A 70,163-nucleotide genomic window follows, 5' to 3' on the forward strand; every position below is an offset into this window, starting at 1 on the left:
TTCAACGTAATGTTTCCATAATGCTGCACTATTAATTGCTTTAAGCCATCATGGTATAATACCCCTACACAAACAGCTAACGTGGCAACTAAGAGTCTGTATTAACCCCTACCTTCCCTATGCTGTATTAAAGAAGAAGCTGCAAAATACTCCAGAATGAAGCAGGGAGCGCCCCAGGGATTCACTAAGCACGCTCCAAGGAAAGCACAGCAGCACTGCGCTCCGTCGGGAACGTGCCCATTCCAAAAAGCTGGCAGTTATGGACTGCTTAAATGAGCGTTTAATGAGATGGCACCACCCTAAGCAACCTGAACGTCACACTGGGGAAAAGGAGAGCAAGCACCTCCTCTCCCACCCTCCAACCTGCTTTGCCAACTGCCTCCTGACATTATAATCCTACAGGGGACTTTTATTTTCCTATGCATGTGCTTAAGAAGCAAAAACAACCACCTTTCAGTGCTGTCTGTCACGAGGTTGGGCATTATCAGATTGAAACCAACACATACAGGCTGCATTTTCATATTAATTTCCTCTGAAGAAGGTATTCCCAAAGAAAAGATGAGCGTGCCTCTCATCAGCCACCTCTGGCAGTGCAAACTTAGGAAACTACTTGGAGAAGAGCATGACACCAGGCCAAGCAAAACTGAAAAGCTACATTAGCATTTGGTTCTCTGAAATACCTATACTCAAAGCGATACAGTCGACAAAAAAATTAAGTGCATTTGTGCACATACACAACCTTTAAGGAAACAAACTTGGCTTTTCTCCAAAGGGGACAAGGAAAGGGAAGCAGTTAAATTGCAAGTCTTTAGTGCTCATTAATTATTTTTAAATTCTAATCCTAGTCCGCGATGTTGCTGTCAGGTCCACATACTCGGTGGATATCAAATTGGCCAACCTAATACAACCATTGAAAGTGCTGCTGTTTATATATAACTAAATAGAATTTCTAGAGCAGACTCCTAAACCATCATGCAAACCAGAAATTCCCGATGCCTGCTCTTAATCACGGTCTGCAGCTTTCTTCCTGCATTAAAAAAAAAAAGAGTCAATATTGCACATAGTCATTTAAGAGCCACCGGCACAGGAATTGTGTCCTCCCTCTGATGTCTAAAGTGGGCATCAGAATGATACCTCCGACTTAGCCTAACGGGAAGACAGTTCTTCCCATCAGCTAATTCCTTGCAACCTCTCCCTGGAGCCAGGCATGTGCTTTTCTCCAGCCTCCCTCTGGACAAGGGACTTTGTGCATGAACGGTGCCCTCAAGTGACACCACTGCCCCCAGCCACCAAGACCAAAAACACACCCCGTGGTTTGTGTATGGCAATGCTAGCATATAGAGAGAACATCGCTGCAGTAAGTGAATCAGGGTGTCGTCATACATATGCATTAAAGTGAATCCAGAGTCTGCACACGTGGCAAAGGAAAACTCACAGAAGCAGAGCTCGCCACGGATCCGTCGGACGGGTGGACACGCAGAAGTGCAGCACTGCAGGAGTGCAACGCCAGCTTCCCTTGCTCCAAGGCTACACTCCTCCTCTGATCACTAAAACTTCAGGCTAAGCCAGCCAGAGAGGACGTCAAAGCAAAGAGATGGGCTCTGGTTTCTAGTGGACATTTTACGCCAAAGATTATCCTGCATCACCCGCAAAATGTACATATGTGAGTAGCAAACAGAAGCTGCTGCCTGACAGCAGATGGCCACAGTGGAAGGACATAAATCCCACTGCCAACAGACCATGGCAGCCACTCTCCAAGGGCTGCGAGAGGAGAAACTCTTCTCTTTCATTCTCTTAAAAGGCCTCCTGAGGTTCTAAAATCTATGTACAAACTTAATTTCATCAGTGTTTCAAATGGCTCTGGAAACTAAACTCGTACTAATCCAAACACATAAAGCCACCAAGAAAAATAAGCAAGCACAAATTTACAGTAAGGTTGATATAGTGTGACACCTCTCACCTATCTGTACACACTAGGCCTAACTTTTTCAGGGTCTCAGCTCCTCCTCAACTAACGAAAAGCAATAGATTTAAAGCAAAACTTGGGAGAAATGCTGGGAGAAAAGGAGCTTTTCCGCTTCAAGTGTCTCAGCTGTGGGGAAAGAGCAGTAACGTTAATGCTCAGACGTTAGTGTTCTCACCCACCGCCTGGGTCTGAAGCTCTAGCGTCAGGCAGCAACCTCCCCAAGAACAAACGCACCCCCAAACCTCACGTAAAATCCATCATTCTGCTAATTTCCTAGCAGGCAAATTACAGGCTTTGTAACAGATTTCTGTCAAAAGAAATGTTTGGACTGCAGCATTCAAACGATCGGAGGACTGAAAGGAAGCAGCCCCGCCGCTCGCTCGGCTCCAGGCCTTGCCTCCTCGCCGGAGGGAGGGCAGGGAGGCGTCCGGCCCGTTCCTCGGAGAGGCTCAGCTGTTTGGATACAATGCTGTTCAAAAAAGGTCTGTATCTCAGTAACACCGTCGTGGAGTTTTTTCCGTGAAAATTGCTCCCTGCAAAAAGACAAGATGTTTTTACAGCAGATAAGACGCCAGCTGTTTTGTTGCTGCCCAAGTTTATCAGGCCCCAAGGCAAAGCTGAGCGCACACACACCCCTTTCCCCAGCATTTCCTGGAATGCCAGCTTCAATCACGATTAGATTTCTTCTTGCCAAGCACAGGAAGCAGAAGAACAGAGGGTTTTCCAAGAGTCAAAGAGAAAAGACTTCTCTGATACCTTTTACTGCAGTCAGTGCAGACTCAGCTACTGCAACACAAAGTGAAATTCCCTTTACCCATCGCGAAGTTTTCCAAACCAGGAGGGAAGAGAAGAGACTGGAGCTTTGGCTCCTATTAAGGCGTTTGCATATACATTCCCGATTTGGGTCTTCAAAAAAGGGAATTTTGCAAAAAAAGGCATTTTAATTGGGAATGGCAGAAACTATGACTGCTGATAATCTCTGTGGAATTATAAATTGCTCATTTAAAAAACATGGTTAAATGTAAGTGTCATCATCTTTCCCTTGCTCGCCAATATGTCCTTTCCACGAGTTCATGTGCTATGTCTTCTGCAGATCGGGGGAAAACGGGCCAGGGGTAGAGGGTCCATCCAGTCCAGACAGAGTAAACGGCCCGTGACTGTTCAGCACTGATGGAAACTAAGAGACAAAACAGAAATGATTAAGAAAAAGGTCATTTTAATACACTGCTCCTCTCATATCCTTGTCTATAAAGGCTCCCCCATAACAAAGTCCAAAACACTTTCAAGGAAACTCCTTGGCTTCCTCCAGGGAAGGCTTGTTTAAATGCCAGGGCAGCGCGGGCTGTACCGATCCGGCTGTTGTGCCGAGTACAGCCGTGCGCAGAGGGACACAGCCTGCAACCCCTGCACTCACCATGGGCTCTACACTGAACTAGTACCACCACTATACAGTGATTTTAATACAGGTTCTTGGAAACACACGTTCTAAACTGCTCCGTGATTCCTTGTCAGCTACAGAGAAAGATCCAATGGATTTTCAGGCCTACTTGTTCAAACCCTGTTCTGACTGTACATACAAGCTACTCCCTTCATTGCCATGGAGATGACAGATATAAACCCAAAAGACAATTCTTTAAATTTCATCCTCTTTCTAAGCAGAATCAGGCAGTAGATAGGGCTATTCTAGTTCCAAAGGGGAAGGGGAAGGAGAAGCATCAGCCATTACAACTTGAGGCCTTTTAAAATACCTTACTTAAATAAAAATATGCATTTAAAACAGTGAAGCTGAGACTTTTCCAAACAGCAGAAGAGGGCAAAACATTAAGATCATGCAAAACTGTGCTACATGTTGCTACAGGGATCACACAGATGCAAAATCTCCCTTCCATTAATAGCAGTGAGATCTAATTAACGTGCTTCAGCAGAAGAAGCTGTAACAAACTGTTAGAGGCCTCAGTGGAGAGCACCAAATTCCATTTCTGGTAAAGTCTCAACCAAGAATGGTACAGGAAGGCATTTTTTTTACAGGAGGGACAGACCTAAAAACAATTCCATCTCTAATTACAACACAAACTAGCATTAATTTCAAACACGTGGCTGGCTTACCTGGAAGAGGGTATTAGCACCTTGCAACCTGGCAGGACTGAGAGGAGCAACGGGGCTTAGCGTGCTCCAGAAGTGGATGCTGGAGAGCAAGGGGCTGGGCGTCAGCAGGATGGGAGTCTGCAAGGACACAGAGAAGGTCAGCTAGGAGTTAAACCTGCACGGAGAGTAATGCATAGCATATGTAGACCCAGGCACAACAATCCAGCTCCTACAGCTGCTCAGGGCTGGATCCAAATTCCAGGGACTCCCAGTCCTCCCTCCAAACCCACAGGGGCACCAATCCTCCTGCCCCCCTTCCCCGTTCTCAGCAACTGGCCCCATTTTCCCAGCAGCTGCCAACTCCCTCTGCAACCTGCAACAAACCAGACTTGTTCAGACTTCCAATTCAGCGTGGAACATCTGGAAGAGAGTTTGGAAACCTCCATTTATGAGTTTAAAATTAGCAGGCACTGGGCATACACATGACCTAGGTGACACCGAATGTCAGCTACAACAAAAGAAGGTTACATCCAACTTCTGCAAACACTGGATTTTCCAGGTTCCCCCGCCAAACACTCCAAGGAGTGCCAAAAGAGCAGCTACACTTGAGGTTTTTTCCTGTCTTTAGCTGTTTTGGTCTTCAATCAGCAGTTTCCCTACAGTTTCCTTCCAACTCCAGCTTATTAAACGAAAGAGATTAAGCATATGCAGAATGATATATACCAGCCTAGCCGTACTCCGTTCTCTTCCCAATCTCCCAGGAGGAATGAAAGCCTTCCTTTTCCACACAGTGATAACACCCCAGCTAGGCAGCCGTCCACATTACTTTTAGTCACAACACTCTGTCTTAAGCAGATAGCTACTAAATCAAGTTAAAGAACACAGTTAAAAGAAACCTCAGTGGTTCTCTGTTTATTTTTCAACCATTTTCACAATCATGAAGAGACATGGACCCGTTTTAGGGTTTTTTAAATAAATCCCTGTCAACCTGGGAAGATTTACCAGGAAGATCCTGGAGCTGGTTTGGGGTCTGCCCCCATATGCTACCCTTGACAGGCATGTATAGGTGACATATTCCTGGGCCCACTTTAGGGTGAAAGTTAACAGTGATTACAAATGTTCTGCAACACCCTTCTGTTTTATAGGAAAAAAAAAAACCAAAAGCAGTGACATCCTGGGTTTCAGAACTCCAAATATGATCTACTTGCTATTTTTCACTTGTACTCTCCTGTTTTTAAATATAACCACTACTGTTAATAAATAAAAAAGGAAGCTTAAGAAAGGGATTAGGTTACCTGAGAGAAAAGTGCTGGAGTAAGAGAAGCAGTTGGGAGAGAAGGGCTCAGTATCCCCAACGGACTTGGATCACTGCCTGTAATGACCAGAGTGGGAGCCAACTCCAGCCCTTTGGGTTTTTTAGATCTGGAGAGGTGATTGGCAAATTCCTTCTCCAGCACAGACGAATCCTGCTCTTTGGGCTCCGGGGATTGATGCTGAAGGCTCTGAGCCTGCTCTAGCTGCTGAGAAGCCACTGACTCTATGTCCGTGTCAATGTCCAGGTCAGGATTAGAGCTCAAGGGTGGCGAAGGAGGCGTCGAAGGAACTTGCAGACTGGGAGAAACTGAGGACACCGGTGGAGTCGGGGTGAAGCTGGTGGTTAAGTTTGGCAAAGGTGCTGGCGCTTCGGGGACAGTTAACTTGGGTAAAACAAGAGTCTCCAGGGTCTGGAGAGCTTCTTCGGATGCCACCGGGAGAGAAGAGGCAGCTGAAGTGGCAGAAGCAGTTGAAGTGATGGAGACTGTTGAAGTGGCAGAGACCAAGGGGACAGCTGACGGCTTCTTGGAGGGCATGGTGACAAACTTGATGACAGAAGGGGTCGGGTCCTGAGCAGGTTTCTTCTCTACCAGTTTCTCAGCTGGATTCTCAATCTTGATGGACCTGAAGAGTTTTACACTGGAAGAGTTCAGGGAGTTCAGAGTGAATGAGGAGTACAAGCCTGAGTGGATATAGTCATTGCGGCTGGAGGATTTACCACAGGACTGAGCCTTCTCCTTCCCACCGTTTTCCACGTCCTTCGGAGCGCTGCTAACTTCCGCAAACGCAGCCATTTCAGGGTCTCCTTCTATCCGGCCCACCACGAGTGGATCCATATTTAAAATCTCCGGATAGGAAACAAACTTGTACACAAACTTCTTACCATTCACTTTTTTAATGATATTCTGTGGGTAAGAAGATAAATATTTTTAGCCCTTCTGCAGATTAATTTTCTTGATACAAACATTGCCTAAAATAGACTGAGGAATTAGATAGTCAGATAGCCTGTATCTCTTAATCAAAAGCTATTTTTTTATTTTTAACATACACTGGATTCTTGAAGCAGGTGAGTTTAACCTGACCTTAAATGTACAAACAAAAGTCTTCAAGCTGAAGAGCAGTATTTAAAAGATCATATAGGAAGCAAAACAAACTCCATTTCCTGCATCGAAGTCATGATCACTCATCTAGGTACAATAAATATAATCTTACTTACACACAAGAGAACCTGCAGAATTAAGGTTTACAGGTCTGCAGGAGTGAGGCCTAATGCATCAGATCAGACCACCCCTGTTCTTAATAAAATGACAATAAGAGGAAACAAATAGCTGCACCAGTCAGCAAAATGTAGGCTAATCAGCAATTTCAAAGCCACAAGCAGCAGCCATGAAACTTATTTTGTCCACAGCTGAAATGCAATTTCAACCTAAGAAGATTCTTATTTGTTGCACAATTATTATCGCTAAGATTTCTCAGTACAAAGCCAGATTCGAGACACTCTGGTACCCAATAATAAACTCCAAGCAGCATACCACCTGCTACAAAGTGACAGTTTCCTCAGAAACTGTTTTATTTTCTTATCTCGCACACCCACACAATAACAGTTGTGGGATAAACGGCTTATTGAGAGGTTATTGAGACGAAGGTAACAATCCCACACTGTAATTCTAGTTCAGCTCCTTGACGTTACCTGTACACTAACAAAGGGCTCCTGCAAGTCATCAGAAGACACTTGCTAAACAAGAGCAGTATCTTGCTTAGCTTGACCAAATGCACCATCCACAATAGAGGTGCATGTCTGAATACAAAGAGGAAAAGCAAAAGATTTGGGGGCTGCCTCACTGGAAATCCATATTCTGAGGGCCTTTTGGTAGAGTCGGTTATAGAAAAGATCTCAAGATGTTGCAATATTCACCATTTTGATCTTATTTTCTTAGTGGTGCTGGAGAGTCCAGCTTTTTAACCCTTGCAAGGCCACATACATTTGGAAAGGGGGTAGAAAGGGGATTATTGTTCACAGAAAGGCTCCTATTAGCAAAGACATAAAGGAAAAGCGGTAACATTTTGCAGAAAGCTACCTAGAGCCTTATAAAACTACGACTGGGGAGGAATCAGGCGCAAATTAAACTAAACTAAACACAACTGAAGGTAAACCAGGACACCTCACTTACACCTGGGGGACAGAAGTGACACCTATCTCCTTGAAGAGAATGGCAAAGGAAGCAAAGCTCATTAGGCAGAAGCTGGTAAGAGGGATAAGGATTGGAAGTGGATTTATGGGCTCGGTTACCTTCACATAATAGTATCTGAGAGCACGGCTGAGTTTATCATAGTTCATGCTGGGCTTGTTCTTGCGGATTCCCCAGAGCCTGGCCACCTCCTCTGCCTGCAGCAGTTTGAACTCCCCGTCGCTGGAGGTCCAACAGATGATGTTCTTGTTCTGAGGCTCTTGGAGGAGCTGGAGGAGGAACTGCCACAGGGTGATAGCACTGTCCATAGCAGTAAGCTGCAATTCAGAAAGGCAGATAAGAGGCAACGCGTTAGGAATAGCACATTTTCTTCGTCTCCCTAGAAGGTGCTAAGGGAGCAGCAACGTTATTTCCAAAGGCAGCAGGAGTAAAAATTATTAGTCACTTGTCGTGAAAGATGTTCCCTGCAGAACAGAGAGGCTGAGAGCCAACTGCTGTCGTCTCCTCCCACATGTCAGTCCTTTTCACATGGGTTATATTTAGCCTCATTTAACTAAATCAGGTCACTTTGGGTAAGTTACAATGAGTCACTATCCAAAAAAACCAACTTCTAAGTCACTCCATGTTCACCCATTCTGACTTGTGCTGCTTTATGAGAAATGGCTCAGAGGCACCTGCGTAAACCCAAACCCCAATGGTGGCTCCTCATTTCCTTACCTGCATCCACCTCCAACATCAATGTCTTTAAAAGAAAATGAATAGCAAACTAAGCAACTGCTGAAGTGATTGGGAGGCCCAAACAGTAAGAAAACAATCAAGTTTTCCTCCCATACTCGTATTTCTACTGCCTTGTTGCAAGAGGTCCTCTCAACCCACTGCATCAACCTCCCGTCTCCTCTTATCCAAACGTTGTTTTCAGATTTCATTCTTGCCTTTTCTAAGAAAATACATAAGAAAGATTAACAAAAAAACTCAAATTCTGATTTGCTTTTTTTATGAGCGGTGCTTGTTCCCCAATCACATCTGACTACATAAGACACTACCACGGTGGACGTTTTTCAGCAGAACAGTTAAGTAATCTTGTCTGCACAAGAGCTGTACAAGCTGCGCTGTGATTTAAATCAACTGAAGTTATACTAATGCAATGTCCTACATGGATCATCTTATTCTAGAACAGAATGGCTTCTCTCACCATAATTTAAACTTCTTTCAATGAAATAAAAACAGAACCAGCCACTCTGCAGTAGGAGCCTTCACACTGATGATGTTCTGGTACACACTAGGTCCTTCCTATGCAGACCAAGCTCAACAAAGATGACCCTAAAGACTATAGGGGTTTCCACACAGGTAGCACAAGACGACCAAATGCTGCTCACAAGGATCTGCTCCACAACAGACCCCCAGGCAGCCCTGCGGCACACGGATATTCACCGATAAGTTCGGGATTCAGGCAGGACTGCCAGTTCGTACTTTGTTCCCAAAGCCTTTTATTCCAATCCCATTACTGCCCAGCACTTATCCACCAGAAGACAGCCCTATATAAGGAAGAGAACAGTCTACATGTCAGAGCTTCAGAATTTAGTCAGCCCTGTAAAAGGATTACTGCCGCCAGTGTACACAGGACTCCGCATTCTTATTTAAATAAGGTGCCCTAGGGCAGGTACTTTTTCCAGGCAGAGCCCAGTTCTTTCAACCTATTTTTAAGAATATCTGCCTACTGGCACCTACGTGACTACACAGGGATGTTGCACTGATCGAGTTAGTTAAATTGCTGCAATTAGAAGGAACAATCTCCAAATGAAGGACACCCACACCACCGCGTTGCGCTGGCCTAAGGTGCTTTCCTGGGTAATTACCGCACGCGTACAGCTCCATGCTTGCCCAAATTAATTGCTCAGTACTCTAAGAAAATATCAGCTGCTGAGCTCCAGCTTGGAGACTCCTCTCGCAGCAGCGGGATTGCACAGTCCCAGGGGAAAAGTGCAGGGATTCTGGGGCAGGGAAATGAATTAAAACCCTTCTGTGACTTCCCAACTTGTGCTGCCCGGGCACAGCAAGGACCACGCAGGCTGCGGAGCATCAGCATCTCCCAGGATGCTGCCCTCACGGCGGGGTGGGCACAGGGAGGAGATTCTGCTGCTCTGCAGAGCTGTCTGAGCTGCCGTAGGTGCTAAGGGAGAGGGAGCAGCAGCGCGAAGCCGAGTGATTATTCCCACGCTGCATTTATATACGGCAGCTTCAGAACCCACCCGCAGCCCTGCGCCAAACGGCTCGATGCAACGGGAGGAGAGCACACGGGATTCGATGGGCTGAAACCCTGGAGAGCAGCAAAGGCTTCTTTTCCTAGAGATCTGTGCAGATCTCACCCCGGAATTTCAATCCTGTCACTCCACAGGGCCGTTTCCCCTTAGCAAGGGGCATCTCAACGTTATTAAGTCAAAGCTCCCCAATCTCTGCTGTGGCCAAGCACCCGTGCCTACGTTATGGCTGTCCCTGCACCAAATTAGGGATATCTGATGCTGCTCAGCAACGCCAAGTACACCTGGAGTGGCTGAAGCTACTGCATAAAGGATCAAAATAAAAAGAAATAACCAACCCTTTCTTCACAAGGAGCTATGCTGTTCCAAGCAGTGTTCACCAAAATAGTGGGCTCCTCTTTAACCATTTTGGAGCGCCTGGATCTCAAACACTGCAGCTTTATGCCTGGAGGAAGATTCCCAGCAGCAGGCAGGACTCTACCGGGATGACCAAACTCCTAGTGATGTTTCCAGAACGCAGAGGCTTTAGTGGTGTCACGATTCCGCCCATCATTTACACCAACATCCCCTCAGCAGCCCCCGCTGGATCAAGTCTCATGCTGGACACGTTAGCAACGGCAAGGAGAAATTCTGCTTAACCCTCACTTGTTGCAAAACACGAGCAAAAAACAGCAGTCTGGAGCTGTGAAGGTGCAGGGTATATTGATTATGAGGAGAATGGCTATTTATCACCATGAAAGATTTATTTATTGCATACACCTACAAGAAACAGCAGAGAGATGCCTCAGGATTATGGGGAGAACAAGGGAGTACAGTCCTTCTGAAAATTATATATATATATATATATACACAAAAGGAATGCCAGAAAATAACCCAAACTGGTCAAATATATATATGTGTATATATATATATATACATATATTTATATAGGAGCATGGGTGGATCTTGCTGCTCCTGAGTCCAGGAGCAATCTGTAACTGGGAATGGATAGTACGTACGTGGCAGGTAATGTTGCACTGTGAGCAAAGACACGTTGCATTTTATGTTTTTATTAAGCTTGCTTTGGCATTGCATAAAAATGCATTGAAGAATCATTCCTTCTGCAGGAAGCAGCAGGGAAAAACGCACATTACGGACAAGATGTACAATTAAAATCAGCACAGCCGAGGTACAAAGAAAAGCGCTCAAGAAAACATCTGCATCGTGCTAAAAAGGTCAGGCCCTCTTCAGCACCTGGGGCAGGGAAAGGCCTTTCACGAGAAGGCCTTGCAACCTCGTGGATTAAAGAGCAATTTTTGCACCCTGTGTTTGTGATCCTGGTTTCGAGGCTGTCGCTGCCTTGTCATACTCGCAAATAGAATTTCATCTGCTTCCAAATCCACGGTTCCCTTCAAGAAAAGGCATCAATCTGCTAGCAGAGCTCGCTGTCAGCACAAAAAGCCTAGCAGTTTGATTGCTTTTTCTTCAAGATGAATACGCCAATAATTGCAGCACGCCGCTGCAAGCGAGCCTTTTTTGCTGAATTTTGTTTTCCTTGTGAGAGCCCATGGAGCAAGAGAAAGGTCTCACTTGAGAAGACAATGAAGGAATTAGAGAAGCAGGGCTGCTGTTTATGAAAACGGCCTTTCCTCTCCTGCACCGCTCGAGCGCGAGGAAAAAATACTTGCAAGAGGCAGAGGGCACTTATACTTTGTAATGAGTATGCTAAAATAGAGCACTATTATTGTCTTGAGATCTTCCCCGACGCCTACGGATGACCCCTTGAAGAATACAGAGCGCCTGGCTGCAGGATCCAAACACAAACGCTGCAAACTCCGGCCTTCTGGAGCGGCTGCAGCTTTGCTTGAGGCCCCGACCTGCCGGAGCCTCGAGTTTGCAAACGCCCCGAGCACGAGACAGGCGCCTTTCTTAGTGATTTCTCCGCACAGGTCTCGGTTGGAAAAAGCTTCGTGCAGCTCTCTTGGGTTGCAGCGTGTCAACGCTCTGCACATCTTTTGTGGAAGGAAGGAGAACCCCCGGATGGCAAACGGGGGAGACAGCTTCCAAAGCGGCACGTGGGAATGGCTATCACGGCCCACGGCTGCTGTGCAAAGCACCCTGAAACACCCAGCCCCGCGGGGCCGCGGAGAGGGACCCCTCCATGTGTCCCCCTAAGGCACGAGCCGACCGGCTCCAGAGGGGAATGCAGCAGGATCCCAGGGCTCCTGCCCTCCCCCTGTGCAAGGTCTTCCAGGGGCTTCCTGCGCTGCAGCCCGGCCCTGGGAAGAGCTCGTGGCCTCTTCCACCCTCCTTCGTCCTCGCGGCCTCCGATGGCTTCTCCAGATGGCCTGGAAAAGCCCAGCCAGGTCCACGCGCTCCTCAGGACTCCGCAGAGACGCAGGGGATGGCGCAAGGCAGAGGGCAGGACACGGCGTCACGCTGTCCTTGCACGACGAGGGGACACGCGGCACAGCAAGCCGTGACATGGGACACTTAGGGCTGCCCGTGTATTTACACAGCAGTGACATCTCCCAAGACACCTTCGCAAGCAGCAACGAGCACGGGACGGCAGTGCCACTAAAGATCCCACTCGAGGACTGCCAAACTCACTTGCACGTACACATACACCAGCCTCAAAGCAAAAAAAAATACAAACCACCTAAACTTAAGAGCCAAGCTTTTTCCTAGAGGGCTTATTTTAAAATAAATGTTTCCGTTTTAAGCAGCTTGTGACCAGCAGCAATAACTTAGAGATGGGCTCAGGGGCCTCATGCTTAAAGCTGCAAGTCAGACACGCAGGGGGGACCAGATGAGCGAACCGGGTCCACAGGCAATCGCAGGGGAGCAGGACACGTTGAGCACGCAACGCACGCGGGCAGGAGCCCGAGACTTCACCGGGCTCGCCCTGACCCATTCCTGGGGCTTTTAAATAGATCAAGATGGCCACGGTGCATGAACAGAAGGAATTCGTAGACATGAACTCCTGTTACATTGTGCAATACCCCTGTGTAGACAAGGCCTTAGATAGATGTTCCAGGAAAAAAAAAACAACAACAGGGAATAATTTAGATTGAAAGAGATGTTAAAGAGATGTTTGGAAGGCGGGAGGCCCGGCTCCCTGCTCAAACAGGGCGAACTCGAAAGTTGGACTGGGCTGCTCAGTGCCCTGTTGGGTTAACAAATAAATCAATAGCTGCTTTCTTTCCCCAACCCCGCTAAGAAAGGAGGAAAACTTAAACAGCAGGAAACAAAATAGCCAATATCAGCTTTTATTTTAGTGAAGAGAAGGAATTGCAATATGTCTCTACTGATGAAGTATCTAATTAAATGGTTATCAACATACAACTAAGGAATAATTTAATTAGCACCCAAAATACCCCATTACTAATAAATTTTTCAGAAAATACTTTCAAGCCCCAGAGAAAGCGACTCACTAGAACTAGTACTTTTAGCATTTTATCAATTTGGACTTGTTTTAGAAAGAACCTGTGGCCCAGCACACACTAAACCCACTGTCCAGAGCTACGGACATGCTCTGGTGCAGGGGGAAGCAAGCAAAGAACTACAGTATTTAGGTCTTTGCCAAAAAGCCTCTTTTATGTATAAGATGAAGCTACTATTGACATGGAATTGAACTGGAGATCCAGATTTCTGCATCTGCCACATCGTCTTTAAAAACCCAAACCCTGGCAGCTTCCCAAGCCATAGTCAATAATAAATACCCAAACTGGGGAGGAACGGGGAGTGGGACACCCTCGACTCCAGCAAACTCAAGTCTTCCCCTTGGCTCTGCTATTTGCTGCACCCCTTTTCCAAACCAGGCTGGAAAATAAGCTTGTTCTGAAAGAGAAACTCTGCTTATCGAGGCAGGAAGCTCCTGGGAAGGAAATGCTGGAGGATGTCCTCGTGATAAGACCCGCTCCACAGTTTTCATTGCTTAATCCTTCTCCGAGTCTGACGGTTGTATTTATGTAAAGCAAATGTCACCAAAAGTTTGGTGTTCTTGGCTCAAAAATTAAGCTTCAAGTATACATGAAATAGAGATGTTTGCAAATATTTTGGGCTTTCGGAGCAATTTGTTTCATCTTTTTAATTCCCATCTGAAAAATAAGCCTTTCCTGTTCTATGTTCTTAATCACTAATCTTCTCTGTTTCCAGGCTCCGAAGAAAACCTCTCCGTGTTAGCGAGCAAGGAATGGAAATGGAGCTGCCGGGACCAGCAGCAGCATCGGAATTCCCATCCTAGCTAGGGAAGGGGTTGTGAAGTTGGCTGAGGTGCGTGAGCCAAAGAGATTGTATTAAACCTTGGTGCCTAGACAATGGCTCGTTAACGAGCACGGTTTTGGCGAGCACACCCTGCCATTCAAAAACGTCCTAACCTGTTGGAACATGGCTAATAAGGCGACTTCCAAACCCAGGCTGTGCTTTTCCTCCGGTTGCTACAGTCGTCCCTCTCCTCCAGCCCTGCCTACAGCCGGGGCTGGGGACAACGGAGCTCGCTGGGATCCACGCTGGCCTTTTCCTTATCTCCTAGAGGGGATGAGAGCCTAAAGAGAAGCAGCACAGGAGCCTCCGGGCAAGCAGAGGGAAGAGTGAACTTAAAATCAAGCGATCCTTTGGGCGCTTCCTGGATGGGTTGCTGACACTGATGCAAATTTCCCTGAATAAGCCATAAAATCCTCATTTCCATAGAAGCTCCCCTTCGAGCAAACCCCACTTGCTGCCTCCTGATCCGCCGCGCAAGGGGCTGAGGGGGATGTTTACCAGGAATCAGCGTCACCAGGCACAATACACCGAAAGCAAAAGCATCCTTATTTATGCACAGGGCTCCGCTCTCTGCAGCGCGCCGCGGAGCAAGCCTCAAACAAAAGGTTTAATGTTTTACGCTGACCCTAACTTTATTATGAAAAGGAAGTTTCGTTTCAGATGGAAAAGGCTTCCTTTAACAATGTTTACAGTACACGCAGCCCGGTTGCTATGACGATGGAACAACTATTCCCTACAAACAGGCACTAAGACCCTAAAAATAAACAGGCCGGCAGAAATCACGAACACGCAGGCTCGGCAGGAAGGCCGTGCTCGGCGCAGGGGCCGTGTTTACCCGGAGCACGAAGGGGATCAAGACGTTTCAGCGACTCGGTCCTGCACCCGGCAAGAGGGTCTCACCTAACACAGCGATTCCAGCTCGGGGGCTGCTGCTTAAAAACAACGAAGCAAAAGCAGAGCTCCCCCGCGCCCAGCAGAACGAGACGGCTGGTGTTTTTGCACAGAATAATCTGTAATAAGATTTATAGAAGTAAAACACACGCACATCTCACGTATATATGTGCATGGGTGGGTGTGAGGGCCTTCACGCGTGCGGAAACGCAGGTAACGGCGGGTTATATTTTTGTGCGACATTTGCATGCTTTCTCGGAGGATTTGCATGTTTTTGCTTCACGGATTCCTCTACGGCTGGGGCCAGGCAGCCGCCCGCGCCGCAGGGAAACCTGCGCGGACACCCAAAAAAACAGGGGAGAAAAAAAACAAATACAAAAGAATCGGGATAATAAATAAATAAATAATAAAAACCACGCGTGTTGGACGGCTGGGGTCGCCTGGCTCGTGGGGGCGAACGCGGGAGCACGGAGCGACGCGGCCGGCGCTCGGCGGGGCCGGGGCTGCCGTGGAAGCGTCCCCGGGCCGCCCCACGGGGCCTCTCGGCGTTTTCCGCCGCGGCGGCAACGAGCGCGAGGAGCGAAACCCCCCTCCCCGCCGCCCCCGCGCGGCCCACGCGTGTCCCGCCCCGCTCACCTACGCGGGGCGCCGCCGGGGCCCGGCGCGGCGGCTCGTGCTGCGCGCGGCTCCCGCGGCGCCGCTCATGGCCGCGCGCCCCTCATGGCCGGGGCCCCGGGGCCGCGCGCGCGGCGGCGGCGACGGCGGCGGCGGCGGCGCGTTACATGGCGGGGCGCGCGCGGCGGGGCGCTCCCCGGCCGCCGTAGCCGCACTTCCGCCCACGGCCCCGCGCGCCGCCGCCGCCGCCAATCAGCGCGCGCGGCGGGGGCGCCGCTGAGCGGCCCCCCCCCGCCCACGCCACGCGCGCGCGGGGGGTTGTGGGTAATGTAGTCCCGCCGCCATGGGCCCGGCCCGGCCCGTTTTTATCGTTTAATGAAAATAAACACAAAATAATAATAAAATTATAATAAATAATAATCCTGATAAAAGCTCCGTGGGCCTTAAGGGATTAAAAGAGGGCAGGAGGGGGAGAGAGGCCAGGAGCAGAGCCATGGTTCCTCAAGGGAAAAGGAAGGAGAAAAGCACCCCTAAACAGGGGGAAAAGGAGCGAGTTTATTCCCAAAAATCACAGGACAAACATAAGGAGGGAAAACGGGGCAAGAGCAGGGACAAGGCCTCCATCCCAGAATGGGGGAGAATGGGAAATACCTTCATCTCCACAGCGATGGGATTTTCCTAGTTGCCAAACCCAAAATCCCACCAACATTCCCCAGATTTGCCTGCAAAAGTCACAGAGGGATCAAGTGGGAGATGCAAGCCCAGGAAAGAAACATGGGGCAGGGTATCCCGGCACAACCGCATTGCAGGGAGGGCTTTCAGGGCAGCCCAAGGGAAAGAAGCTTTCACCAAGCCAATGTTTATTTATAATAGTCAACCCGTTTTTAAATAGAATTAAAAGAATGATTTCCGTTTTCTTCCATTCACATCCACTCTTTCCAAAAAGGTTAAAGGGGTAGAGGGGAAAAGAAAGGAAGGAAAGGAAAGGAAAAGAAAGGAAGGAAAAGAAAGGAAAAGAGAAAGAAAAAGAAAAAAGAGAAAAAGAAAATAGAAAAAAAGAAAAACCCACAAAAGGAAAGGCCCCCCCAGAAGCACCAACTCACTAATCAGTCTCTCAAAATAATTAAAGCCCCTTTGAAGTGACAGCACGGGGTGTTTTCCTTTCCTTTCTCCCATGGAAAGCATCTGTCACCAGCTCCAGGAGCGCTCCCGCGGGGTCAGGCACATCCACTTGGGAAGCCGCAGGGAGGGAGCCCTGGATTTGCAGATTTGGTGCTCGGGGGGCCCTTTTACCCGGCCGTTAACAGCAGCCTCCTCAGGTACACGGGATCCTGCAGGTGCCCGGGATACAGCACAGCCGAGCCGCTTTGCAGCCACAAACCGCCAGTTTTTGGTCAACCCTTTCCCCCGCACTCTTCCTTCACTATCTTTTCATCCTGTGCTTCGTTCAGCATCTTCCTGTTGTTCAGAGCATTCATTTTCTCCCACATCGAAACAAAAAGCAAAGAGGAAAATAAAGTCCCTTCTCCACAGGGCCTTTCCAGTAGGGTGGCACACAGGAGGTGCTCCAAAATCTGCGTGTCTGCACCCAAACGGTACTAAATGTGCGTGCTTGGGAAGGGACGAGCGCCTGGACACCCCGTGCGGGAAGTTCTCCTGAAACCGGCTGCTTTCTGAGAGCCCCGAGAGCTTTTGCCGTGATGCTCTGCCAGAAAGTGAGCGGTTCCGAGATCAGAAAGGGCAATTTCTGCTGCAGCAGCATCCGCCTCGCGCACGTCTGCACCGCGCTGCTCGCGGGCCGCGTTTCATCCCGATAACGATCGCGGCAGCCACGTGGTTGAAGCTGAAGCGGGGTCCCAACCCGCTCCGCAAGGCACTTTTCAGAAGGTAGGAAACTTCTGCCTCCATCTTTTCCATTAACACACACTGAGCCAAAAGGGAAGGTCAAGCGCGGAGAGGCGAGGAGGAAAAGCGGGAAACACCTTTTTTGGAGCATATCAAAACACGCAAAACTGCCCGGCCTGTTCGCTCCTCCCGGCCATTTGGATGTGCAGGAATAGGGCCTGGTCAGAGCAATGTCTGTGTGTGAAATGTCCCAATTTGCTTTTGTTTTACAGCAATAACAAATTCCCCACTTTAGGCAACTCACTTTGTTCTGCTTTCTGTATCACGGGTTTGCAAACCAATCTGCAAATCAGTTTGCCACTTTCTGATGCTACCTTAGCATGAGAAGGGGTGAAAATAAAAACAGGCCAAAGTGATGGAATAAAGTGAGGCGGCAACACAGCAGGGTTTGGGAAAGCCTCCTGGGCAAAGACCCTCTAAAAAGCAGCAGGCAACAGAAAAGGGAAATCAAGTGGTTCCATTTCCACCGGGATTGCAGGGAAGGGTTAATCAGACTGAGACTCCTGGAAGTGGTTTTGTCCAGATGGCTGCAAGTTCCGAGGCAAGGACAGAGTCACAAAGTGACATGTAACAAACTGTTCTAGGAAAGCACGAGAAAACTTGGTAAGAGAAGTGCAAAGATTTTCAAAGGCACTGACTTATCAGAAAGAGAATCTTGTTGTACGGGCTGAGTTTACAGCCACGTGAGCTTTGGTTGAGATAGTTAAGGGAGGAAAGGGGGAAGCAGAGGCATCATGAAGCCAGCAAATTATGCAACAGCTAATCAGACACTAACGAAGCCTCATTGCATCCGTTAGAGGTGCCTCATTTGTGAGCTGCTACGTTAACCTTTAGACCAAGCAAGGCTTTCGTTTTTGAAGTTTCACAGTGAGGAAATCCATGGATTTCTCTCCCAAGAGAGGTGCTCTTGGGAAGCGTAGCATATAATAGCATGGATGCTTGCTGTGCCAGCGCCTCGTGCTGCAGCCTCACCGTGTCCATGGGGGTGACAGGGACACGGGGAGGTGACAGGGACACGGGGAGGTGACAGGGACACGGGGAGGTGACAGGGATGCATGGAGGGTGGGCAGGGACATGGGGAGGTGACAGAGATGCATGGGGGCGGTCGGGGGATGTGTGTGACAGCGATGCGGGCAGCATCGATCCCGCAGCGCCAAGGTCCATCCCGGCACCGCTTCCATGCAGAAACGGCTCCGACGGGAAGGGCCCGAGTGCTACTTTGCCAACGAGGCCTAGATGGTGCTAGTCGCCAAGCCGACACGTTGCACAGCAGGAAATGCTGCTGTCACCGCGTTCCGAGCGGCCTCCGGCCCCGCTCCTTCCCGCTCCGCATCCGGGGATGCGGCGGCACCTGCTCCTGCGGGAATGTTGTCTCCCCGTGGCTCCAAAGGGGCTGCTGGACCCCTTGCCCATAAGGATCAGCTGCCTTCGCGGAAGGGACCGGATCTAGAAGCAGCACCTCGAAGAGGATGGAGGAGAAGATCAGCTCCCTCCTCCTCCTCATTCATCCCCAGCTACGGGCAGCTTCGTCCTTCTCGGAAGCCGTTTTGCCCTCTGGCTTTTCAGTTCTCCCCGTTTTCTTCGCTCAGCCTGTGCTTTGCTGGTCAAGACGTGCACGGCCCAGATCACACAACAGCTGTGAATATCCAGAGTTACACCCAGGAGACCATCTAAAACAACACAGAAGTAGCTGGTTACGTGCCAGCTTTACCATGCAGCTAGGCAGCGGATATAGCAGGGAAAAGCCTGATTTTCTGCAGCTAGGCAGCGGATATAGCAGGGAAAAGCCTGATTTTCCCCAAAGAGCTAATTCTGCCCTGACCCAGATAAGCCTGGAGCTGGTTTAGGTGCCTATGGAAGTCGGGCCCTAGAGCTGTGCCCCAGAGCTGTTAATGACACAACGCTGCCAGACCAGTTCCCGCTATCTCCATATGTTCCCTGCTGGCATTCCGATCCCCTGGGGATGTTCCCACACCCAGGACCTGCCCGGCTCTTCCCCTGGTCGTAGCTGGTGTTAATGGGATGAAGCAGGGAGCTGTCGTGAACGCCTGAGCAACGCCTGGAGCTGCATTTTGGAGCCCGCTCGTGACCCCAGGCTGGAAACGGGAGGCCAAGGAGCAGCCTGGGCTGTGACCTGCTCTCCGCAGCGGCCGGAGTTGGGACCAGCGTAACTCACAGCCCGAAGCCAGCAGAGATCTGCAGATGTCAAGCTCCGTATCTGATTCCCCCCTCCCACCATGCGCTTTCTAAGCCAAAAAGAAGAAGAAAAAAAAATAAAACAGGCTTAATCTGTGTGGATTTTCCTGGAACAAGGGAAAGATAAACCTTTCCTTTTAGCCCTGCCAAGTTCCTGGATCAAATAGCAAAAGGAGACACTACTGACGAGGTACCATCTGCCCAGGGCTCTCTCCCATGGGGCTTCCTGCAGTCCTGCTCCCCCAGGGTGCATCCTGAGCATCGCAACGAGCCCCGAGACGGCCCAAACTTCCCACGTCCGCTGGGCATCCCCTCCCGCAGCACGGCCTGGGCAAAACCCGGCCCCACAAGGTGCTGTGGAGAGAAGTGGAGAGCAGCTCCTAGGAGAAAAAGCCCCCCAAATGATCCAAGCTAAAAAACGGGCACCCAAAATTGGGTTGGAATAGCCAAACTCTGCAGAGGAAGTGACCAAGGGAGGGCAAACGCTTCGGAGTCTTCCTGCAAGGCAACGCTCGTCCTCCCGAGCCTCCCTGCCAAGGGGAAGGTTGGAGCTTTAATCCCCAGCGATGGCTCCGTGCGAGCTCCTCATGCAAAACGCAACCCCACAAGGGGCTCTGGTCCCTTTCCCCTGGGCCCTAAAAGGACCACAGGGCTCCACGAGGGCTCAAGCCTTGCCGATACCTCCAGGAACCTTTTCCTCCACCCGCTCCGTGTCGCAAGGCACCGCGCTGCCTCTCTCTGCTCCGAAAACGTTGGCCACTTTCCCAAAATCTCAAAGAGCTACAAGCCAACGCAGAGATGGGTTTTCCATAAAACACATCCCCTAAATCAAATGCATCTGCCCGGGTGGCCGCTGCCCGCGATGCTGCAGCTCTGCTGCACCCAGAGCCACGGCTGCAAATTTAGACACACGGTGCGAGCTCCTCTCTGTGCTCTCCCACGTGCCGCCCTGCTGCAGCTCCTGTCTGCTCGTGTTTAGCTCCATAAAAACAGCCCTGCTTAGCAACGCGCAGCCTTTTCCCTGGGAGCACAAGGCAGGCGGCTCCTCCTTGCTCTGAACCAGAACCGAGGCCGGCACGGGGCTAAACGGCACCGTGTGGGACAGAGTCCCGGCAGCCCCGGTGACACGGGAGCTGCACATCCCTCTTGGCACCGCGGGGGTGTTTTTGTAGGAAGGAGGCCGAAGAGTCCCCTCTCTTCCTCCTTATCCCCGGGGATCTCGTTTGTAGCTCCCTAAAGCAGTTTCTGCTGTGGAGCTACAGCCTCACTGGAGCAAAGGGGAGGTAATTACGGAGCCTCCAAGAAACCTGCCAGAGTCCCCAGAGGGAAGCAGGTGAGACTGTAAGACGCGTTGTGCAAGAGATACATATCTAGGGTGTTTTATTTTATAAAAATCCCTCCCCTCCCTTTGCGGTCTGCGCAAAAGGAAAGGCCAAACAGAGCCGGGAAGCTGCAGGGCCCCTCGGCCAGCGCTCCCGCAGCTCCCACGGAGCGCACGGGAGCCGCCGGAGAGCCGGGAAGGGCCTCGATCCGCCACGGAGGCGCAGGGCATCCCGCTGCTCCGCACGGAAACCGGAGCCTTCCCGGGCGCCCGCGGCGGCACGCGGAGGGCGGCAGGACGGGGCAGGTCCTGGAGGAGCAGGGAGAGGCGGGAGCGAGGGAGAAGAGCAAAGGGAGACGGATAAAAGCACGGGACGGGCATGAGTCACGTTGGCGCGCGGCCTCCAAGGAGAGCCCTCGAGGAAGGAGCCTGTGAAGTGAATTCCCAGGCAGGGAAAAATCCACCAAAACAAAAGCCAGGCAAAAAAAGGCTCTCTCGGAGCTGAGGATGGAGGCGCTTGGGCTCCGTCCGCCAGCCCTCCCAGGCCTTTGGGGGAAGCTCGGATGCGAGGGCGAGCAGTGCGGCTCCGGCTGCTGGAAAAGCCGCTCTCCGCCCGGGGATTCGGAAGGCCACGCAGGTGTCCTCCAGGAATCACACCGGCTCCTTGGGAATGTAACAGATCCATGCGCCGGAGCGCGCGCTGCAGCTCCCGCAGCCGGATGAGGCCGAGTCCAGCGGCCAGCCAGGCTTCGTGCAGCTGCTGCGCTGCTTGTTTGCAGAGTAAAGAATCCCAGGCCCAAGGCAGCTTTTAGCAACATCTCTCCTTTGTGGAAACATCGGGGCCGCACGCTGGAGTTTCCACTTTGGAGAAACGGCTGCTGTTTATAGGGAACAAAGGCACAAGGGGATGCAGAGCCTTCTCTCTGGACCACCATGTCCTGTGCTGCGACCACAGGAGCACGTAACAAGGGCTCCAGTGATCCAAGAACAACCACTTCTGCCGTGCGGATGTTCTCTGCACAGAAGGGAACAGAGTTCAGCCCATGTTCCTGTCCTTTTTCAGGTACACCCCAACGCTCCTCACCAGAACCAGCTCAAGGGCTGCCGGAGCCAAGTGCATGAAGACGACCTGCCCTGGAAGAGCTCCACAAGCTCAAGGGAGTTGAAAAGAGCCCACAGGACTAAACACCAGCTTGAGACAGGCTGGCAAAGCCCCGCAGGATGGGCACGGTGCCCGGCTTTGCAAAGGGCACCACCACCCCGCTCCGCTTCCCGGCACTTGCTCTGTGTTTGGACAAGCTCCTAATTCCCTCCCAGCTGTTTGCAGAAGCTTTGGAACTTGGCACAGCAGCAAGGAGCTGGCCTTGGATTAACCAGCAAGCACGGAGGGGACCCGAGCCGCCCCGCTCGCTGCGGAGGGCGCAGGCAGCTCTCCCGAGGACGCCGCGTTGTCCGCACCGATGTTCTCCACAGCAGCACCAGGACTTTGCTGGTTGCTCTTGCGTTTCTCTGGATGCCCTTTCAGCACGTGCTGCGCTGAGCAACGTGTGCTGCGATGTCCCACTGGCCAAGGCCACGCTGCGTCCCGTGCAAAGGGACATCCCTGGGCTCCTCGGGCATCTGCAGGTTGGCAGGACAGGCTGGTACTGGAGGAGGATCCGATGCCTACGGACATCTACTGCAGGGAGAGGTGGAATGTGCACTGCAATGTCACACTGCCACTGTCCTTTGTCACCAAGTGCTGGTGGCAAAGGAAGAGCAGCCTGGAAGAGGCAGCAGCGAAACCCAAGACACTACCCAGGACAGAAGCCACAAGCACCGTCTGGGCAAACTGTGCAGCAAGTGAATGCCAGGGCCGGCTTTCCTTGGGATGCGCATTGGGATGAAAGGTGCTAACGGGACCTGAGGATGATTAATCCTTCTTGCCAAAGGCAGCTCCGAGCATCCGGGCCCCAGGACAGGGACACGGCACCAGGAGGGGAAGAACAAAGCACACGAAATGCAGGGAAGTGCCACAGGACTGATTAAGAAGCAGGGTTAATGCAGGGAATGGAGATGAAAGAAAAGAAGGCAGCGGGATGGGAAACAGGTAGCCCTGTGGGGTGCTCTGTTACTAACGGACTTGGCAGAAACTGGATTGACCTGTCAGTGCCTCGTCAATCCAAGGCATTTTTGCAAAATTCACATCACCAGGACTGTAATCCCAACGGGTCAAGAGAATCTACTGCAAGAAAGCAGAATCCAAACGTCAGCCCTTGCTGAAGCGCATTGCAAGGCAAGGCCAGCCCCCTTTTCCAGCAACACTCGGCATTTCTTTTCCTATAACTTTTCAGATCTCTAAGAGCCCTCAGTTATTCTAGGAGATCAGCAGATCTGCAGATTAAGCACGTGGAAATAAAGTAGTTTGCCCAAGGCCAGGCAAGAAGCAGGAGCTGAGCTCCAGTTTTCCTCTCCAGGCACCAAACGTCATGGACACAAAAAGCACCCGCAGCCTCTTCCGAGCAGCGAGCGACATCGGCGCTGCCGGTGCAGAACCCAGTCCCGCACAACCTTTCGGGGCCAACGACACCCAAATAGGTATTTAAGGTGCCTGTAGCACATCTCATAACAGAGGTGACAAAGGAACAGCCTGTGCTGTGACCCAGCCAGGGACAAGCTGAGGCCAGCGTGGAACAACTGTCCCCCAAAGCAGTGTTTGTGGGCCAGGCTGGTACGTGGTCGTTTGGAGAGGGCTCGTGGCTATTTTGGTGATGGCTGGTGTCTCCCTGGGTGCCACTTAGCCCAGGTCGCAACTTTCCCACCTCCACGAGGGTGTTGATAACGTGGAGATCCATTGCAAGGAGAGAAAGGTGCCGCTCTTGAAAAGCCTTGGGTGCAAACACACGGCGACGCTGCAAGATTCAAATGCAGATGGCATCGCCTTGTGCCAGGCTGCAGAATGACGGGGGGTGACGAGGGGCAGCGGTTCCTCCTGTGCTTGGGCAGCATCAAGCACCACAGGTGGGATACCCAAGCACCGAGTGCCCTGGGTGCGATATCCAAGCACCGAGCACCCTGAGTGCGATATCCAAGCACTGAGAGCCCTAGGAGTGATGCCCAAGCACCAGGTGCCCTGAGTGCGATATCCAAGCACCGGGAGCCCTGGGAGCGATGATCAAGGACTGAGAGACCTGGGTGCAATACCCAAGCACCAAGTGTCGTGGGTGCGATGCCCAAGCACTGAGAGCCGTGGGTGCGATGCCCAAGCACCAGGCGCCCTGTCTGCAATGCCCAAGCACTGAGAGCCCTGGGTGTGATACCCAAGCACCAAGTGTCGTGGGTGCGATGCCCAAGCACCAGGTGCCCTGTCTGCAGTGCCCAAGCACTGAGAGGCCTGGGTGCGATGCTCAAGCACCGGGCACCCTGGGTGCAATACCCAAGCACCAGGAGCCCTGGGTGCGATGCCCAAGCACCGGGCACCCTGGGTACGATGCCCAAGCACCGAGAGCCCTGCGTGTGATGCCCAAGCACCGAGCGCCCCGGGTGCGATGCCCAGGCCAGAGCGGCACCGCAGCGAGTCCCGGCCCGTCTCCCGCACCCGCTCGGCGGTCCCGGTTCCCCGGGGCTGCCCGGGCCCCCCGGCCGCGCTCGCGGCGCCCCCTGGCGGCCGCGCGGGGGCGCACGGGGCCCTCCCGCTTCCCAACCTCTTTTTTTTTCCCCGCTTTTCCACAGAAATCCAGCGCCGCGCGCAGGACACAGAACAGGGGCTCCGTGGATTCAGTAAAACCACGAGCATCTCGCGGACAGCACGTGGCCCCACTGCAAATGGAAACGGTGTCAGCGCATCCTTCCCTAGCCAGGGATTCCCAAGGAAAGGCTCCCGTTCGGGGCCGGCTCCCCCCTGCTCTCCCGCTCCCCATCCCTGCACAGTGGGACAGGCAGCGGCTTGGGAGCAGCTGGCAGCAGTTCTGAAAACACAAAAGCTTTCGGTAGCCTCTTCTGCAGAGCTGGTCCCGACAGCAGCACTGCAGTATGAGCCATTCCCGTGTTCCCACGTGTGAGCGGGATGTGGCCGGTGCGGCACCGTTACCGGAGCGATCGCGTGCCCCGTGCTAGGAACAGAGGAGCACTGGGGTCAGCCAGGGAGGACAAGCTCTGGAGAAGGCAGCTTCCCAAGCCGCGCTCTGGAAAACACCTCCGCAGCGGCCGGGCACAGAGAAGGGCTGGTGGGCGACACGGCGCCCGGGGCATCGTGCCAGCGGAGACGGAAGGACCGGAACGCGGCCGGGGTCACCGTGTCGGATCTGCCCGCGCTCGGCAGGCTGCACAATCCCTCTGCTGCCGCAAACAGCCACTTTCCTGCGGCAAACCGCCCAAAATGCGTGGGCCTGACGTCCCCCGGGGACCGGGCTGGAACGACAGGGCTGGCTCCTGGCACACGCTCCTTCCCGGACCCATCTGCCCACTGCGCTCGCAGCTGGCAGGCGGCCCGGAGCTCCTCCGGGTGTAATAGCAGGGTGAGGAGGGAAGGAGCAATTACCGAATTTGCTGGGTTTCAACCCAGCGGCAGGGCTGGGAAGTCGGGTGCCAGGGCCGGGGGTGCCCAGCAATCAGACAGCCCCATGGTGAGTAACCAAGGGGCTCCCCTTGAGCCGGCTACGGGGACAGAGCCGCAGCGCGAGGAGCCAGGGATGAGGAGCCTCCAGTTCTGGATCACGTCTCCCCAGCTGGAAAACGAGCTCCGTTAGCAGTCGGGTCAGGGGTGAGGCCAAAGCGGGACGAGGGGGAGCAGAGCGAGGGCGGCTGCTGGGGGAGTTGAGCAGTTCCATGTTTTTTCCCAAACAGAAATGGAGTGAATGCTCCTGGATTAGGAGCAAACTGGACAAGCCCGGCCTGTCCTCGCCTGTGACACCCACCTGTGCCCAGCCCAGGACGGGAGAACAGGGATGCTCGAGCGGCCACCCAAGGGCACATGCGAGAGCAGGGATCCCAAATCCTGCAGCACCCGAGCGCGCGGAGCGGGAACCTGGCACGGTTAAAACTGTGTCCTCTCAAAGAGATAGAGGCTACGGACCAGGAACTGCAGCGTCTTGTTCTCTCACAGTCCAAACTAAAGGACATTATAAAACACAGTTGTTTCATCCTCCAGCCCTCTGCTTCCTCAAGGGTCACCTGGATGCTCGTAAGGAAGCGTTCAAGGACTTTATCAGCAAACCCATACACCAGAAGTTTGCCATGGAGGTGCTCTAGCTCCTTAAAAGATTGGCTGAATTCTCAAAAGCATCAAGCGCCTCCATGTGTGAAGGCTCCCCATGTTCTAATACAGCAAAAAAAAAAAAAAACGTTTCCTCAACACTCAGATAGGAGGAAAGTTAGAAAGTCCTTCTCTGTGGAAGCACTCATGCAAAAAATACCCCACCTTCCTCAGTGACATTTTGCCTAAAAAGCTCCTCATAAAGTGTAAAGTGGATAAGACCAAGGTAGGATGGGCCAAAGAAAAACCATTTCCACAGCTGGTTAAGCAGCCGCCACATCCATTCCCAAAACAGCTGCATTTCAGCATGCAAACCTTGCTGTGGGGAAGGGAGGCCGGTAGGCATATAATTTGGGAGGAAATAAAACAAAAACAGCCACTCTTTACGGGAAGGAGATGCTGAAAAAACCTAGGAGAAGCCCTCTCAGGATCTGTGTGCAGACAGCAGGGGAGTTACCCTGCTTCCATGCCAAGAAACAGCCTGACCCGGCCTTGCAAAAATAGCAACGTTTTGCCCTTCAGCAGAGCCTCAGCTGCCCACACACCTCCAGAGCACATTAAGGCCTATTAGTCACAAACACTTTGTTTGGAGCAGCCAAGTGAAGGACTGTTGTCTCCCAGGGAAGCTTCTCCTGCACCCTTGGAACCCGTCTCCTGCCTTGCTCTACTCATTGGTAGCAGAGTTTGGATCGCTTCAAATGTGAAGAACGCTGCAGTTGTGAGCCCAGGGAAGCGGAACTACGTGGGGAAAGAAAAAACGGTTTAAAAAAAAAAGTAAAAAAGTCCTTTCCATCTGATGAATCCCGGTATGAAGGTAAAGGATAAGTCACCTTTTGGAATTGGTCCTAATGAAACGTTGATTGTTTTTCTGAAACAAGAATGTAACTTTTCTCCTAAACTGGTTTCTACCAGCCAGAACAAAGATGGGGAAGGCCTGGAGCACGGTGTACGTATATGCACCCCCCTTAGCTCACAGGTTGAATCTCAGCCATCCCTCCTTTTTCCCAGCAAATCTCCTCCCAATGTCCCATTTGCAGAAGCATTACTCAAGAAGTTGAGTAAAAACAGGCAGGGGAAGGATACAAGGAAAACAGGATAGCCAAGGACCCCTTGTTCCCTTACCACCGTTTCTCCTGCTCATGTTAGGTAGAATTACACAGAAACATGACCCGTTTTTAAAGGAAAAGTCTATTTCCTTCCTCGCACCCCCGCAATGCCCTTTGGTGCTGCCTGTGCAGTGCTTTCCGTTGCAAAAGGCACCGTGTGAAGACACCGGTGGCCGAAGCGCAAAGCCCCGCGGCCTCCTGTGTACACCTGAGATCAGCCCTGCTGCCCCGGCCCCAGGAGAGCCCTTGGGCTGCCCACGCGGGGCCGGCACACGCAGCAGGGACCCCCGTGCCCCCCGTCACACCGAGCACTTGGCCACGTCGCTCTTGTCAAAGACAACTTTGGTTGCGAAGTAAATGGCCACGAGGCCGAAGGCGGCGGCCGACGCCATGTAGGCGGTCACGGACTGCGTGAACTGCACGATGGAGCCCATGACAAGGGACGGGACGACCTGAGAGAGGAGAAAAGCGCTGTCCAAAATGGCCAGGTCCAGGCAGATGCCTCGGCCGGGGGAGACAGAGTCCGGGTCCCCCACGATCATCATGAGCGAGACGTCGCACGGGGAGCCCCCGCACAGAGCCGAGCTGGCAGCCGCAGCAGGCGGGGAGGAAGAGGAGGAGAAGATGCCACCGGGGTGTCCGTTCTGGTAGGGCAGCTTCTGGCTGGAGAGGAGGCCCTTAGGGAAGACCATCTTGTCCTGCTGAGCTGTGTCTTCCTCCTCTTTGCTTTTATACTTATGCAAAAACACCTGGGGGAAAGGAGGAGGGAGGTGAGGAATGAGGACGTGGGGTGGATCGCAGCGAGCACGGCGAGAGCGGGTGGGATGCTGCGCATGGAAGAGCAAAATATTCTGGGCTTTGAATGTGCTGGGTCAGGGCAGGAGATGTGTGCGGCGGGAGCCAGGCTGCCTGTTCCCGATGGGATGCAGAGCAATCCGGTTCCCGGAGGAGCCATGCGGAGACGGGAGGGCCGCGGGAGAAGGGGGCGACTTACGCGGCCTGCGCACGCAGGGAGCTCCAGCTGCGGCGGCCGGAGCTTTCGGAGCGATCCCGCACCGGGGGGAACAACAGCCGCCTTGGGAGCCCCTTCGGCTGACTCACTTCGGGAGGAGCGTTTCAAACGGAAAAAGGGAAAAAGAGAGAAAGAGGAGGAAGAGAGGAAGCAGGAACAAGGGGAAGCAAACGAGAACTGTGACAGAATTCCACCGTAAGAGAAAATAGGAAGAAAATAGAGAAGATGCAGAAGTTGCTACAAAAGGCACTTTAGGGATCGCTTCTTGTGGGGTCTCACTGCAGCCTGCTGGAAAGTAGTTCGTAAGGGAAGGAGGAACTTTAAAGCTGGGGCAACAAAACCAAACCCAGCTCTACCCCGTCTCATTGTACTGAGAGCTCCCTGTCAAACCTCTGGCAAACGCTCGGCCCTGTGGCCTTCACATTCCCAGCCTGTGGGGTTTGGTTTTCATTCTGTTCGTATTACATCCATGGGAGATCCCTGCCAAACTGTAGTTTTTGCAAAGCAGAACGCGCTCTCACACCCCTATTTTGACAGGATGCCTGGTGTAAATTGGGATGGGTTGGTCAGAAGTATTTGTTCAACGTGAACATCTGGATGCCTGTGGTAAAAGCTCCTACTTATTTCACTGCACAGTGAACCGCCTGCCATGGGGATGAAAGAGCTGCTCTCAAACCACAAATTAATTTTGCATTTGCTGCACAAGAGAAACTCCTATTAATCCAGTGTGCAACTCAGGAACCTCCTAGGACTTCTCCACAAGATAACATCTGTGAGACAGGGTTGCCAGCTTTCCTGTTGGTGTAAAAAGTTTCACAATATTTGTTTTCCTTAGAGCTAGGGGAATAGGAAGAATGTCAGGTTTCATTTTACTGATCTTCATATTAAGGACAAGAATTTGAAAGCAGGAGTTCTAAAGGCTGAATACTGATGATTTTTTTCAAAACACCTGAGGTTAATCGCACTGCAGAAGTGACTTGGTTGCAGAAAATGCATGGGAATCTCTAACCAGCCTGCACCAGTTTCCCTAATAGCCTGCAGAGCAGGGAGGACACACCAACCTTCGCTGATCTTACCCACCCCCTGCTACTCAAAACTATAAAATCCCATGCTTGGGGTGAGCAGGGAATGCCTAGGGAGGGAGGTTCTAAACCCTATTTTCTCCTCTGTCTCATACTAATGGAGTTCAGATGAATTTTCAGAGAAGACAGCCTGGAATCAAGAGGCAGTGTGTGCCCCACGCTCCTGCCTGCCTCTTGTGGGGATACAGGGATGCCAGCGTGTGCCCCACACTCCTACCTGCTTCTTGTTGGGATACAGGGATGCCAGCGTGTGTCCCACGCTCCTACCTGCTTCTCGTGGGGATACAGGGATGCCAGCGTGTGCCCCACGCTCCTACCTGCTTCTTGTTGGGATACAGGGATGCCAGCGTGTGCCCCACGCTCCTACCTGCTTCTTGTGGGGATACAGGGATGCCAGCGTGTGCCCCACGCTCCTACCTGCTTCTTGTTGGGATACAGGGATGCCAGCGTGTGCCCCACGCTCCTACCTGCTTCTCCTGGGGATACAGGGATGCCAGCGTGTGCCCCACGCTCCTACCTGCTTCTCGTGGTGGTACAGGGATGCCAGCGTGTAGGGCAGGATCTGGAGGGCCGAGAAGGTGAAGCCCGTGAGAGCTGCCGAGACGGTGACGACGGCGACGCTGCGGGAGAGGCACATGACGAGGGCGGCCACGGGGAAGAAGGCCACGCTGGCCAGGTAGACGGCCCGCGTCCCAAACTGCTTCACCAGCCAGTCCATGATTGTCGAGAAGAAGATGGACGTGACGCACTGCAGGAAGAGGCCCAGACTGCCCATGCGGACACCTGCAGAGGTGGCGAGAGGGACTGGTCGGTCACGCAGACACCCTTGGGTGGCATTTCCTCCCCTGCGGTGTCCAGCCCAGGCCATGCACAATGTGGTGCAGTCCCAGGCAGCATCACCTCGTGCATCTCCTGCACCAGCCAGTTTATATCTCCCACCTGCCCTGGCAGGGAGCTCTTCCTACACACGCTCCTAGATACTCCAGGCTAACTGCCGAGGCGAGGAGAGTTAGGAAACCAGGTGCCATTCTTGTCTTTGCAAGTCCCTGTACTCACCTGCTCACTCTTAAGACCCAGGATCTGTCACCTGCTCATGAACCAGGATGTGCTACCTGATGCCAAAACCAGCAGCGGAACAAAAAGAACAAGGAATTACACTTAAGCCAATGGGAAAATACACAACGTCGACTAAGTGACTACAGTATCCGGTAGCAATCCGGACCTTACCCTTTGCAAAGATTTATCAGATTTCAGGGAATTAAAGCCATTAACTCTTTGGAGCACGGATCATTGCTCAGCGCAGGTTTCTATGGCTGCTAGCACAATGAGGTCCTGACCTGCCCGAGCTTCTACACCGCAAGTGTTAAATAATAATTAAGCTCCCTCTGGTTAAACAGGCACCCAGCACAAAGAGGCAGTGTCCTGCAGGCAGCGAGTGGAAAACTCGGAGGGCAAGATATACGGCGAGGGGAGGAGGGCCAGGAAAGCACCTCTGGGAACGAGACATGGATCTGCAAGAGGCAACGAAGGGCTGCGCAGCAGGTACTAAATGCTCCAGTCCTTGGGGACAAGTTCTGAAGCTTCAGAACTTACCTTCATCGTAGTGGCGCCTGGCATCCGTGCCCGGCTTGGCCCTGGGGACGCCGTGGTAAAGCCCTTCCCCGACAAAGTCCGTGTAGAAAAGCATGAAGGTCATGAGGGCCATCCAGCTGCAGAGCTCGGCCACGAAGAGGCGCCGGATGACCTTGGGGATGCGGCAGCAGAGGCTGTGCAGCCGCGGCACCATCGCGCACAGGTTCCCGAGCGCCTGCAGCGCGTGCCGGGCCTGCAGCAGGCCGCGGGGCGCCGGGCACGAGCAGCACGCGCCGCACGACGCCTTGGGGACGGCGTCCTTCAGCGCCGGGCCGGCCGCGGCCTCCGCGTGGGCGGCCGCCTCCTCGGCCACGAAGAGCGTGGCCAGCACGCAGCCGAGGAAGATGATGGCCAGGAGGCTGAAGAGGCAGCTCTCCTGCCCGCCCAGGTACGGCGCGAGGAAGCTGCCGTCCCAGTCGATGGCGGGGAGCAGGTAGCCGATGCAGCCGCCCAGGCTGATCATGAAGGCGTACATGGAGAAGGCCTGGCGGCACTCGGCCGGCTCCTGGAAGAGGTCGGAGAGCAGCGCTTCCAGCGGCGTGAAGCAGACCTGGCCGCAGAAATCCAGCAAGCCGATGCCCAGGATGAGGAAGGCGATCTCCAGCGGGCGCGCGTCGAGGGCCACGAGGCCGGCGAGGCTGCCGGCGTGCGGGATGACGAAGAGGCTCAGCAGGACGCCCAGGCACAGCGCCCAGATGAACGGCCGCCGCCGCCCGTAGCTGCCGTGCCAGTGGTCGCTGGCGGAGCCGATGACGGGGACGAAAACGAGGCCGAGGACAGGGCCGATCCCTGGAACGGAGACAGAGGGGCGTCAAGGGGACGGACGCAGGCAGGACACCGGCATCGCGGTGCCGCCTTCCCGCTCGCACGGGAGAACGAGCTGCCTACCCAGCACCATGGTCATGAACTTCTCCTCCACTCCCGCTTCCAGCAGCAGCGGCGGCACGTAGGTGATCCCGGCGGCCAGGCACACCTCGAGGCCGAACGTCAGCGAGTTGACGAGCAGCAGCTGGGCCCGGCGGTGCTGGAGGAGCGCGCGGAGCCGGGCCCGCTGCGCCATGCTGCCCGCGCGCGACGCGGTCACTGCGCCCGCGGGGACGGCCCCGCGGCGGCCGGCGGAGCCTGCGGCTTCTCTCCCTGGTCCGATGGGCCTCCCATTTCCAGCAGCTGGGAATGAACCGTCTTTTCCTCCTCCTCTTGCGGTGAGACGTGGCCCTAGCGGTGGCGCGGCCCCGGCCGTTCAGATGCTGCAAGGAGAGCGAGCTCGTTAGAAACAGCATGTTCCAGTGCACAGAAGGGGACCCAAACCAGCCCCAAACAGGGATCGCCAGGCCCAAAAGACACGGGCCGGCTCCCAACAGGCTCAACAGCTGCGGACACCAGAGGCGGAGGAGAGGGCACCTCGGAGAGCCCTGGGATTAAAAGGCACTGGCTCCGTTTGTGCTGTTTTTTCCCCCCAGGGGCTTGTGACAGGTGAGACAGACACCTGCCAGAAACGGTTTGGGAAAATCCAATCCTGCCCTGGGGCAAAGGGAGGTCTAATGACCTCCAAACCCCATCCTGCCCCGTCCGCAGATGGGCAGCGGAGCAGAGACAAAGGTGGAACCTGCAGAAAGGATCCGGGCTCCGTCTCCCAGTGAAATCAATTAGATCCCACCAAGGAGGGAGGCTGCAGCCTGTGCTCGCACGGGGAGCCTCCGGAGACCCGCGTTGCTGCCTGAATCCCAGCCCAGCTTCCCGGGAAGCCGTTTCACCCAACCCGTCCCCAGCCCTCGAGATGGGGCGCAGGGAACAGATGGTGCCTCCGTGGAGTTTCACAAACAAACCTGACCCAGTTTAGCCTCGTCTAACAGCGAACGGCAATTACCTTGCTCATTAGTCTGAGTCATTTATTTGCCCTGTAAGGTGCTCCCTCTCTCCAACCTCCTTCAGCAGGGAGAGGCCACCAAATCAAGACAGGGTCTAAGCAACTAAGGTAAAAGTAAGCAAATGCCTCTTAGCAACCTGCTATGAACCTGCTGTTTGGAGTCTGCAGAATAAGGAAATCCTGCAAGGTAAACTGCACCTAATCTGGCCAACCAAACTGCTGTTCTGCCGAAAGCAGCTTGTGAACGTGGTCTCTGCAAAGGCTGGGAAAGGGAGAATGGGCTAGGAAGAAAGGTGACATTAACAGACACAGTTAAAGGAGAAAAATAGCCAGAGTGCAGCCTAATTGTCAGGGATTCACATGTTTTAACCTCACATCTCAAACGAGGCACCGCTGGGCATGGCTCTGTGTGCAGCTCTGGCCCTGCCGGATGGAGGGGCTGAGCAGGGTGCAGGACACGCGGGGTGTCCCTGCCCTTGGGGGAGCTGTCACTGTCACTGTCACCTCCCGCGCGTCCCCCCCGCGCCGGGGCAGCTAACGGGACACGGCTCTTGCTCAGCAGTGATCCCGGCGGGAGCAGGGAGGTGAAAATCCAGTTTTGCAGCCCTGCCGCCCTGCAAATTCTTTGTGTCCATGACAAGGGAAAGGGAAAGGCTCCCCAGGGAGCATCCGCGGGCGGCCGCTCGGGGTCCCGCCTGGCCTCCCGCGTCCCTCCCGCTGCCGGCGTTACGGAGCCCCCGGCACGGGCTGGGACCCCGCACGCTCACCGCACAGCTCAGCGTTCTCCAACGCTGCACCAGGGATACACAAGGTTTCTGAATGCTCCTCTGCCCCTTCCTTCTCCTCTTCCCATCAGCCAAAGGCCTCACATAGAGACAGATCCCTGCGGGAAGCTGGAAGGGGGTGAGGAGAGGTTTGCAAAGACACCAGCATCCTTCCAGCATCCTTCTCTATCTCTCACTGCTGCGGAAGAGACCCGCTCGGAAGCTGCGGAGCTGATGAGCTGCCAATTACACACAATAAACGCTGATTACTTTCCTAAGGGAGTTATCAACCTTCCTCCCTCCACGCTCTCCTAGACCTTGACTGTCGCAAGGGAGATCTTTTAACAGCGATCATTGGGATAACTTGCCCAAGGTCAAGCAGCAGAGGGGGGATGGCAGCAGCCTCCCTTTAATCACTAGAGTCACCTCAAAGGAGCACTCGGAGGCCCCGGATTTGCTCCAGACGCTCTCTATCCGCAAGGAAGCGGCTGGGGGCAGCAACCACCTTTCCCAGGTGTGGGCCAGACGCCCGATATTTCAGCCTTGTCCCTTTAGGAGGGTGCCCATCTGGCTGAGAGCGCGGGGAGAGGAGCTGAACCCAGCGCCCGGCTCGGCAGCGCAAACCCGGGGCTGCTGTGCAGAGGCAGCCGGCTCCCGAGCCCGGAGCCACGGAGACGCGACGCTCCCTGCCTGCGTGTTGTCCCAACACCCGTTAAATGTCTGTTTTAACCACAAAACACGGTGGCTTAGCTGTAAAGAAAAGCCAGCGCAGAGTAAGAAAAGCACCAGAGCAGCAGCATTAGCCGCCAGGACGGGGCAGAGAAGGAAGCTCCGGAGGCTCCCGGGAGCCACAGGACTCACCTTCTCCAGGCGATCCCGCTCCCTCCGCTGCTTCCGAGAGCCCGGCCGGGAAGGGCTGCTTAAGTAGCCGGCAGGGAGAGGAGGACCCAGCGGCAGGTTCCCGCGCGCGGCTTTGGTTTCAGGGCCCTCCCTGCCTCCCGCGCGGCCCGGCCGAGGACACGGCTGTCACCCGGGGCTGTGTCACCTGCCCAGGACAGCTCAGGAGGAAGCTGCAGCAGCCGCATTTCCACCCGGACTTTGCCCCGAGCCCTGCCTTAGTGTCAACACTTGTCACCCCCCTTGCTGGCCTGCCGGCACATTGCAAAGGGCTCTTCCATGCGGAGCGCTGAGCGGGACAGGGACTCCCCACACAGGGATCCTGCCCCACGGCAGAAGCGCCCAGGGCTGCTCTTTGGCACCGAGGGGTCTGTGTCCGAACCGCGAGCACAGAGCAGCAGCGCGTGGGGTCAGACCAGGTGCTCCCCTCCGCTCTGCAGGCATTAGACTGAGCCTAAACAACAGACCCAACACTTCTTTTAAGCTGATCTCTTCCAGAATGATTTATCCATCGGGCTACATGGGAGGACTGGTCTGAGTCCGGTGCTCTATCTCTGTCCTGCCGTGGAGCGTTCAGAAAAACCATTTCCCACCAGGAGATGCGGGTGTAGCTGCTGCATTCACAGGCCCATGAGGTCCCATGGGAGCAAGTCACAGCCTGTGCATCCCCCATGAGATCCCATGGGAGCAGGTCACAGCCTGTGCATCCCCCATGAGGTCCCACGGGAGCAGGTCACAGCCTGCGCATCCCCCATGAGATCCCATGGGAGCAGGTCACAGCCTGCGCATCCCCATGGGATCTGGGAAGACCCTTCACAGTCCGGCAGAGCGAGCGGGTTAGAAGAGCTCGATGACAAGTCGCTTGGCCCAATGCCCCATTTTCCCCCAAAAGCAGGGACACGGGTGTCCCTCTCCAAGCAGCGACACAACAGAGCTCCCTGCGCACAGAAGGGACCCGCGCGCGGGGCGTTTGCGCAGCCGTTCAAGGAGCTCTCGAGCGGCTGCTGCGTGTTCCGCTCTCCCCCAGCTCCTCCTCTCCTTCCCCATGAAGGTCGGAGCATCTTTAACCCCCGCGTTTCGCTTTAGTTTCCCAGTGTGGCAGCCTAGTTGGAAGCGGCTTCTCCTTCCTCAGCAGAGAAACAGCAAATCAATGCGGAGAGGCTGGGTCACCCGGAGCAGGTAGGAGGGCGGCGCTGGGGACGCAGAGCGGCCCCGTCCGCACGGAGCCTCTGCACGGAGACCCCCTCCGGCACCGGAGCGGGAAGGGCTCCGTGGGGATTACGGGAGCGATCCGCGTCCTCCAGCTCCGGAGCAGACGGAGGGGCACCCGCAGGAGGCGGGGGATGCACAGAGCACTAACGGGGCTGCACGAGCCAGGACGGAGAAGTCCTTCTGCCTCCTGGTCTCCCCAATTAGCCCTAATGCAAGATGTCCAGGGTAAATGCAGTTTGGCAGAGCGAACATTAAGGGATAGAGAGAAAAGCTCACGTTTTCCTGGATCCACAGCCTGTCCCTCCGACCCCGCCGTCACGGGGCTGCGGGAGGGACAAGAGACACCTGTAAGCTCGGGAGCCGCTTCTGATTGACAACACCCGTCCGCGTGCTGTGGTGGATGGACAACCCGCTGCAACAACCCTTGGGCAATGCGGGATTGGACTCAACAACCACGCACGACCTGTCAAAGCTCTGCAATAACGTTTCTTACACGGGAGCAAACTCCCAAATCTGGATAACCCCCGGGCAGGGCGCTGGGGCCGAAGCTCCCCTCGTCTTCATGGATTTGATGCCGTGGGTTATTCCCCATGGGCAGCAGCGAGCGCGGAGGGTGTCGCTGCCGTCGGGTTTCCATTCATATCCCCGCCGCTACATTTCCAACCTTCCAAGGGGCTCTTGATGAGCGTTATTAATTCCCCGCTCCCTGGAAGCTCTTTAGAGAAAGGGTGGGAGCGAGCGCCCGCCGAAGGGCCCTTCATGCGGTGCCAGAGCCTTTCACAGCCATCAGGGCGCATTGAGCGCCGCTGAATGGGAAATGCACCATGGAGAATAGGTCTGGCAGGGCCGCGCGGCGGCAGCGCAGCCTCCCCCGACCCTCCTGACCCGCTCCCTGCCCCCTCGCCTCCCAAATCCCCCTGACCCCGTTCGCAGGGGGGGACGGGGCGGTCACCGAAGCGACGGTTATTTCGTCCCTCTGAATTAACCCTGCGTTTCCTGCCCGCTCCGTTCCATCGGCCTCAGCGGGAGCCGCCGTGGCTGGAAATCTCCCGCGAGCAGGACAAGGAGGACCCCAGGGCTACAACCCGCTTGCAATTCCCTCTTTTTCCCCCTGGGAAGAGCCCGGCTGCCCAGAAACAGGGCATTTATCCCGGGTGGATGCCTGAAGCCACGGCTGCATTCAGGGCTCCGGGAAGGCTGGATCCTGGCCTCACGCTTGTCGGAAACAGAGGTGGTTCCTTCCTACCTACAACATGATTATCTTGCTTTAGGGCTCTCTAAAACCACCGCTTAGCTCAGGCCTTTAATACCCGCTGCCCTCCCGATAACCAGACTGACCCCTGGGCAAACACAGGCTCATTCCCTATGGTCTCTCTCTCATGAATTGAAGGGAAAAAATCAAAGCGAGTGGGAGAGTCGAAGCTTTAAGCACCTGGAGCTGGTAGAGGGACCGTCCCTCCACCGCTGACTTTCCTGGCCTGGTCCCAGGCTCTGCACGTGGCATTTTTGTTTTCCATGATCAGCATTTTATCCAGGCAAAGGTGGATCTGGGAGTGCAGTTTAGCTGCGGGTATTTGGAATACTTGCTGCCGTTCTCCTTCAGACAGTATTTCCCAGCAAGGGCATGCAAGGCAGGTCACTATTCGTCCCCATCTCAGCAGCCACATAAAGGCTCTATCAGAAAAGAGATTCGTGAAGCCATGAGCCAAGTTAATGGGAGGGAAGAGCCGCGTCATCCATCAAGACCTTTGCAATCAGTCAGCAAGACCAGAGCCACCTCAGGCCAACAGACACCCTTTGCTGGGAGACTATGGACAGCAAATGAATGTCCCTACAAGACAGATGAGAGGGTCAAGATATTTGTTAAGAAGGGGCACGGGGCAAGGATGTTTTCCCAGCCCGGCAGGCTCGCAGCATTGTCTGCACCCGGCCTGTCGTATGGAGAGGGGCACTTTCCAGAGGGGAGCAAGATCCGTTCCCCTTGCCCTTCACCCTGCATTTCTGCGCTATTTCGTGCTCTTTGCTGAGGCCGGGCCACCCATTCTATGGGCTCTTTCTCCTGCCCGCCGCAACGTGAACATCCAAGGGGCAGCCGAGGGGCTCCGCTGCCCTCCTGTCCCACAACCTGCCTCCTCCTCGTGCGCACGAAGCCGGAGCCAGGCAGGAGGCTGCGGCTCCCCGTGCAACCGCGCACGGGGATGAGGCGGCAAAAACCAGCGGCCGCTCGGAGCCTGGGCTGCCTGTCCTGCCATGGGGCTGCCTGCCCCACTATGGGGCTGCCCATCCCACCATAGGGCTACCTCCCCCGCTACGGGGCTACCTGCTCCGCCACGGGGCTACCTGCCCCACTATGGGGCTACCTGCCCCACACAGGGCTACCTGCCCCACACAGGGCTACCTGCCTCACTATGGGGCTTCCTGCCCCTCCACGGGGCTACCTGCCCTGCCATGGGGCTGCCTGCCCCACACAGGGCAACCTACCCCACTATGGGGCTGCCTGCCCCGCCACGGGGCTGCCTGCCCCTCCATGAGGCTTCCTGCACCACTATGGGGCTACCTGCCCCTCCATGGGGGCTACCTGCCCCTCCATGGGGGCTACCTGCCTCACTATGGGGCTACCTGCCTCACTATGGGGCTACCTGCCCCACTATGGGGCTACCTGCCCCGCCATGGGGCTCCCTGCCCTGCCCAGGGCCGCCTGCCCCGCTATGGGGCTGCCTACCCTGCCATGGGGCTACCTACCCCACTATGGGGCTGCCTGCCCCGCCACGGGGCTACTTACCCCGCCACGGGGCTACTTGCCCCTCCATGAGGCTTCCTGCCCTGCCATGGGGCTACCTGCCCCACACAGGGCCATCTGCCCCACTATAGGGCTACCTGCCCCCCCACAGAGCAGGCCAACCCTCGCCCCACTCACCTCGGGCCCAGCGCGTCACGGCCACCAGGTCGCAGCGGGTGCCCTGGGGACGGCGGTGCTCCCGGACACCCCCATGTCCCCAAAGCAGCCGCTCCTGCGGCCGCCCCGGGGCCCCGGCTCGCGTTCGTCCTCTGCTCCGCCGGCCCTGGGGCCACTACGAGGCATCGGGGACCGCAGCGAGGCCGGGGGCTCTGCTTCGACACCGCCAGCCCCAACCTCCTGCTTTTATTCATGACAGAAGCCCCTGTTTCGGGCTCGGACAGCAGAGCTGCTTGTGCTTTTCGCTTTTTGCTTTGTTTTTTAATACCGTGCCCATCACCTTGGCATTTGGTCTAATTCAGCATCTTTTCCACCCCCCCCTTTTTCTATTATTTTTAGCACAAGAATAAAAATGTAAATTGCATTGGAAAGGGTCAAAATAAGCCCCTTGCAGGTGCCCCCCTTCTCCCCGGCGTGGCAACGGGCACAGATTATATCCGGCACCACATGACCGGGGCCCGTATTTATATGTCACTGTGTAAAACCCACCCCGCTGAGCCGCCTTTTCTCTGCCTGAGGCTGGGGGCTTCTGCTCCGCGTCTAGTCAAACAGCCTCACAAAGGGGATTACGGAGAGCCCCTCAGCCCCGCAGAGTAATCCATCAAATTATCCCTTGTTGGCGTTGCTGTCCTCTTCAAAAAAAAAAAAAAAAGGAAGGGGGGAAAAAAAGAACTCCAAAGGCTTTTAAAGGCCCTGAAATTACACTTGAGCCTGAAACACTCCACCCAGCTGCTCCAGCCCCCGCACAATGGGCTGGTTGTGAAGGGAGCAAGGAGAAAGCGGCGGACACTGGTGAAAAGGGCAGCGGCTCCCCGGGCGCCCAAACCCGGGGGTGGCTCCGTCCCTGCTCCCGGTCCCGCGGGAGCATCCCCGGCAGCGCCGACGCGTCCTCCCCTTGCGCACATGCTGCATGACTCCATTGCAGCCGGTTTTCCTGCTAGTCATCCCTTCCCAACGCGGAGGTCCGTGGTCCTCTCGCCCTGAGCGTTTGGGATTCCCTAGGTGTGCGTTTCTGCAAGCCCGTTAACGGAGGAACGACCGTGGGGGCAAAGCAGGGGATAACGCACTTACCCCAGCAACCCGGGACCGGCCCAGAGCAAACGGGCTCCGCTGGAAAGTCACCGCCGCCGAGACGCCCGCGGCGACGTCCCCTGCGCGCCCAAGCTGCAGGTTTGACCACCAGCGCCGAGGAGGAGAAGAGCTTCCCGACAGGAACGGGGAAAGCAGGAACGCTAGCGGTTTGGCTGCATCCTCTTTGCGACGCCTGTCACAGCACTGAGAAAACAGGAATCCAAATCACAACTTCTTGTTTCAGTGTGGCCGCGGTGGGACAGGGTGCCGGAGCCGGCGGCAAAGGGACACGGAGCTCCGAGCCCTGCAGGTCCCTTAGGAACAGCAGGACTTGACCACGGGAGCTTTAACCCGGCACCAGCCAGGCCTTGAGGAGCAGCTTTGGGTGGAGAGGACAGTTCTTGTCTGCTGGCAGAAATGAGTCGCCAGAGCAAAGGCCCCGGCTGCCATCGGCACGTAGGAAAGAGGGAGGAGGACGAGCAGCTGAAACCCCGTGCGTGCCAATCCTCAGAGAGCGTCGGGCTGCTATACAGCCCTTTCCCTTCAAGTTTTGGGAGCATGACCTCATGCTCTTCCTCAAAGGATATACTTTGAATCCTAGACACACACAGAACTAATGGGCTCTTTTGTAATCACATGGTAGTTAGTCCATTTTTTCATGGTAATTTTCTGGTCTGCAATCCCAGTTATTTGTGTCCCTGCCGGAGAAGTTTGATGCTAACATATCTCTCGGCGAGCCCTTTGACCTCCGCTGGCAGGTTGGTGGGTTTCTCCCTGTCTGTTTTCTGTCTCTAAAATGAGGTCACGGCTTTGAACGAGACAAAGAGCCTTTTGCAGCGCGAGGAATAGCCCCGAGACAGCTGTGAGCGCAGAGCCCCATCCGCCACGACGGCCTCGAGCGCGCGGGAGCGCTGCGAGGGGGCAGCAACCCAGAACGGGGGCAGAGAACGGAATAAAACCCTCCAAACGGTTTGGATGGGGGATGCTGTAAAGCAACACGGTCCTCCCCGCCTGCCCCTCGGGCAGGGCCGCCCTTTCTTTCCATCGTGCACCACGTAGTCACCCTTAAGCTAAGGTGGCTACGTGCCACAGGGCAATAAGGTCCCACCAGGCACAGGCCAGTGCCCCCTGCCAAAGGGAAAGGGGAATAAGATGCGAGCGGGAGAGACACGATTCCCTTGGGCACTTTAAGGTCAAAGAGCAGATGTAGGAGTCTGGAGAGCTCTCTCCTATGGGAACAGCAGTTTTATCTCCTGAAATAGCAAAACCTCTGCACAAGCCCTGACCTCCGCGTGTAGCTGCTCTTGCTGCTAATGAGGCTCCTGGATCATGACTGGAGCCGGGAGCCCTTCCCGTCCTGACACTCGCTGTCGTGAGCTCTGGGTCTCAAAACGGGAGATTCCACAATTGTCTGGCCTCAAATTGTCCAGATATTTGTAAAGATAAGAAACAAGCAGATTTAATGTCTCGAGAAAGGTAAGTTCTAGTGGAAGATTTTTATGGGAAATTAAAAAAAAGGCCTTTTAGGAACACGCATCTACCTTCTGTTTTGAGCCCTGGGAAGTGTATCAGCCTTAAGTAATTAGTGTTTTAGTAATTAACAGAGTTCAATTCCAAGCTGCCGGGGTTGCGCAGAGCGCGGGGTGGGAACGCGGCCTCCTGCTGCACATGGTTCCTCTCCTGCACCGATAGCAGGAGGGAGCGTTGGGGCTATCCAGGCATCACGGAGCATCCCTGGGGCAAGGGCAGAGGATAAACGAGAGGCCGCGCGGTCCAGACCCTCCGTGGGGAGGCAGGATTCTCCCTGCACCCTGGGCTCCCTCCTGCCTGGATTTACTGGGGTTCAGGGAGCGACGAGGGAAGCGGAAAAACCCATGGCCCTCCCTGCACACAGGGATGAGCGGCAGGAGCCGGAGGCAGCACAAACTAGAGGGTGGTCGTAGAAAACGAAGGTGGAAGAGGCCCTGTTGAACCATCCTCCCCGGGGCGCTTCACGGCTCTTCCCAACGGCACGTTCTCCAGTGATTTGCCCAGTGCAGTTGGATGGATCTTGAGTACAAAATCTGCAGGAATTTCCCCTCAAACAACACGCGGCGGCCTTGGATCTTTCACGGGGGAGCATCTTCCCTTCCCGCCCTCCCTCCCGTCGGTCTCCCCGTAATTCCCATGCCCTCGTTCCCGTGCGCAGGGTCAGGCCCCTCTCCCGCGCGCGCTCGGCCGCGCTCCTCGCCCCAGCTTTAGTCACTGCTCACGGGACGTCACCCTTCCCGGCTCATTAATTGCTCCGTCAGCCTTGGCCGGAGCACAGCAGCCTTTTGTTCCGGCCTTGCTCCAGCTGCTTCCACGGCCCCTCGCACGCAGGAGCCATAAACATTCCCAAATGCACCTCTGGGGGCCGGGAGCAGCAGCGCCCACGCAGGGTCCCCTCCTGTCCCAGCCGGGACGCACAGGCCGCTGCCGCCAGGGCCACTGTCACCTCATTGACCCCTTTGGATCTCGGAACCGTCACAGAGAGGAAGGGGAGCAGAGGGAGAACATTGACCCCCAATCCCGGCCCGAGCCGGGTCAGGACGCCGCTTCCCGACGGGAAGACGCTGCAGACGCAGCCCTGGCTCTGAGCTCTGGCCACCGCTTTGGCTTCCCCTCTGACGCAGCAGCTCCGATCCCAGCAGGAGCTATCCCGAATGCTGCACAAAAAGCAGGATCTGGGATTCTATTACATGCCCTATTTCACAGAGAGCCTCAGCCCGTAAATCTAGAGCAAGTTTCCGATGTTATCCGCAACTTAGCACCCGCCATCCTGAAACTGGCTCGAGCCTGCTCGGCAGGAACATTAGTGTTTTCCAAGTTCTGACAACTTGCACGGATTTGAGCCACTGCATTCATCATATTTTCATTTTTTCTTGAAATCCCAGATCCTTGAGACAAGCAACCACGAAGAACTTCAGCCTCCAGTAGAATGAAGGTGGAAAAACAAAACCAATCCCTTTGACAGAAGAGCAAAACCCTAGACCTCACAAACCAGAAATGCTGCCCAAGATTGCTTGAATTAATTTTAAAGTAAACCTCATTATTTGACTAACACCCATCCTTATGCGTTTTGAGTATCCAAAAATTAGCAATTACAAGGATTTCTCTGCAACTCACCCAAAGTTGATTCTTGCTGAAAGAAACGGCGTTGGGGTGGTGTTACCCTGGCAAGGTCCCTCTTAGATCTAAGGCAGGGAGAGGCCCTTGACAACTGGACTAGCAACAGCTTCTTTTAGTGCCTGTGCAGCAAACATAAAGAAGAGAAAAACTGTTCAGAGCTGCAAATCAAGCACCTGCTTAATGCTGTGTGTGTTCCAGCCTCCCTCCAAGGCTGGGACAAAGAAGCCATTCGGGCCGCATTCCTACACTACATTTCTTATTTTGCCAGACAATATTCACGGGGGTCTGTTTCTCCTCTTCTGCAGGCTGGCAAAATGTTAAACAAATATTTTCAAACTGCAAGAGGAACTGACACTTCAGGATATGAAAACAAGGAGGAAAGGCACAAACTTGAGGACCTCCAAGGAACAGTGTGCGTACAAATAATAATAAAATGGTGAGTTATAGTCCTGTTTAGCTCTGTTTTCTGAACAAGCAATCCAATGGCTTAGTCGCTGGACACAGCAGCAGCTTTCTGCAGTTCTGTAATACAAGATCAGATTCAAAGATTCCTATAGCAGCAAAGAGCAACAGCAGCACGAGGAACCCAACAGATTTCAAGGACTATAGGGGCTCACACTGAGAGTTTTAAACAGCGACAACTGCAGTTTGCCTGAGCTAATCAGGTCAACACTGCGAACGCCTGACAACAGCCCACAGGCTCCTCATGGCTCCTTGCTCCACTCATAGCACGAACGCAATTGTGAGCTTAACTGCACAGCAGAAGGGTCACAGGACACTCCAGGGCTGCCTTTAGATAAAAGTCACTCTTTTAATAAAAACAGTCACTGATTTCACCGATTTCATTCACTTTTAATACTGGTTTGTCCTCCACCCCCTGCAGAAGCCACAGAGCCCGATCATGTGGTGCAATGATTTGCAAGGACAGAGGCGAAGGGAGGTTTGCAACGTGCAACTTCTTTCTGCCTTGTCTCCTCATCCATCTGCCACTTCCTTCTCCAGGAATCCAAGGCTTTCCACTTGTTACTGCCTGTTCACCCCTGCCCCGGCCGCAATCCCTCTGCTCCTTTTGCTTCTGCTCCCTTCTAGCTTGGAACCCGCCGCCGCTCTCCACAACTTCCACGCGACAGGCAGGTTGGGCGCTTTCCTTTCGGATAAGACGACAGCAACACACATTAAAGACAACCCAAAACAGTCAGCTACCAAAACAAGACACTCCTTGGTTCCAACGTGGAGAGAGGTGGAGGCTAAACACAAACACGTTACCCACCCTGCTGCCGGCTCATCCGAAACGCTCTCCGATTCCATCCCAAGAGCCGCCTAAACCCCTGGAGAGACTGAAGCCAGAGGAGCACAGTAGATAGGCCTAACCGTACCCATTGCTGGGTATGAAATATGTTTGAGCTGCCCAAAAGCACACGGCTACCCCCAAAAAATACGCCCATGAGTAAGTCATCTTGTAATGCCCAATCGCCTCATTGATCCATAGATTCGATGCTTTTAGGACCATCTTCCTCGGTCCACAAACTGAAGCTTCCACTGGAAGCTTCACTACAAAACTGGACTCCTAAGGTTGCTGTTTCAGGGAGCGCTCACAACTCCATCAGCTCGGCCATCACAGCACATCCCGCTGGGAGATTCACTCAGAGGAGAGATGTGTAACTCGGAAAAAGCACTTGAGTGCTCCAGAGAAATAAACAGTCTGGGGAAACGGGTAGCAAAGATAAACCAGAGCACAGGCCGGGTTCTCTAGCTCAGCAATCCGTGCAGCAATTCCGGCTTCTCATGCCCTGAACTCAGTAGTTTCCACTGCTGACAGAAACCGAGTGCGAATCCTCAGGAAGACGGTGCTGAAGAAGTTTCCCTGGAATGCACTGTAGTAACTACTATTATCTGCTATGTTACAGCAATGCTAACCTGAGATAAGAATCTATTAAAATATTGGTTTCTTCTCGTGTGACATTACCTCCTTCTCCAGGAGAAGGCCACGTTGCTTTGACCTTCTAGCAATGAGATGAAATGAGACGTCTAGAAGTCCAGGTGCTTTAATCAGGAGCCTTTAAAGATGGCAAGAGAGTCTCATGGAAAACCCTGCCCAGGCTGTAGGAAAATGCACCCACCAGCAACCAGCACAGAAAAACCTCCCTACAAGGAGACGTTTTGTACCACATCCTAAGATTAGTTTATGCCTTAAAATACAGGGATTTATATCACTTGCAAAGCTCTCATTTAATTTACTATTAATTCTAGAGATTCTTATTATCCCTATCGAATTTCTAATCCCATAAGCCAAAGGCTCTTGGCTTCCACAATGTTTTGTGGTAATAAGTTCCAGAGTTGAAGGCACAGCCTGAAATCCAAGCACAGGGCTGGGGATCTGGAATTCCTGGCTCCTCCACCGCAGCCACTCCCCGTGGAGTGGCAGAACTACCAGGGAGCTACACGTGATGCCAGAAAGTCCAGGTAGCAGCACATATTAAAAAAAAAAAATGCAGGTAGAGTTAATAATAGAAAACATTTAAAGGTTAGTACATGTTTTTCAGGAGTATCTGCATGACTCTGGTGCCCAAGTAATTTGGGTGCCTTTGAAGTCCTTACTCATGTTGTATTTCTATAAATTCCTAGTTTTGCTACTGTTACACATGCAAGTCCTGCTCTCCCCGGCCCACGTCTAGCACTACAACAGCGCCAGGACGGGATCGCATTTGAGACTGGTCATTTTTTCTATGCTGCCCATGAGTCTGCTGGATCAAGACGAGGAAGAGAAAAGCAGTTCCTGAAATGTTTCCCTTCCAATTTAGTCAGCTCATTTAAAAGAAAAAAAAAAAAGGAAAGAAAGAAAAAAAGCAGAAGCATCAAAATCAAGTGTCTTGTCAGACCTGACCATCCACAGCAAAATAAAGTACTATTTTTTCCCACTTTTCTCTCTCTCTTGAAGCTGTCACATCATGGGGAGACAGATTTGTATCATAAACAATTAAGACATCTTTACCATCAGATTCTCCAGTCGCGCTGGAGTCGGGAGCCCTGTGAAACGCTCCCGCTGTGACATTCAGGTACCAAGGCTCAGCAGCCTCCGCAAGCTCCCTCCACAGCTGAAGCGCGACAGGTTTCCCTGCCCGCCAAGGCAGCAGGGCTGGAATTCAGCGATTCGGTGCCAACGCGGGTTTCCTTTCGCCACGTGCTGCGCCCTCGGATTCCCGGGAGCCACTGACCTGTCCCCGCGAGGCTCCGGGATCCCGGGACGCCCGCGTCCACCTCGCGCTTCCCGGGCTCCGCCGTCAGCTCCGCAGCGCCGGGACGAGCCCCGCGCCGCATCCCCGGGGGCCGCGGATGGAGCCGGCTCCGGGGCGGCGCCGCTGCCGCATCCCGGGCCGGGCGCGGGCGGATCCCGCCCCGCTCCGCCCGTTAAATGCGCCCGACGGGGCCGCGCAGGGAGCGGGAGCCGCCGCGGGCGGGCGGAGCGGAGCCCCCTTCCCCCTCCGCAGGGCCGGCCCCTCCGCATCCCCCCTTTCCATTAACTTCATTTCTTAGTTACCCCCAGCAGAAGGCAGGTTCTTGTCCTGGTCGGTTTTACCGATTTCTTCCTTCTTTGCACTTACTGGGAGCGCACGTGAATCCGGATGCTCGGAGAAGCTCGTGACGTGGCCCTAGACGTTATTCATGGTAGGTGGCTGCTTCGAAGTGCACAGGGTGCCGGAGAGGGGATCCCCACAGCCACCTCGTACCTGTGCACGATCCAGACCTGTCCCCTTATCCAGCACTGGCTGAACAGGGTGATTAGGGAAGAATTAATAAATGCTGTTACTTGCATTACAGCCCCAGAGACGAGCGCCCGTGGAAAAAGCAGCCTTCCCTGAACATCTGCATCAACAAATGTCTTTCTGTGCGAACGTTCACGAGCAGAGGATAGGAAAGACGAGACAAGAATGCGGTTGGCAAAACCAGCTGTTCTTAAACTGATGTTTACAAATGCTAGGGACAGTTCCTCAGCTGAGGGGTCATCACAAGACTTGTGCAAGTTTGCACTATTTAAAGATTTAGTCTTCTGTTCTGCAACGCACTCATGCAGCCCTGGCCCTTGCAGAAGCATCATAAAGATCTACTCACTTTTAGTCCTCACAGGGTCCCTCATTTGAGCAACGTTGTACCTGGCAAGGTCAGGAATCCCTCTTCCAGTCACATTTGAGCTTGGATCAGCAGGACAGGTTTGTTTTCACAGGGAGCTGCAGCCTCCCGTTTGCTGCGAGGACTCTCCCTGCACGGGAGCAGCAGGGAGGCCCCTGCATTTGTTGTCACTTGAACTGACAGAGCTCGTCACATGCCAGGGTGGCTCATAAGGAGCAATGCCACCGCTGTCCCATGCAGAGAAGAGTTTGGCAGCCCAAATGCAGCCAGAAACAACTTTAAAACACAGACCTAAAGGGCTGGTTTGGAAAGGGCTGGAGCTCGGCTCTGGGTGGGCAGAGCTGCTTCTATTTTCTTGGGAGCCAATATCCCTACGTGGAGCTGGACGGCGATTCCCGGGATGCTGATCCTCACCTGCAAGGCCTGAGCTGAGGCTCCCCGTAGCGAGCCCATCATTTTGCCAGAGGGAAAGGCAGCACATTTTACCTCAGGGGGTGAAATGCACAGGGCCGTGCATGGAACCTGCTCCTCTCCAGCCTTTTCCTCTCCCTGACGCTTTACAGCCCTCAGATCAGCCAGACAACAGTGGTACCCACCAGCCAACAAGACTGCGCTGAAGGACCAGGCGCTTCCCGAGCCTCCTACGCTCTCCTGTAGCTCCTTTGCCAACCAACGTGAATTCCAGAGGCCTCTGGACCCTTTTGTGTTGTAGGGCTCAACGCTTAGAGCTGCTGAGGACCCAGGCTGAGCTCGGGGAAGGCAAAGGGCCTGGGAGCCAACGCTCCATCTTTCATGGAATCAGCTCGAGGTGGGGAAATCAGACCGTGTACTTGGGATCCTAACCCTGGAAGCTGGACACTGTTCAAGTACTGGCTGCAGTAGATGCAGTTCTGGACTCATAAACGGGCACAATCACTTTGCTGGAGCAGGGCCAGAAGACTCAGAGCTTCGTGGGACTGAGAGCCATGCGGGGAAACTGCAAATTAGATTAATCTGTCAAAATGGGGAAACAGAGGCAACTGCCACCTCAGCTGCTCGCGCCTGATTAGATCAGAGCACAGATCTGCCCCATCTTATCTGGATCTCACACGGCAGCGCTGCTGGGATCTCGATAGGGATGAGGCCCCACCACGGACAGGGGATGAAGCCGGGAGCCGCGTGCGGCTCGTCCCGGCCCGGCACACCGGGCTCAGCTCGGGCCCTCCTGCAGCAGCTGCTCAAGCCGCGGCCGCGCAGTCCCAGGCTCTTCATCCTGCTGCACAGGGGGGTTTCACCGCTGCTCCGCTTGGGAGATGCACAAGCACCAAACAGGCCAAAAGCAGCCTCCGTTTTGCAGTCTGATTGCAGAAAACGCAGGCTCTGAACTTGACTTTTTGCTGACTCACAGCGCAAACCTTTTGCTCTCTGCAAGAGGAGAAAATAAATCCTCCCTGCACCCCACCCAGCGAGGGAAGGAGCCACTATTTACAGAGCACAGGGACACCAGGCTGGAAAAGCGCTAGAGAAACACAAAGCAGGAACATATTTCGGTGGTGCTTAGTGCTGCTCCCTCAAGAACAGGAGGGGGGATTTATCCCGCACGCTCCTGGCTTTCCCAAGGATTTTTCCTGACATGCCGAAGGTCTCGGACCTCTCGTGCCAGCTGGGTGGGAGGCTCGCAGAAGACGGCGTGTGTATAATTGTCTAATGCACCTTTAAAGAGAAAAAGCCACTAGAACAAACAAAAGCAGCGCCCGGCTGCGCTGCCTGTTTATACTCGAGGTAGCCAGAGCAGACGGCTGCACTTTAGGGCTTATCTTCTCTCTCCTTCTAAACAGGAAACGTATTTGTGGCTTGAGCATTTCAGGAGAAGCCACCAGAGAGAAAATTTTCAGCATGTGGGGTGCCAAAAACAAGCACTTTGGCTCCCCAAGAGTTTGAGGGCAAAGATGTGATGGGCGGGCACCCCAAAATGCAGGGGTGTCACCCCAGCTAACAGCACAAGCTGATTTTTTTCCTCTGTAAAGAACACGGTATGGGCACTTACCTGATTTGGAGGGTTTTTAGCTCCCTGGTTTGGTTAAAGAGCAGCTTCAAGTCCATCTTGCACTTAATCTCAAAGCACATCTTGCACTTAATCTCATGGAATCATAGGCTTTAAAACAGACAAAATCTCCACCTATTTCTGCCTCCTCTGGCTGCAGAGATAAGCTTGAAAACAAGATCGGTCATAAACTACCAGAACAGAAGGCTTTTTTTTTAATTAAGAATATCAATAATTAATTTCATATTTTTTGAGACACTACCACATTCGGTGTGCATGGGAAGGGCTGGATGTGGTTGAAAGCTTTCCTTGTTGTTTGGGAGGGAGATGGGGTCAGTTTGTACCACTCACTGAATTCCAAGGCCTCTGCAGCCAAGCCAAACAAACGCCCTCCCTCGTCAAAATCCGTATTGATACTGGACCGGCTCCCACTGTTGGCCGTTTCGAGCCGCTGTTCCTGTTCCTGCAGGAGAAGGAAAGAAGCTGCCCGTGAAGCTGCACGACTGTCGCCAACCCGGGTTTGAAATCTGGGCCTATCTGCTGTATTTACAGAGCGCAGGACAAACATTTTGGCCCTGCCCGTGCCGCGGGTGCATTCCTCACCTCGGCCTCCTTCCCACGCACCTCCCGTGCTCGTATGGAATGTCTTTGCTGCCTGCCTGGCTTTTGGGGACAAAACCGGAGTTTTGAAGCCGCTGTCGTGGGGCTGCAGGGGCCTGGCAGGGAGGGACGTCCTTGCTGTGGACGTGCCAACCACAACAGCAGCACAAAACTCCAACAGCTTCACAAAGAAGCCAGAGACGACCTGCAGCTGCGTTGCTGAACCCTCCTCCTCCACCACCGCTCTGTGTTTTATTTTATTTTTTGCTCTCCCCTCCCTTTTGCAGGTAGGCTCAGGCCTCCCAGCAAGGCACAACAGCTGGAGCAGGGCAGGCTCCACATCCCTCAATCTCTCAAGGTTTTCCTCGTGCCGTTATCTACTTTGATGCAAAGCCGGTTACAGAAGAGCACTATGGAATTAGCTCGTTGCCCCTCTGCAGCTTTGGCACCTGCAGCTCAAAGCGACTCTCTGCTTGGCTCCCTTTGGCTCTGCAGAGCTCGAGACAAAGCAAGAGGGGTTCCTGGTTCAGGTGCCAAGGAAACGGGTTCCCATCCCATCTCCAAGCCCTTCCCGTGCTCCCCATGAGCCATCCAGCCCATTTCCCCGGAGCCCCTCAGCCAAGCGCCCGGCCGCGGGGCCTGGGATACGGGCAGGGAACAGCTGGAAGGGGCAGCCCCGCTCTGCAAAAGGCCACGGACCTTGTCTGAGCAGTCACCTATTAACACAGCCCCCCTCGAACACGGAAAATCCCATGAAAAGAAGGTCTCGCTGCTTATTCCAGCGGGAGCCTTCTCATTTCTTTAATGAAATGCTACTTATCTGCAAATGGATATAAAAAGTTCCATTTCCTTGACTAAAACAGGATGCAACAATGAGAAATGGTGTCTTTGATCACGGATCCAAACCTTCTTTCCAGGCAGTGCTTAATCCCGCCACGCTCAGCTCACAGCAGCTGTCTCCAGGCTCATGTCCTTGGCATTTCTGCCCTGGGCTCTTCCCTGCTTCTCTCACACAGCTCCTCTAACCAATGCCCTCAGCATCTGCATCAGCAAGGCTGCCTGCACCAGTTCTCTTCGACTCAGTTTCCCACAAAACTCAGCATCAATTTTCCCGGAGTAATTCTAGCTACACCTGGGAAAACAGGGATTTTACTGCCTATACCAAGGGCAGACTCCTCTCGGTGGTAAAGAGCTACACCTTGGTGTGGATACTGCTGGAGGGAGGAACAGCAATGAATAGATTTCCAGGGATATTCTCACTAGCCCTCTTACACTGCTGAAACGGAGGTTTCACACGCAGCCAAGATTCATCGTTAATGGATGAACCAAAAACCTGAAACAGGGAATCAACAAAATATTTAGAGAATCATGCCAGCCATATATTCTGTAAAAAATATTTCTTGACAAATCAGCTAATTGGGAATATTTATCTATAAAAGTATTTAAAATACCCTTTTTTGACTATTTTATGATATAACTGATGGACAGATACTTGCTTCAGGTAAACAACATATGCCCTGTTTATAGCACACAGTGCAAATATTTCCTAGCGTGTTTATTCTGAAATACTTGCAGTGCACAGACAGGAAGGGATTGCAGAAGGCGGCCGCCGGCCACGCTCCTTTCCAAAGCACTGCTTGGAAGCAGCTGTTGGATTAGCTGCATCTTTGCTGGTTGATGAATTCTACCTTAGAGGGTCTGAGGTGCTGGAGATGGGGAAGAACAGGGCCACACACCTGCCTGCAGAGCAGTGTCACAGGAGTGGCGCTTGGATGCTGTTTTATTCAACAAAACAAGCCTCAGCTCTAGTCCCAGCTCAAACAAGAAGCCTCAGCTGTAGTCCCAGCTCCGGGGGTCAGGAAGGAGGTATTCCAGCACTAGCCAAGACCCAAAGCTATTTTCAAATGGAATAAAATAAAATGGATATATATACACACACTAATGGAGAGCATGCTGTGATAATATATAATTAATTCACCTTCTAATCAGCCTCACCATCTTAAATCCCAGAAATGAATTTGACCCGAAAGTCAGAAATTGCTCCGTGATGAAGCTGCCAGACACCGTTATTGGTGATTCCGAGTCACCCCCAGCCCCGCAGCCCGGGAGACCCTCTCTGGGTCAGCGGCGAGCGACAAATCCCCCCGTTAAGGAAGGAGGAATGTGAGCGTGGCCCGAGGTCAGCAGCGCTCCCAGGCAGCCCCTTCCTCCTGCCTGCTACACTGAGCACTGCGGCTTGACGTGATGAGCCCTGTCAGAACGGGACCAGCACCGAGCACGATCTCCTCACTCTCCTCTGCAGCGGGCTGAGCTGCTGCCTGTTTAAATTGGTTTTAATAGGGGTGTTTTTTTCCCTTACAGAAGCCCAAACATTTGCGCTGGAAGAGGCCGGGCAGCCCTGACATGAGAATTAGCACTGGGCTCCCCTCCACGCCACCCTGCCAACCCGAGCCAAAACTTCCAGGGCACCGTCACCCACCAGGACAACTCGCAGAGGCAACGCACATGATTCAGGGGCTGAGTCAGCCTCACAAGGACAACGCGCCTCTAGGTTCTTTCTCCTTTTTCTGATTTTTATAAAGTATTTCTCAACTCTTCCACCCCATGACCCCAAGTTACATGGGAAAAAAGAGCAGCTGCCCCAGTCTCAGCTGGCTGTGACACAAGGTTCCCAGCAAGAACCTGCCTTCGGTTACATGGAAAAGAGCCCCAAGAACAGAGATGACCAAACACTCCAACTCAACAAAAAGGTTTGAAAGGGGAAGTGTTCGTAGTGAGCAAAACTAACAGACTTCACTGGTAAGAGAAGCCACTAATTGATAATGCTAACCAGAATGTCCTCACGAGGCCAACTACTTACTTAGAAATGCTAAGGAAAAAAGATAGGGCGACAACGCAAAATTTTGTGATGTGGGGAGTATTATCTTATCTACTGAAAACAAATGTTATTCAACATGAAAGACAAGAGATTATTCAAAAAAAATTATCAGCCTCCTTTCAAGATACAGAATTTGAAATTAAGTATAAAGTAAGGCTTTGAATATGAAGCAAAACTTATAAGGATTATAAGGTTTTTAAAGATAAATGAAATATTTTTGAAGAGACATAGAATGGGAAACACTGCTTTGATTTTGCTCAAGATTGTTTCCATTTTTTGTCCATCAAAATCTTGCATGGGCAGGAGACCAAACTGAAACCCCAGATCAAGGCGAAGGGCTGAAGCTGACCTAAAGGTTTTAGTTCAGTTTAGAAAGGAGTTGTCCCTTAGTGGCCTCTTCCATTCACAGAGGGCGAGTGGTTCTGCGCCTACCCGCAGCAGGACAACAGCTCTTGAACTTGACCTATATCTATGGAAAGAGCGGAGCAGAAAAAAACAGCCCTAAAATATAACCATTTCCTGGTCTACATAAAGCTCTGAAGCTGGAGATGTCTATTGGCCCAGGATGTGGTTATTACTGAACAAACAGGCACTTTACAGCAAACCCAAAATTTGCCTGCAGTCATAATAGTTAAAAAAAAACCCCACAGGCCCATGCTGCAGATGTGATAGCAGCAGAAATCATTAAATTCTGGAGCCAAATGCCTGTGACTGCAGTGGGAGCTCTTCACTGTGCGGGCAGAGCAGCTGCTAAAGGACTTCTGGATGAAAGACATTCGACACGTGGAAGAGCAGTGGTGAGGATAGAAACAGTCAAAAGCTATATGTATACTAATAGCACAAAGAATTCACTGATTTCGGCCTTGTGGTATTTCTTGGACTAAGTAGGATTGAGTTTTGGGACAAAATAAGTGCCACACCTGCTCACTGCATCGCTACTAATTAATTATGTAACTGAGGTGGTGCAACAGCACCTCTGTCTGCTCCACATGGAGCGTCCACGCCAAGACTGCAACACAGAACTGCAGGTACCTCAGCAATGAGCTAGAAATGCTGCTCAGTGAGTGGCTGGCACCTTTAAAGAGAAAAGGGAGGGATGCTGTGAGCTGTGCATTAAACCATCGCGCTCCCGGGCCCTGCAGAATCCCTGTTCATGGCAGAATCCATGCACCAAAACACGCGGCAGTTGCAGGATCTCGTTTTTCCTCACGCTACAGAATAAAACAAACACAGAAGGGTTAGAGGCAAGAGAATCTGCAGCCAGGCACCAGTGCACAGCTGTCAGCAGGGACACAAGATTGTTGTTGTGCCGGGCAACACATGGCAGTTCACAAAGTACCGCAACAGCATCTGGAAGCAGATGAATTTAACCACATCGCGCTGCCACGGGAGCGGAGAGGCTCACACAAACGGGTTCAGTAAATGTGGTCTGCTGTTAAATTTTACCTACTACCAAATGTCTTAGAGGCATCTTGGGGTGCTGAATAAAGCAGAATCCTAGCAGAAATAAATCCTTCCTGCTATTTCTCCTGATAATTTTTAGGACAGCACCATTCACAAGCAACACACAAGCAAAACTACAAGCTCCATGAAAGCAGTGAAGGCTAAATGCTGCTGGCTGCCACTTGTTCAGAACAGCCTTTAACACTGTTAAGAGGTTTTCCATCTGGGATGGAGGAGGAGGCTGGTGACGGTGACGCTGGGGACACGGCGCCGCGAGGGCCAGGCTGCCCTCTGCTGCTCACAGCCACCCCGTCACCCCAGGCACAAAGGGATGATACGGCCCCAAGAACCACCGGTACTACAAAAAAAAAAAAAAAATATATATATATATATATATATAAATATATATATAAATATATATATAAATATATATATATATAAATATATATATATTTTATATATATATATATATATTTTATATATATATATAACTATATATATATATATAGTTAAGACTGTGCAGGAAAATAGATAAAACCTTCAGCAAGAGGTTTCTTAGCTCGCCGTGCATGACGGCCCCTCGTGCACGCGATGGCACGTCCGGAGAGCGGGCTGCACAGCGGGCCAGCTGATCCGAGGTGACACCCACCTAGAGATTTAACATATGGACGGGCTGAACTCTGTTGGCTTCCTCTAACACCCACAGATAAACTGCTGGAATATATATGGGAAAATAGAAAGGCTGCTGATCGCCCAAGGGCAGCTCGCGGGAGCAAATATGTCATGGAAAAGGGTCTGTTTGTCGTCGTGGTTGATTTTCATTAGGTTTTGAACTGTCAAGCCTCAAGTCGCACTTCTTTTGCAGAACAGCTCGAGGGAAACAAACGCTGTGCTCTTTCCTGCCGAGGTGATTTAATTCTTTAGCTCTTTCCCTTACCTGAGAGGTGGCAATACTAAAGTCACACCTGCCGAACCGCTCCGGCCACGAGCTGCCTAGCGTCCTGAGGGAAAGCCTAGGGCAGAAAAAGGAATTAAGCTCAAACCTAAGAGGCAATGTAAAAGGTAAATACAGCTTTACACCTTGCTAAAGGTACCACAGAACAGAGTACCTTAGAATAGCAGAAAAATTACACAAGTCATGTTTATGGGTTATAAAAGCCCTTTTATAAAGCCATTTTTAAACAAAACCAAAAAGTTTACAAAAGAAAATAAGAGATACAGAAGAGTGAGTTGCTTAATATATTCCAAAAAGGAGAAAAATAAAAGAGGGGACACAATTCCAACATGCTGAACAATAAAGGGTTCTTTTTCCTTGTGTTTTTTTTTTCTTTTTTAATACAAAATACAAGCGAAGGATACACATACTTAAAACAGAGCTCAGGAGCAGGTATGCAGTCCTGGGAACCCTTCAATAAAAGCAAAGCAGGGTTTTGTTATTTTTTTTTTCTTTCTTTGCAGGTACATACAGAGACTGGAATATGTAAAATTAAGTAGCACAAAAGACCATCACACAATTCTACCAATGAATGTTGCATCTATAAATTCACGAACATGGTCAACAAAGTCATGTTCACTTCAACCCCTTAAAAAAAAAAGTTTTTTTTTTTTAATTTTAAATAAAGCATTAATGTTACATTCAAACTTAACTCCTAGTACCATGCTGTAGATCTCAGTATTGTCAAGGTATTGCAAGAGTTGCCAACCCTGCCAGGCCCAGCGACGAGAGCCACGTCCACACGCACAGGTCATGGGCCAGCAGAAATGGGACACTCCTTTGCAGCTGCCCCTTTTTCTGATCATGCTTTGGATTAAAACAAATCAAAATAAAAAGAGGGAGAGGGAAGCGGGAACTGAGAAGGGCCTGGTTTTTGAAAAGCCTCAACTGGGGATTGCAAATACTCAAGACAAATATTCACTGCATACCATCCAATGGTGCCTTGCTGATAGCCAAGGGCCCATGGCCCTACCTGGAGTCTCTTCCTCTAAAATTAATTGCTCAGGGTTTGCTGTGACATGATGTTCATGGTTAAACAAAATTATGTAGCTCTTATTTACAGTTTTTTTGTAATAATTGCTTCTGCAGGAAAAAGGAAAACTCACAACTTTTCCGAACACAAAGGGGATAAGATGCCAGCCGCTCCCATGCGCGCACTCACACTCGCGCCCTCGCACACAAAATACTTCAGGGGCTTCTGCACACACTATTCCGGCTAAGCTGATCGAGTATTTCTCCATCCCACCCGCTACCCCTCCCAAAATATATATATAAAAAACCCTTGCCCCACTATACAAAGCATATGCACAAGGGGGTGTTGCAGTCGCACGCAGCACGCTCGGAGCGACGGGACCGCTCGACGCGCTGCAGCCGGAGGGGCAGGCAGGTTCCAGAGCTGCTGCTCGTGGTGGTTGACGCACAGGGTCAGCACGTGGGGAGGGCTTGACTAGACTCAAATATTTACGGTTTAATTGTAATATCGAGTTGAATGAAAAGGACGTTCAAATGCCGGTTAGCTGCTGACGTGGGAAGTCTAGAACAAGGGTTTGGGAAGGGGCCCTGGGAAGGACGCTGTCACCCTTCAGGACTTAAATTCTTCACAGCACATTAAGAAAAGAAAAACGTCACCGTGGGCACGATGAACAAAACAGCTTTGCTTCCTGGTTTCATGCACAGACCTTGTATTTAAACTTCCCAAAATTACAGAAAAGCGCTTAAAGTTCAAGGAAAAAATTCTTTTTGATCATATACATAAGGATTATGTATTTCCACACATAGATGAGACCCCCCTCCCCAAACTCACACCTCCTGTATCCCGTGACACAGCGGCCTTTAACACCCGTCCGCCGACGTCTCCGTATCCTGCCTCCCAACAGGTAAACACCCACCTCTCCAATACTGAAACTCATGGATCAGTTTGTGGTTTTTAAAAATTATGTGTTCAACAATACGATCTGTTATAAAAATAAACACTTCACAAACAAATTACATAAAGCAAAGCACCAGTTTCTACAGCTCAAAAGCTTCCAGCATGTTAGTTCCCTTCCCTCCCTCCTTCGCCCGGGTGCCTCAGTGTTCCTGGTACTTCAGTGACTGTCACCGGGGGGTGGGAATGGGCTCCGGAATCCGGAGCTTCTCCTGCCCCTGCCCTGGTTGGGACGCACAGGAGCCCTTCCCTGGCATTCCCACCATTCCCGAGCAGGGGGGCACTTCTCCCTCCCGCTAGCCCGCTTTAAGGAAGCGGTTTAACAACAGAATTAAGAGCTTCTCCTCTGTCCTCTTCTGAATCTTGCTCTCACTACAAAGCGCTCGGGAAGCCACGGAGCTTAACGTGTTTGGCATTTTCGTGCTGACCAAACAGAAACTAAAGCCATCTTTAAGAAGAAATCCCAACTAATTGTTTGCCGATCAAGCCTTGGGGTCAGTTAAAGGCAGTAGGAACTGCATGCAAATCTTAAACAATGCTGTAGTGTGGCTTCAGAAACAGAACGTACAAAAGGACATTGAATGCAAGTTGGCGATAAAATAGCAGGTGAGGAGTGAGACCAGGGCAGGGCACTAGATTAACTGAACTCTGGAATAAATCCATTTACCTCTCCGCAAGGGCTCCAAGGCTACAGCCGTGCAAGAGAAGAGAATGTGTTCAAAGCCGCCTTCTGTGAACGAAACTTCCTGCTCCACGAAGAACTAGCCATGCTCCTAAAGAAAGGCATTTTGTACAGCTCTCCTTCAAGAAATCAGAACGTTGGATACAAAAGAATGAAAAAGGACCTTTAAAAAAATGCTAAGTCTGACACTACTGGAAAATGTTGGTGGTACAAAAAACAAAAAAACACCACCCTACACCTTCACGATTTTCTTCAACCTGTAAAAATTTAAACTTTTGTATTTCTAACAGAGTAATTGAGAAAGAGACCATTTGGGCTTAGTGTTTGCCGAGATCAGCAAAACAATAAGATATAGAAAAACTTACAAAATCCCCGAAGTAGTACAGGATTTACATAGTGTTTGGGTTGTGACACAAGCTAAAAAATAAGCTTCGTGCATCCTGGAGCCACCGTTAGAGAAGAACATATGAGAAAGCAGAATAATTTTACAAGATACAGGGTCAAAAACACCAGGCATAAAGTAACTCACAGTCCAAAACTTGAACTGAGAACAATGGAAAGGTTTTTCCACAGCCTGAACATTAGTTAGTTTTGTTAGAAAAAAAAAAAATAATATATATAATATATTAAGTGGAACTTACAAAATACACTCTTCAGAAAAAATCTGGTCCAGCAGGTAAAGAAATAGCTGTTTGACCAGATCAGCTAGAGGTATTCTCTGTTTAAGTAATCCTTGTACATTTTAATAGCAAACAAACTAAGAACCCAATAGACAATAACAGCTCAAAAACATAGTCTGGACTAAGGGGAGTAATTATGTGGACCAGACACTCATGAAAGTTTATGCTGCCCCCCCAAAATTAGTCCAAATGTTATTCCAAGTTTGGCCATTTATTTTCCCATATTACCCAAGAAGCACAGGACTAAGACTGCGGGAAATGCAAGGATCTGCTTTCCCAGACACGTGGAAGTTGGGAAGAGGTGGAAGGGAGAAGGGATTACATTCACTTCTTTTCCAAGACTTCTGCCTTGCTCCAGCCTTAAGCTGTTCTGCAAAATTAAACCACTTAAAAAATAAAATTTACAATGGAAACACCGATCATCTTTATTGTAACGGCAACAGTAATTTCATAGTAAAGAATGTTAGAGAACTTAAAAATCTGTATAAGCCAAGATAAGGTATTTACCAGCCTCTGTAAAATCCATGGCTATGAATCACACAAGACAATCACTTGGCTGTTATTAATATTTCACTGCATGTTTTGGGCTTCATACTGCACTCAGTATCTTCAGGCTCCCTATGCTGTTCAGCCAAGCATCCTTTCTGGTTGTATTAGTGTATCACATCTAAAAGCTCTTTAAAATCCAAACAGGATTAAAAATCTGGTAGCATGTGCACCAGAAATCCACCTAATTAGCTGCCTTATGTTACCTTCAAGAGGCTGGTTACAAAACATGTGTAGTTCAGTGACAAAATGAAAAAAAGGACGCAAAGCTTGTCAACTATGAGATAACTGTGAGCAACATACAGACAGCAAAAAGGGTTTAAGGGAAAAAAGAGAAAGAAAGGAAAATGGCAGGTCCAGTTTTTAATATTTCCACCAACAAACATGGCAGCAACCTCTGCATTAAGGTTTGAAAACCAAAGCATGGGTAATTTATATTTAAAAAAAAAGGATATGGCTGCTTTGATAAAAACACATTAAAATGCCACCGCACAATCTGAAGTATCTTGCATTGAGGGACATCCTGCTCTTGTTGCAAAGCTCTAGCCCTGTTACACTCCTTCAAACCTCGTTTCCTCCCAGCTTCATCCATGTAACATTGTTCCCTTCCCAGCACTTTTTAGGCTTGGGGAGCAGAACCATGACCAGATGCAGACACGGCGATGCGGGAGCAGAACGGGCAGAGCCTCCCGTGCTATGGGAAGGAAGGAGGAAGAAACGGGAGTGGTACCGGGATGTCGTTCCCCACTGGGGGAATCTGCTGTCCGACTGCAGCTGGAGAACCTGAGGGGCAGGGAGCACCCAACCCTTGTGAGGACAGGCAGAGGGAGAGAAGAGAAATACTTGAGCGTGACTCATGGGACCCGAGACTGACCAGAGCACTACAGGAATCCTTTGCTTCACGTGGGTAAAAGGACATCCCTCGCCCCAAAAGCTACAGAATTTAGTTCTGTGCTGTCTATTGAAGCGTTTCCTCGAAACATCTTCGAAGAAAATTCCGTAATACCAAATGGAAACCAGAATTTTGAAGTGTTTTCAATTTCTCTTCCCTACTCTGCCCATCTATAGCCAACCTTCAAAGAAATACAATAGAAATGATGGATACGAGCAGACTGTACAGCTGGAAGTGTATAGGATGAACTGTAATTTGCTTAAAATGGAATGGTAAGCTATCCAGCAAAGACAAAAAGATCTTCCATCCTAGTTGGACAGCCTTTTCTAAATAGTGGCCCACCTGCATGTTTTCTGCATGTTTTCCATGGAAAAAAATGTATGAGCTAAAGAAACACAGTTTTCCTATGTTTCTTTCTCCTCAATTCATATTAACTACGTTTTTCTGAGAATAAATTTGTATCAACAAAAATCTGTTAAAGCATAGGTTCATTTTTCTCCCCATATTCAGATAAGGAATAATAGTTTTAAAGAATTCTTACCAGCACTGGCAAATCTATTCTACTTAACGATTTGTAAATATGGTTTCCACGTATCAGTCTCAAACCTTATTGCTTCGCAACTGCAGTATCCCTTGAAAAAAATATATATTTAACCAGTTTGTTAATTTGTCTTAAATGGCTTTCAGATTTGGTGGGAGAGGGAGAACGGAATGGCCAACAGAGAACAGTGACTTCATAATATTACTGTATAAGGGTTTCCTCTTATTAAAAAAAGGATACACTGTATTAAACAGCTGAAAGTAAAGACAGCATTCAAAGCCCATGAGTCAAGCCACAGCCAAAACCGTGTTCTACCCCTAAGTATGTTTTCTTTTCCTTTTTTTTCTTTTTTTCTTTTTTTTTTTTTTTAAACAAAGATTTCCTCAACTGCTATCTAATCTTCACCAGAGGGTGCTTCATCTTCAGACCCCTCATCCCCTGACTTCTCTGGCGGAGGGCTGGCTGCTTTTTTCTTTTCTGGGGGACTTTCAGGCTCTTCATCCTCTTCTTTGGGGGATGGGGTCTTTTCTTTTGTTGCCTTGGAAGCTGTAGGGCGGCCTGCTTTGCCTTTGCCTTTCACTGGACTGGGAGTCACTGAAATAGAGAAGAAATAAACCAATAAAGGTTATGATTTGTTAAGACGACAAAAGCTACACAGCTTTACACAAGCAGGATTTGCACTTGAGTGGCAGTTCTCATTTTGCTTTGACCATACCACACACGTGGCACCCCCTGCACTCCCTATTATTGAAGTTTAACTGAATGAAAACCAATAATTCCAAGTCCTGACTAATTATTGGACATGATTTCATTAACCAGAGCTAGCCTCTCAAACCAATATAAACGATTTGATTATTATTTTAGATTTCCTGCAAGAAATGTACCAAAATTACCTTTGTTTCAAGTTTCTTCCCCTTGTCCCTACACTGAAAACATGCAATGAGACTGAGGGCCTGAAACAGAACTATGGGTTGTGCTGTTCAGATACGATGTGTAGAAAGCTAGGCTATAACGTTAGAGCAGAGAATTTGTGCAACCTCAACTTCTTCCCCCCTCCAAAGAGAGGCAATTCAATCTGTTCATTAGCTATCAATTAAAGACGTTTTACTATTTCCTAGGTCTGCTTTAAATCATTTCAAGCTACATGAGCTGGCCTTGAAATTATGCGACTGCCTACTGGCTCCCAAGATTTCCACCAAGTCTTATATAGCAGGAAAAGAAAATACTAGTTTCAAAAGTTTCATGGACGCACCTGTAGCCTTTAGCCTGGGCTTTGGCATTTTCTTTTCTTTCCTTTCTGGTTTGGACTTCTTGGACACCTTTTTATTTTTCTTTTTTGAACTGCCGTAGTCACTATCATCATCATCTTCCATGAGGAAGTCTTCATCACTTCCTGAATCTTCAGAAATGACAAGAAATTAAGTTTGTGAAGAAAAGTTTCTCATTCATTTGGAAACAAGCAGATGAAATATGGGTGAGATCTACTAGATAGACTGAGAAGACATAAAATTGGAACTATAACCTGGAAGCTTCTACATAGCTGCAGTAGAAAGGGATTCTGACATAGCAGAAGGATTCACATTCATAAAGTATTAGCATGAACAGGTAAATGTTGTGAGGTCCTCAAAAAAATGCTCCAACTCCATACCAAATATCTCATTTCAAAATGAAGAGAATCTCTTCACTTGGGGGGGGGAGTAATGCCTGCAGTAGTACAGTTACTCCTTTCTGAAATCATGTTTGCCCCCACTATTTCAGGAACTTACTGTGTTCATTAAGAGAACAAATCCAACCCTTTTGATGAAACAAACCGTTCTGCTCTGATCAGTCGGGTATAACGGATACTTTCATATGCTCTAAAAGTAATACCTCAGCATAGATGGGATGGCAAGATGCAGCAAGGAACATTAAGAACTTTATAAGCAGCCCTGAAAGAGGCCCTGCAAAGACATCTACCTGTGCTCCAAGCAAAAATCCTAGAGTGACAGTGTAAGCTTACTCTGTCGGACAGATAGGCTGGGATGAATTAGTTCTCAAGTGGGACAGCTTACACCTGCACTGTCATATTCAAGACAGTGACATCTGACCAGATCCATAATTAATTGTAACTTCTTGCATCTGCCATACAACCCCATTTACTTACTTTCCTGGAACTGTGCCTCGTCATCCTCCTGTTCTTCCTCCTCACTACCCACATCGTCCATAAGCATCTCTCGTTGTTTGGAAGCTGCTTTGGATGCTGCCTGTCGCTGCTGACGCACATTTTTGTGGTCTTCTTTCTCATCCTCACTGTCCTCTGCAACACAAAGTGACCATGTTACGACGGAGACACAGAACACAGATTACAAAATCACCTTGAGACAGAGAGCAGACAAAGCAAAGGCCAAGTCATACACAAGATATGTTTGTTGTATAACTGAGTTGTGAGGAGAACACAATCACATGCAGCCTAACAAGTCTGTTTCTGGAGTCACTCAACATGGGACCTGAGCAGTTATCTTCCATTGCAAAGACAGCCACACATTTTGAGTGCTACTACCCTGCCAGCCACCACCATCCATATTATTATCCATGGAATAGTACTAAAGCATTTCTGGTAAATACACACTTAGTTTTGGACATGTTAATGTGAGGTATCACAAAGCTTAGAGGGCACAGCTACAGCTTCACATGTAAAACACAGCAGTTCCTTACTCTGCAAATAAGTCACAGTTTGCAGTAGTGAAGAACCAAAGAACTGCCAAAGCTTGTAGCTATGGCCAATAATAGCATATTTCCCCCCTCTAACAGTTTAAGAGACTTGCTGAATTATGTACTACTTTGACCATCCTACTTGACAAAATCTGTGTGATGAGAAAAGTGCAGACATGGTGTGGAACTGCTGCAACACAATATAGGGACCCAATACACCAGGCAATACTCATACTTAATAAATACTGCACTTTACCATAACAGACTTTCTCAACCAATCAATATACTCATTCTTTACCCGCTGGCCTTTTCCTGGATTTGGAGGCTCTCTTATTCTTGTCTGGTTTAACTTTTTTTCCTTTTTTGCTTTTTTGAGAGCTCTCATAGTCACTGTCAGCTTTGCCATCATCTGCTCCTAAGTCATCATCTTCACTGCCAAAATCTTCATCTGGAAAGAAAAGGTGAGAAAGCAAAGTTTCTTGAACACCACAGTGACACATATGGATGAGATTAGCAACCTAAGTTTATAGCAGTATCATATTAGACAAAAAGCAGCCGATATCCCAAACCAGGGCTGGCAGTAAAAGCAGTAGAAAACAGCACCCAGGTTAGATAAGCACATTAAAATATGCGTGCTTTTCTAATGGTCATAATTTCTGCAACTGTCTTGCAAAGTCATCCACACTTTGAAGTTACACTAGCAGGGAACAGTGGTTAGTTACCTGCCGATTGTGAATCGTCTTTCTTTGTCTTCACATCTTTTTCTTCTGAGTCCTCACTGAAAAGGAGAGGAAGAGAAGGCATGCTTCTGTTTTAACCTTGATTCCAAACAATACTATATGAAATAAACATTGGTTTGAGTGAACGAACGATTTCTGGGCCATGTAAATATATCCTTTCAAGGAAGCACTGTTTCTGTTCTTACCCACATCCCTCTTGCTTTTCATTCCCACTGGCTGGAATTACCAAGCACAGAGGGCATTCCTTCCTTCCAGTATTTCAGAACCTGCACTCCAGCCAATGATTAAGTCAATGTCCGAGGTAGCAATGGTGAACACCCTGCTGAAGGCTGCTGATGCACAACGCGTTGCAGGAACGGCTGAGGTGCGCGTTTCACCACAGGTCAGACCAAAGCACCACTGCTCTCAAGTTTGGTGGTCAGAACTGACAAACAGCATTTCAAGAACTTTTAATAGGTTAAAAAGATTGCAGCACTAGAGTCCACCAAAACCACGGGGGGTTTTTTTCAGTCTTATCTTTGTTTTATCAACAACTATGGAGTTATTTGAATATATGACTGTTTCACATGCAAGCCCTGTGCAATGTTCACAAGGCCAACAAAAGTGCTCTTATATACTCAAAAATCTCCAAAGCTCAAGGTCAACCATTTAGAGGTTTCGGGAGCTACCTTCGCTCAATTTATTTATGCCAATGCCAGCTGTAAAATAACGCTTTTGTAATTCGGGTGTTGTCTGTGTTTCCAAGCTCTTCTCTGGCAGTTTGATCTCTCTGTAAGCACTGCAAGAGCAAAATGCTTAGAATGGCCTAAGCAAACTAATATAATAATGTGCTCAACACTAAATCTATCAAGTAATGGATGAAATGGATCTATTCAAAAGAATACAGATAGACATTTGAACTACTTGCATAACACCATCTTGGCATTAAATTCCTATTCATCATTTGTGTCAAAACAGTGCAAAGGAAATGAGGGGCAGCAGGAAGTAAGAGTTTCAGGAAAGAACTGGTAATCTTTCATTGGTGATATGTTGTGAAAAGCAAGATACCTTCAAACCACAAAAAACATATATTCACTATTCTGTAAGGCATTTCTCAGGATTGAGTCCATTCACACTGGTGTGATAGGTGATAGATGAGTAAGAACTCAGTGATCAAGATGAGCTACTTTTAAAAAAAAAAATCCTGTTTTGTCTAATTGCAAAACAAAATAAAAATAAAAAACAAAACTAACAAATCACCCCTACTACCACTGCCAGTGTATGGTCCCAAAAGAGCACACTGAATGAACATAGAAGACAAAATGCATCGAGCCACTAACTTACCTGGATAATTGCCCTGGTTGCTGTTTTTTTGCAGCTTTAACATATTCTTTCTTATTACAACTGTCTAACTCTGGAAAGCTTTCAATTCTGAAGCACAAGTGACAAATACTTCACCCCAATTTCCCTAGCTATTTGAATAAGAAAGAAGACCTCACCATCCAAGCTGGTTACGAAGGCTTTGTGCTCGAGAACTCTACATCTCAAACCACAGACTTTGAATTCCACTTACAACCATTCCTGAGAGGATCCTACCACCACATACAGGAAAATGTTTGTAGACATGCAACTGCTCCAAGGAATTCACCTATTATGCACAACAGAGCAAGTCATTTCTGCACTTGCAGAATCTTTGGACCCCTCATTCTCCCAGAAGTCATTTCTGCACTTGCAGAATCTTTGGACCCCTCATTCTCCCAGAAGAAAAGCATGAAGTGTCTCTATCAAGCAATCTAGAACAGAATTCCTCAGATTTTTTTTTCCCTTAAATTTATACACAAATTGGAGGCAAACTGACACCTGGAGGATGACTGACTGTGAAACAAAAAGCTCTTTAGAGACTTGACAAGTTAAATGCTTAGAACTGGTGACTGATTTCCCACTCCAAGCACCAAGCTTACTTTAAAAGAAAAAAAAAAAAGTCTCTATCTACCTCAAGATCATTACGGGCAGGACATATAGCACATGTTCTTACTCGAGTACACTTTCAAGTCCCACCTTTCAGAGATCAAATGACCACACTAGATACGATAGGAGATTACAAGATAAAGTTGCTAGCAATTTAAATGCTAACACCAAGGTTCATGGCGTTGCAACAAAGACCTTAGCACATTACAGACGTCTAACTCTTTCGATTACGCAAGCCTGGATACAAAATATAGGGCCTTGCTATGGTTACAGTTACTTCACATATTCTAGCATGCTATGAGAATACAGTAAGGCACCGTGTTAAAAAAAAAAAGTTGCAGTGCAAGTGGATGGTCTTTATGCCAATAATTTAACATTTAAAAAACATTGTTTTAAGTTTTTAAACAGATTATGCGTGTGTTTTACCTGTCCTCCTGAGAATTCTTCCCAGATCGCCTCTTATTTTTAGCCTCCCGAGGAGACGAACGGATTTTCTTGGATGGGGGACCTGAATCTCTTCCATAATCTTCATCTGGACAGGACAGTGCAAAAGGGTTTGGAATCAGACTCCTAGTTCCCAGCAAACTGACTACCAGCTCCACAGCAAACCGACTTCCTCAGCTATATCTTAAGGTGACCATTTCAGACATATGAAAAGGAAACCCTCTAAATATCATAAAGTTTCAAATAAAACTTTATAACATACAATCAAGTTGGACCCAGAAATACACAACAAGCTTCATAAGAGGAAACATTTTTATAGTCAGTCAGAAACACACTGAGTTATTGGCCAAACCTACTAAAACTAACTTCCATACATAGTTTTATGTGTTTAACACCAAAAACTTTATCTACTGCCCCATGATGGAAAAAGTAGATCACTATATAGTGATCAACAGTGTAATTCTTTATACAACTGTTACACAATACCTTACACAATGAATAAGGGGACTGCAGTTAAAAGAGTTTTGCATATTTGTTTCCATTAATTATCAGTGCAGCCTCATTTAGCAAACAGTAGCAGCATGTCTATTTTCTAAGAACACAAAACATATTCCATATGGCTTACAGAAATATTTAGTTAATTTATAGAGAATATAAAAGTATTTTTTTTAAGATCCAATTCACAGAAATGCCTGGCATTATGGGATTAACTACAGTCCACTAAAATAAATTGAAAACATATTTTACTGAAGAAAAAAAAAAAAAGTGGCATTAAGGAGATTTTGCCATAGAACACAGCATAGACCAAGGAAGAAGTTGCTGCCAAGAGCCTAAAGGCACTACAACAATACAAGCATTAAATAATAAGATTTCTATCACTATTGTTTGTTTAATATAAAACATCTGGGAACCATTACATTTTCAAATGTTTATTAACAGTTCAGAGACTGTGAAGAAACGCCTTAGAGTTTAGGTTAAAGATATGACGAGAAGCAAAGCAATTAATATGCAAAACAACAACTGCTGTATTTTCAAGAACATTATATTGCTAAGAACAAAGTGATTTACCAGCATCATCCGATTCCTGAAACTGTGAGTAATCGACCACCTTCCTGTTCCTGTTAAAAAGGGGGAAAATCAGCAATTCATAATCTCAGAGATGCAAAACTTCCTTTAGCTAATAAGAAAGTGTGATATACTCATTTCCAGTGCAGGACTCCCAGTTTAGAATTAAAAAAAAAGTCATACCACCCCAGACATGCCCCAAAAACCTCTCACAAAGAAGTCACCTGTACATTCAAAGGCAGCAATGTGTACACAGTATTTTCCTAGAATCGTTATAATAGCCTAGATTATATTCCCAGGATGTGTAGGTGCTTTGTGGTGAGCACTACTCTTTTAGGGCTCACAACTGCAATCAGGAAGAAGCATCTCAATTTGTGCCATGCAACACTTTCACTATTAAATCCACAAAAAATGTATACCTTTCTTACATTTTCAACTACAATTACTGAAATCAGTATCCTAAAAATAAAGATTTTATTTAAAGATGCTAAAAATACTCAAGTAATTAAGGTGTGATTTCCCCGCCACACCCTCCACCTTTTTATACAGGCTCAATCTCGAATGCCAGACCTCATCCTGGCCCCCTCCAACTCAAAGCTGGGTAAGGTAAAAGAGGATTCCTCGTATAAACGAGGAGATGAGTTTAATATGCTCAAAAACACCCAAACTTCACTTTCAAATAATCTCTAGTGATTTGAAAAATGATACTCTTGAATTAAAATCTAAACATTCAACTTTTTGTAGCAATTGTTGAAATTGTTGGGTTTGATTTAAACTAATTAAATCATAATTTGGGAAAAATGTACTAGGATGTTTTCAAATATTGCCTCAAATTTACAAAACAATTTCCTAATTACTTTTTGGGTGCAGAAAGGACAGAGTAACTGCTTGTTACAGCTCAATACAGTCACGCTTATTCTCATACCTCCTTCTCCTCCACACCCTGTGTCCCCTCCCTCTAAAACATGAGAGGTTCTCAGCACCTGCCTCCCGTGTGTTGTGGGGCGCTTTGTCAGTTAATTACTTTGATTCTTCAAGGAGATTTAAGAGAGATTTATGATGATTAGCTGCATTATTTGACACAACAATGGGAAAAGCTATGTATTTTATACACTATCTATTTGGAGAGCAAATGAGCATGGACCCACACTTTCCTTACTTCATCAGCACCTTTTCTGCTCTCTAAGCAAGCTGAAAGTAGCAGAGGGAACTAAGTATCTTCAATAACGTAAACAGAATGGCCAATTTTAGTCAGTTAAATTAGTAGCTGTTATTTAAATCAATGCCTCACTTGCCAACAAAAGCAGATATGCTTCTCAAAGTGACTGAAGCCTAAAAAATAGAAATAGGTTTTTTGCTACTTGTTTCAGGACCTGTCCTAATTACTTTATTGATAAGGCATATATAACGGCCCTGTAATGCAGCCACTTGAGGGAACCAAGACAGCTACACAATTGAACTACCCCTGAGATCCAACACGTAACATCCCAGAGTCAGATCCCAAACTGCCAACACACAACAGGAGAGGAGGAGAAGCAGAAAGACACCAAGAAAGGCAGAAAGTCAAGACCTAACCCCCCCACTTTGTTTTAAAACCCTATGAGCCACAGTCAGGAATGAACAGAGCACTGCCCGCTTGCAGTCTGAATACTGTAAAACGGCAAATTAGGAATATAACTACTGGCAAGACATCTCAGGGGGTACCATGCAGGCTAGCCCTCAAACTCAAACCCTGTTCCAACAGGCAGGTTTCCTGAAAACTGTTTTCTGCCATGTCTTACCTGTGAAAATACTAAGTTTAATCTGGTGAGCAAATGAACAAATGAAATAGCAAAGATGTTTATTTTAGTTCATGCATCTTTTTTTCTAAAATATAATCAGAAAAAAGAATATTCTGTTCTAGCAATTCCGTAGATCAATGTTTTCAGTCATCATTCATCTAACAAGCAGAATTGCAATACTGATGCTTTGTAATAAATTGGTCTCACTGACCTTCGTTTTGCTTATTTCAGTTAGAGACCCATATTAGATCAAGAGGTACTGAAAAGGTAATAATTAGATAAAACATTAACAAAAGGACACTACAGATATCCTTCCACTATCTTAAGCAGTGTACCCTGTAAGTTTTCAGCTGGAACGTAAACCCTGACATATTCCCATTACCTTATCTACAAAAGCACCAATTTTAGTATCTTAAGAAAACAAACAAACAGAACACACTATGCCAGAAAACAACCAGAAAGAAGGCTTTTTAGTCCAAAGAAAAAGAATCAGAAGGATTGAGTATCTACACTGGTAACAGTGAAGATAGGAACTTGATGAAATGGTCTTCCCACTAAAGCTAGCTAAGCCCACAGGGCAGACGTGAAATCAGCTGCTCCAGCAGCCCCCATTCTCATCATGCACCCCACTTATTTCCTTTAGAACTGTCAACATGACTGACATGCAATGCTTGAAAACTTGAAGTCATTAAGCTTGCAAAGAGAAACAACATCTTTTATTAGAGCGCCATGACAAAGACTGCACAGTAAACTCACTGACCTTCAGATATTTTCTGGGGGGGAGGGAAGGGTCATTAAAAAAAAAAAAGAGTGTAACAGACAGCTGGAATGGCTATTGTTCAATATGATTTAAAACCTACTGTTCAATTTCAAGACAATGTACTTGCTAATTCAACTCAACATTTAAAGTGAGAAGGAACTTGGGTAGGAAAGGGTTAAAGAGGAACCCTAAAAGCATAAGATTTTAGTATTGGCTGCCAGTCCAGAATTTCTGGAATAACAGTCAGTCATCTGATAATTCATTCACACGTTACATTGGAAGCACTTATTTAGGACAGCAATACTCAAATAATTCAGTAAGAATTCAGAACTCTACTGTAACTCTCATAACTAAAATTTGATGCCTAACAATAGTATTAAAAATGATGAAAAGCAATATTAACATTAGCAGTACACCGTAATGCCTACACAACT

General features: G+C 50.4%; 3 protein-coding genes across 3 annotated transcripts in view; all 3 read right to left on the reverse strand.

Annotated features, from left to right (window-relative positions):
• Positions 1 to 2,672: 2,672 nt before the first annotated feature.
• ELK4 (ETS transcription factor ELK4) lies at positions 2,673 to 15,682 on the reverse strand. Its single transcript, XM_088526900.1, has 5 exons — positions 15,585 to 15,682; positions 7,656 to 7,871; positions 5,347 to 6,270; positions 4,073 to 4,189; positions 2,673 to 3,143 (listed from the first exon to the last, which is right to left on the reverse strand). Exons 2-5 carry the CDS (start codon positions 7,860 to 7,862, stop codon positions 3,045 to 3,047), a joined length of 1,347 nt encoding a protein of 448 aa, XP_088383026.1. The 5' UTR covers positions 7,863 to 7,871; positions 15,585 to 15,682; the 3' UTR covers positions 2,673 to 3,044.
• An 11,941-nt stretch (positions 15,683 to 27,623) lies between these two features.
• Positions 27,624 to 32,110, reverse strand: SLC45A3 (solute carrier family 45 member 3). Its single transcript, XM_088526936.1, has 4 exons — positions 31,939 to 32,110; positions 31,012 to 31,839; positions 29,936 to 30,201; positions 27,624 to 28,073 (listed from the first exon to the last, which is right to left on the reverse strand). Exons 1-4 carry the CDS (start codon positions 32,108 to 32,110, stop codon positions 27,624 to 27,626), a joined length of 1,716 nt encoding a protein of 571 aa, XP_088383062.1.
• Positions 32,111 to 60,310: 28,200 nt separating this feature from the next.
• NUCKS1 (nuclear casein kinase and cyclin dependent kinase substrate 1) overlaps positions 60,311 to 70,163 on the reverse strand; it is a 13,999-nt gene continuing 4,146 nt past the window's right edge. Inside the window, exons 2-8 of the mRNA XM_088526903.1 lie at positions 67,192 to 67,241; positions 66,106 to 66,211; positions 63,715 to 63,770; positions 63,291 to 63,440; positions 62,445 to 62,597; positions 61,554 to 61,700; positions 60,311 to 60,895 (exon numbers count right to left, since the gene is read on the reverse strand). Of these exons, the coding sequence (XP_088383029.1) occupies positions 60,696 to 60,895; positions 61,554 to 61,700; positions 62,445 to 62,597; positions 63,291 to 63,440; positions 63,715 to 63,770; positions 66,106 to 66,211; positions 67,192 to 67,241 (862 nt within the window). The 3' untranslated portion in view covers positions 60,311 to 60,695. The remainder of the gene's footprint in view (positions 60,896 to 61,553; positions 61,701 to 62,444; positions 62,598 to 63,290; positions 63,441 to 63,714; positions 63,771 to 66,105; positions 66,212 to 67,191; positions 67,242 to 70,163) is intronic.

The sequence above is a fragment of the Tinamus guttatus genome, unplaced genomic scaffold (assembly GCF_059628265.1).
Source record: "Tinamus guttatus ecotype Peru unplaced genomic scaffold, ASM5962826v1 Tinamus_guttatus_pri_ptg000259l, whole genome shotgun sequence".
NCBI classification, from domain to species: Eukaryota; Metazoa; Chordata; class Aves; order Tinamiformes; family Tinamidae; genus Tinamus; species Tinamus guttatus.

Bases quoted from the DNA above. Each gene is read 5' to 3' on its own strand.
- ELK4 (XM_088526900.1), bottom strand. From the start codon at position 7,862: ATGGACAGTGCTATCACCCTGTGGCAGTTCCTCCTCCAGCTCCTCCAA. The intron at 6,271-7,655 runs GTAACCGAGCCC...TCTTACCCACAG, and splicing joins TCAGATACTATTATGTGAAG to AATATCATTAAAAAAGTGAA. The intron at 3,144-4,072 runs GTAAGCCAGCCA...TTTGTCTCTTAG, and splicing joins GTGCTAATACCCTCTTCCAG to TTTCCATCAGTGCTGAACAG.
- SLC45A3 (XM_088526936.1), bottom strand. From the start codon at position 32,110: ATGGCGCAGCGGGCCCGGCTCCGCGCGCTCCTCCAGCACCGCCGGGCC. The intron at 30,202-31,011 runs GTAAGTTCTGAA...CCACCTCTGCAG, and splicing joins CAGGCGCCACTACGATGAAG to GTGTCCGCATGGGCAGTCTG. The intron at 28,074-29,935 runs GTAGGAGCGTGG...CCTTTCCCCCAG, and splicing joins TGTACCACCACGAGAAGCAG to GTGTTTTTGCATAAGTATAA.